The sequence below is a fragment of the Erythrolamprus reginae genome, chromosome Z (assembly GCF_031021105.1).
Source record: "Erythrolamprus reginae isolate rEryReg1 chromosome Z, rEryReg1.hap1, whole genome shotgun sequence".
Lineage (NCBI taxonomy): Eukaryota > Metazoa > Chordata > Lepidosauria > Squamata > Dipsadidae > Erythrolamprus > Erythrolamprus reginae.
The window spans coordinates 43,624,634-43,696,722 of record NC_091963.1 but is presented as its reverse complement, the minus strand read 5'-3'; the positions used below and the strand labels follow the sequence as shown (position 1 = coordinate 43,696,722).

At 37.6% G+C, this 72,089-nt stretch overlaps 1 protein-coding gene across 9 annotated transcripts; it reads left to right on the top strand.

Annotated features, from left to right (window-relative positions):
- Positions 1–28,773: 28,773 nt before the first annotated feature.
- On the top strand, positions 28,774–70,956 carry HYCC1 (hyccin PI4KA lipid kinase complex subunit 1). 9 transcript variants are annotated; one of them, XM_070766864.1, is made up of 13 exons: positions 28,834–28,994; positions 36,025–36,135; positions 45,003–45,076; positions 45,374–45,475; positions 46,436–46,615; positions 47,452–47,532; positions 49,752–49,867; positions 50,078–50,173; positions 51,920–52,036; positions 53,101–53,188; positions 58,795–58,954; positions 68,768–69,061; positions 69,840–70,956. In XM_070766864.1, exons 3-12 carry the CDS (start codon positions 45,029–45,031, stop codon positions 69,031–69,033), a joined length of 1,254 nt encoding a protein of 417 aa, XP_070622965.1. In that variant the 5' UTR covers positions 28,834–28,994; positions 36,025–36,135; positions 45,003–45,028; the 3' UTR covers positions 69,034–69,061; positions 69,840–70,956. The 9 variants fall into 9 exon arrangements, with proteins under 9 accessions (XP_070622964.1, XP_070622968.1, XP_070622965.1 ...); XM_070766863.1 differs by lacking the exon at positions 36,025–36,135 and having other exon boundaries at positions 28,774–28,994; XM_070766867.1 differs by lacking the exon at positions 36,025–36,135 and having other exon boundaries at positions 28,792–28,994; positions 68,768–68,979.
- The last annotated feature ends 1,133 nt before the right edge of the window (positions 70,957–72,089 follow it).

Genomic DNA, 72,089 nt, shown 5'->3' with positions numbered 1-72,089 from the left:
CAACAGTTGCCTTGTTGGTTTAGAAAGCATGGACTGCTTCCTAGTGTCCTAGGACATATAATTGGTTTGTTTTGGGTTGGGCAGTTTTCACCAGATATTAGAATTTCTATGATTTTTCAATATTATAACAGTTCCAATACATCAATAAAGAGACAGGGCCTCAAAGTAACACCAGTAATGTAAAGGCAACTAGATATTAGCTTAAAAACTGCTTAAAAATAAAGTTTAATCCTTAGTTTAAAGTTGTATAATCAACATATCAGCATATAAAAGTGACAATGAAAGATTCATATCCAATTTCCTTAAGTGAAATAATGTTTTATAAACCAGATATAGCAGTGTGATTCTTTCTCCTCTCTTACCAAATTATTTCAGTAATATATCAAGAGATGATGCTTGAGTTATTTTCCACAAAAAACTAAATACAATACATCTCTTGGGAAAAAAAACCCCTGTAAACAGAACAGCAAAATTAGCATTGAAAGCAGAATTGTGCTTATAATAACATTGCCCAAGGAACCTCAGAATTTTTTTTCATGCTGTTGTGAAAGGTCAGTTAGTGTACATTGATTTTTTTAAAATTAAAGTATTTTTAATTTTTTCCTGTACTTTAGAAATACGAGACAAATATAGACTTTAGAATTATCCCCAAAAGAATTGCTCATTGGTGAGGAAAAAATGATTTATTGTTTTTTAAAAATACACACCTGAATTTATTTCACTGTTGTACTACTCTCTGATTGTAGAAATTATTCCCACAGTAACCTAACTTAAACTTTGATTTGGATTCTTTCAATATTTATTATTATTATAATTATTTTCAATAATTATATAAATTATATAAATATTTTCAATAATTATTATTATTATATTTGTATGCCACCCTTTTTCGAAAACCTGGAGCGACTCACAGAATAAATATAGAAAGAAAGCATACAAAACAAATCTAATACATTAAGAAACTACAACTAACAACCCTATATATTACTCAATAAGATAATCCAATTACACCATGCATCACATTTATTGGTCAGGGGGGCAAGATCTAATTGCCCCAGGTCTGGTGACATAGGTGAGTCTTAAGACTCCTGTAGAAGGCAAGGAGGGTGGGGGCAGTACGAATCTCTGGGGGGAGTACAAATCTCTGGGAGGAGCTGATTCCAGAGGGCCGGGCCCCCCACAGAGAAGGCTCTTCCCCTAGGCCCCGCCAAATGACATTGTCTGGTTGATGGGACTGGAGAAGGCCAACTCTGTGGGACCTAACCAGCCACTGGGAGTTAGATCAGTAGACATTGTTTTAATGGATTTCATAAAGAGTTAATTGAATTTTGTTTTCATTTAAATCAATTGGACAAAGTAATTGGGATCTTGGTTAAATTAAAATCAATGAAAATTAAGGTATAGCTTCAATGTTACACAAGATAATAAACTATTCCAATCTCTTAATTGTGTAAGAATGCATATGCTTTTATTGTTAGTTCAATTAATGATTCTTCCAACAAATTAGTTGAATCTGGAGTTTTAACAAGTAGGAATTGTTAAAGTGAGTACAGAATTCTGTTTCTTACTGGTTCTGTGTATGCTACAGCTAATATTCTATTTTGATGAGACACAATAAATATTAATTGTATAATACCGTTATTATATTTCTGCTATACAGTATAACCTGTATTATATAACACAATATCTATATAATATACTATATAATATAACACTTATTAAACTTCTCGTTGTTCTTAACCTCCATTTTCTCTCACTAATGTCTCATGACTGTACCTTTGCTGTTTGTATCCTTACGATTTATATTGACTGTTTCCTATGACTATCATTAAATCTTGTAACTTATAATTCCTGACAAATGTATCTTTTATTTTATAAGTATACTGAGTGTACACACCAAGACAAATTCCTTGTGTGTCCAATCACACTTGGCCAATAAAGAATTCAATTCTGTTCTGTTCTATTCTCATTCTGTTCATATAACTTTGTGATTTTAGTAATTAGTGGCCTATATGCATGCCACCAGTTACTCATTTTATTATTTTCCTGGAATGTTTTCTATATGTCATTGGTCCACAAAGTGAGGTTTGGGATCCCTAGCAATCTGACACTCTTTCAGGACATCTGCAAAGTCAAATAAGTGTCTTAAAATTGCCCACTTTTAATATATAATAAATATTACTTTACTAAAGCTCTTTGAGGTCTTCAATTACTTTTTTAAATTCAAGGGAATCTAAGACCAAATATTTTAGAATTTATTTTCTAATTTAGAAAAGAATTACACACACATGTAACTTTTTAATAGGAAAAATTTATTTGGAGGAGTGAAGAAATAACCAAGACTTTTATAGCTACAAAAACTTTACGCTAAGTTGTATTTTAATATAGCAAGATTTAAAGCTGCAGAAGTAAATCAGATAACACTAAATGCCATAGAGTACATTTACTACTTATGGAGTCATAAAGAGTACTAATAGTTGGCTCCTTATTGCTTTCAAGCTATCACAAATGTTTTCCAAGAAAGACACCAAAGGAATGCTTATTGTAACTAATTCTCTGCACTTTACATAAATACAGTATATGTCATCCTATCCAGGTAGATTAGACAAGAATCAATACCAGATGCATTAAATCTACTTCATTGTAAGGTTGTAATAAACCAATCTCGCAAATCCATAATAAAAATCTCCCATGTCTCTTTTATAGCCTGAGAAAGTAGGAGAACTTCCTTCTCTGCTCATTAAGTAACAGCAGTGATGCCCATTTATCTGACCATTCTCTGCACAGCATTTCTCTCCCCCTCTTTCACTTGCCTCATTTCCACATAGCATTACATCAGCCTAATTTTTTTTTTTGCTTCTGCTCAGTTAAGATTAGAAAATCTTCAGGTGGTTGATACCAAAGTTCATTTCAGTAAATTTGACTTAGCATATACTCTTAGCACTTAGCACAATGTTCCATGTTACAACAGCAGCTGTAACTATTGCAGCTCCTCTGCTAACAAAGAGGTGCTACTCTATGAAAAAGGATTGTATGAGTGGTCGAAAAGTTCATTTCACACTCCATTCTAATAAGCAATATGATTTGTTTCATTTTGGTCTACTGTGTTACATAAACTCAGTCACTATAGTTTGAAACCACTGTCCATAGTTTAGCCTATTGCGTAGATTCAACTGTGTTTTATTCAATAAACTATGGTTAACCTGAGAGAAGCAGACAAGTGGTACAATATTTTTCGGAATATAAGATGCACTTTATTAACACTTAAACAAAGATGAAAACTTGGGTGCATCTTATACATTGAATATAGCACCGCCCCACCCAGCTACCCCCATCCTGTGGGTTCTGCCTGCCAGCAACTTTCCTCCTTGCAGCAAATAGCATGGAGCCTGATTAGCACAAACAACTGATTATCAGCCTCCTGACCATCAGTTGATTCAAGCTGCAGGCAGGAAGAAATAGACTATGGCAGGGGTAGGCAAAGTTGGCTCTTCTATGGCTTGTGGACTTCAACTCCCAGAATTCCTGAGCCAATCAAGCTAGCTCAGGAATTCTGGGAATTGATATCCACATGTCATAGAACAGCCAACTTTGCCTACCCCTGGGCTACGGCAATCCCTGCAGCCTGAAACTATTAGTTGCTTGTGCTAAAACTGAAAGTGAAACTAAAACTGCAAAGAAGCAAATTGCTGGGAGGTAGAGGCAGATTTTTATTTTTTTTGTGCTAATCAGGCTGTGCTGAAACTGCCTGTGTGTTGTTTGCTGCAGGGAGGTAAGACAATAATTATAAATGCCTACAGAATGTTCAAATTATTAGACTTACTTTTTAAGGACTGCTTTATTATTGTTCTAGACCAGTGATGGCAAACCTTTTTTCTCCAGGTGCTGAAAGCGTGCATCCATATGCTATTGCAGGCGTGTGCATGCTCACACCCATAGTTCAATGCTTTCACTCCCCCAACTTCATGCATGCGCATGGGACCCTCCTACACTGCCCCATTATTATTATTACTATTATTATTACTATTATTATTACTATTATTACTATTATTACTATTATTACTATTATTACTATTATTACTATTATTACTATTATTATTAATTAGATGCATGATGTCCCCTGCTCTTCTGTTTTCTGACTTCCTGTGGGTTCAGTAGCTTTCTTGGAGCCTGGGTAGGGCAAAAACGGCCTTCCCTGTCCTGCTGGAGATCCTCCAGAAGCCAAAAATGCCCTCCCAGAGCCTCAGCATATGGTAAAAATCAGCTGGAGCTGAACTAAGGTAAAAATCAGCTGTTGATTATTACCTATAAAGCCCTACATGCCTCAGGACCAGACTGTTTATGGGACCATCTCTTGCCGCATACCTCCAAGAGACCAACAAGATCACACAGAGTTGGTCTCCTCAAGGTCCCGTTGACTAAGCAATGCAGTTTGGTGGGGCAACAGGGGAGGGCCTTCTCTGTTGCCGCCCAGGCTCTATGGAATCAACTCCCCCCCCCCCCATGTCTGTATTGCTCCTGCCCTACTGGCTTTCCTCAAGGCCGCGAAGACCTGGCTTTTCCGGCAGGCCTGGGGGCCATGAATTGACATCTATCATAGCCAAATTGTGTGAATGGTATATGCATGTATGCTGATTGGATAGTTTAACTGTGGGTTTTAATTGGGGTTTTATAGTTTTAGATTTTATATTTGACTTATATTATTGCAAGCCGCCCTGAGTCCTTCGGGACTGGGCGGCATAGAAGTCAAATTAAACAAACAAATAAACTAGAGCAATGGATCGTGTGCCGGCAGATGGTTTGCCATTGCGAGTCTACGGAGAAGGGCAGCATACAAATCTAATAAATAATAATAATAATAATAATAATAATAATAATAATAATAATAATCATCATCATCATCAAGGTTCTAGACAACAAAATGAAGAAGCTTTTTAAAATAAATGCTTGATCTGAAGAGGTCCAGTGCTATTGTATCTTCTTTTAAATAGCAGAGAATAACTCTTACTTCCAGAAAGCCACATCAATTTTAACAGCATCTGTGCAACTACAGTCTGAAATGTAACAGTGTCTTGTTCTAGTATTAAGATAAGGCAGCTGAGTTAGACCCTGACTCAGTCATGCTTGGAGTAGATCTAGTTAAAAAATTGGGAGGAATTAGTGTGACTGTATTTAAGAAAGATTTCTGGTATTAATATACTGCCATAATGAGCATTTCTCCAATTGCTATTTCTATGGGTCAGGCACAGATGCACAGAAATACACAGCAAACAGTGTATATCATCTGTACTGTTTGCTGTAAGGTAAATTGCTAGGAAGCAAAGGCATATTTTTTTCTTTGTTTTTCTCCCCCAGAATTAAGTTGTGTCTTATCCTCGGGTGGGTTTTATACTCCGAAAAAAAATGATACATCTCAATATATTTTAAAAATTGACTGATATGTAGCTTTGGTGTCATCAAAAAGGTATAAAAATAATAGGGTTAAACAAGTATCATCCCTGAAGGAATGTATACTTCTATTGATAAAAGGTGGTTTTTTAAATATATTCTGGAACTGCTTTTACCAGTAGATGTCATTGTATCCATGTAATACAGAGGTAACTGATTAAACAGATACAGGTATAAAATAAGTACCGGTGCCAAAATCACAACCCAAGTATATTTTATATGTACTTTCTTTAAAATGCACTTTATATTACTTAGCAACTTTAAAAAAAAGCTTTTAATAACATATTGGATTCCATTGTGTTTCTATTAAAAAGGACTTCTGAAGCAGCACTTTGTTGGAGATGTACTGTAATAAGGATAATGCTTGTTTAAAACATATGCTTTACTAATGTCTCATACTTACTAAGTTTGGGGAGAAAAGTGGGACCATATAAATGTGATCTTGTGACAAAAACAAATTCTTAGAGAATAATATTCCCTTGCATTACATACATAGTACATGGATTTTAAGAACTGGACAATGCAAATGGATTCTGCTTAGTGTAATGAAAAAAAATTTAAAAGATACTGCAGCATTGGAAAGGTAAGCAAATTCAAAACTGTGTTTTCCTTAATCCACTTTATAAAGTGACATAAGAAAATTAAGTATGTAATCAGTAGATAAGAATGGGTACTCAACAAAATTACTGCCAAATAAGCCATTGCTATCTGACTATTAGACAGAGAAAGAATGAATGGATAGCTTCAATTCCAAATACAGATTGGTATTTGAAAGGACATATATTGTATGTGCTGAATTTTCTCATAAGGTCATGATCTAAGTATTTCTATGTTTTAACATCTATCCTTCTCTCTGGTTTTGTTTAATATTATTTTGAAAAATCTTAGAAAACTTTTTCAATACATTTTGGTTAATCTTAGAAATGCAGTACTGGAAATTTATGCCAATTTATTTTAAAGGTATGAATATACAGTACTTGTCTATATCAGTATCCTAATCTGAATGTATGCACCTTGTAAATTTCTCCAACTTACTTCTAAATTAGTATTCACATGAGTGTAGCTTCAACTACAGATTACAACTGTTCTTCACAATATACATTCAATTAAAATGTTCTAAAAACAAATGCTTAAAAAACGAACCTTTATTCAAATGTTTGTTGTATAGATAATACAGTAATACTAACGGGAACATAACCAACAATGGATAATTAGATTAATTTCTTATTTTTTGCCGAGACAATTAAATGACCTTATTAACTGGCAGCTCTGTATTTCCAAAAGTCTCTTGGCTTGGTTTGGTTTAAAACTGGTTACGTAGGTCTTTACACATTTTCAAACTCTTAAGAAGCAAATATTTTTCAAGCTAAAAATAGCAAAGGAGAAAAAGGTTGGGCAAGGTCCTCTCTCTGAGTAAATGTGCAGTAATAGTGTGGAAGGGAGAAAGCGATAGTTACATCAAAGCAATCATTAGAATTAGAAGAATTGAGGAAACAGCTAAATATTAATATTTTATATTTCACAATATAAAATTGTGTTTATTTGTGCAAACATATATGGAGTCTATCATAAAACAGACAGTTGAAAGGAATATAAATGTAATGTAAAATACCAAAAATAAAAAGCTCCCAATCAATGAAAAACTTTTTTGGAGCCCTTATATAATATCAGTGAAAATATACAGTATACAGTATACCAAAATTTACTAATATACTGTCTCTAATATCAGAAGGAATACTGGTAGTCTGCTTAATAACATGGTTTTTAAAATGTTTTTAAATTATTAGATTTGTCAGGAATTGTTTTATTGCTGTTGTGAGTCTATGGAGAGGGGCGGCATACAAATATAATGAATGAATGAATGAATGAATGAATGAATGAATGAATGAATAAATAAAATAAGTCTTCAGTGCTTCTGAAAGGCCAATGAGACCAGAGCCACTGAAGCTTCGGAGGGGAAAGCTATCTGGAACAGAAAAGCTGCACTTCCTGGGTCATATCAAGTGACATTGCTTCACAAAAGGGACCCAGAACATTCCAATAGCCGCTTGTAGCTATTGATAGATAGCTAAGCAGAGTCAGTCCTGGTTAGTATTTTGAAGAGCGAAAATGACCAGGGCAAAACAACAACAATCCCAGAAGAATACATTGCCAAGAGAGGGAAATCAGAATACAAGCTCAACTGAAAGGAGACTACCTTTAACATAAATGAATGTATATCTGCCCTTCCCAATTGATAATGATGACGATGTTATACATTCAGTTGTGTCCGACTCCTGGTAATTCTATGAGCCAGGTCTCCACATCAGAGATAGGTTCCTCCCAGTTCGAACCAGTTTGCCCACACTGACAGTGAGCTGCTGGTGATGTCATGGTGACATCATGAAACTAGTTTGGTTGGTGCTGACCTGTGGGCGCCACCATCCTTTAAAAAAAATAAAGTTTTATTTTCAAAATTTCTTCTTCTGAGCATGCACAGAAGCTGATTTTCTGGCTTTAATTTTTTTTTCTTTTTTGGCACTGCGCATGCTTACTTGCACAATACTTTCACCCAAGAGGTGCAGCCACATGGCAAAGGAGGAAGCTAACTGGCAGCAAGGTAAGTTAGAACTCACCTCTGATTCCAACCTTTCCATATATGTATGTATGTATGTATGTATGTATGTATGTATGTATGTATGTATGTATGTATGTATATAGATTGTTCTGAGTTCGGGTTTTGCCCCGTGTAATATTTTGAATGTCTATGCGACGTTTCGGTGAAATCACATTCACCATCATCAGGCTGAAGTTGTAAGCTTCGTGCTGCTGTAAATATTTAACTATTTATTTATTTATTTATTTATTTATTTATTTAGTTAGTTAGTTAGTTAGTTAGTTAGTTAGTTAGTTAGTTAGTTAGTTAGTTAGTCCAATACAAATTGAAAGTTAAAGAGAATAAAAACATGTAGTAGTAAATATCAGGGAAGGGATAGAAGAAGAGATATGAGAATAGAATACATCAATGAATAGTAGAGGAAAGGATATATGAATGGGAGAAAAGATATATAAAATATAGGAGAGGCAATTGGACAGGGGACGGAAGGCACACTAGTGCACTTATGCTCGCCCCTTACTGACCTCTAAGGAATCTGGAGAGGTCAACCGTGGAAAGTCTAAGGGAAAAATGTTGGGGGTTGGGGGTTGACACCATGGAGTCTGGTAATGAGTTCCACGCTTCAACAACTCGATTGCTAAAGTCATATTTTTTACAGTCAAGTTTGGAGCGGTTGATATTAAGTTTGAACCTGTTGTGTGCTCTTGTGTTATTGCGGTTGAAGCTGAAGTAGTTGTTAACAGGCAGGATGTTGCAGCATATGATCCTGTGGGCAATACTTAGATCATGTTTAAGGCGTCGTAGTTCTAAGCTTTCTAGACCCAGGATTGTAAGTCTAGTTTCGTAGGGTATTCTGTTTCGAGTGGTGGAGTGAAGGGCTCTTCTGGTGAAGTATCGTTGGACATTTTCTAGGGTGTTGATGTCCGAAATTCGGTGTGGGTTCCAGACAGGTGAGCTGTATTCGAGGATGGGTCTGGCGAAAGTTTTGTAAGCTCTGATGAGTAGTGTGAGATTGCCGGAACAGAAGCTACGTAGGATCAGGTTGACAATTTTAGAAGTTTTTTGGCGATATTGTTGCAGTGGGCTTTGGCACTTAGGTCATTTGATATTAGTATTCCAAGGTCTTTTACTGCATGGGGGTTGTTTGTCAGATTTTGTTTATTTAGTTTGTATACGAGGTTGCCGATGTGGAGAACAAAGCATTTGCTAGATGATATTTGAAGTTACCAAGTGTTAGACCAATCTGAGATGAAGTCAAGGTCCTTTTGGAGAATAGTTGTGTTGTCTGTGGTATTGAAAAGTTTTACATCGTCGGCAAAAAGAACACAGTTGCTTATGATATGATCGCAGAGGTCTTTGATGTAGAGAATGGAAAGAGTAGGTCCTAGTATGCTGCCTTGGGGAACACCACTTTTAACAGGGACGGGGGTGGAAATGGTGCTTCCAATTTTGACAACTTGTTGTCTGTTTGGCAGGAATGCTGTAATCCAGCTGTGGATGGCCGAACTTTTCCTGCCTCCCTTTGCAGGGAAGCTGCTTGGAAGGCAGCTGTGGCAGCCTGTCTCTTTAATGTATTTCAATGCTGTCTGCTGTCCAGCCCTGTGCAAAGGCAGCCAAGCAGAGCCACTGCTGCCAAAGAAAAAGGACTCGACTCTCCTGGTCCTGGTCGTTCAATAAACTAAAGCTGCGTGTCAGAGGGGAGGACCTTAAAGGGGCAGGCTGTGGCAGTTGCCTCCCAAGCAGCTTCATGGCACTGGAGGGACTCGCCCATGCACCATCTCCTTGTAGAAGGACCTGGAGTCATGAGATCTGTGTGTGTATGTTTGAGGCAGATAAGGAGGAGATGCCTTGACTGAACCTTTTTGCAAAGGGCAGCAAAGCTGCTCAGAAGGCAGCGACCGCAGTCTGGCTCTTTAAGTACAGTGAAATTTAGCAGCTGCCTCTTTCCTCTTAAGTTCCATCTGGAAAGCGTCAGGTTAAATGCCATTTCTCTCTGCTGCAGCACTTTCCGGGTGGGATTTACAGGAGCCAAAGTGGCAACTCTTTATGGGACTGCCTTCTGCTTCATACTTCCCAGAGGCCAATCAGAGCCGACAGAGTTGGCCTTTTCTGGGTCCCATCAGCCAAATAGTGTCGACTGGCACGACCAGGGGGGAGAGCCTTCTCTGTGGTGGCCCTGGCTCTCTGGAATCAACTATTTATTTGTTTGTTTAGTCCAATACAAATTGAAAGTTAAAGAGAATAAAAACATGTAGTAGTAAATATCAGGGAAAGGATAGAAAAGATATGAGAATAGAATACATCAATGAAGAGTAGAGGAAAGGATATATGAATGGGAGAAAGATATATAAAATATAGGAGAGACAATTGGACAGGGAAAGATATATAAAATATAGGACAGGGGACGGAAGGCACACTAGTACACTTATGACCGCCTATTACTGACCTCTAAGGAATCAGGAGAGGTCAACCGTGGAGATCTACCACCCCCGGAGATAGAAACATAGAAGTCTGACGGCAGAAAAAGACCTCATGGTCCATCTAGTCTGCCCTTATACTATTTTCTGTATTTTATCTTAGGATGGATATATGTTTATCCCAGGCATGTTTAAATTCAGTTACTGTGGATTTATCTACCACGTCTGCTGGAAGTTTGTTCCAAGGATCTACTACTCTTTCAGTAAAATAATATTTTCTCATGTTGCTTTTGATCTTTCCCCCAACTAACTTCAGATTGTGTCCCCTTGTTCTTGTGTTCACTTTCCTATTAAAAACACTTCCCTCCTGGACCTTATTTAACCCTTTGACATATTTAATTAAATGTTTCGATCATGTCCCTCCTTTTCCTTCTGTCCTCCAGACTATACAGATTGAGTTCATTAAGTCTTTCCTGATATGTTTTATGCTTAAGACCTTCCACCATTCTTGTAGCCCGTCTTTGGACCTGTTCAATTTTGTCAATATCTTTTTGTAGGTGAGGTCTCCAGAACTGAACATAGTACAGTGGTACCTCAAGATACGAACCCCTCGTCTTACGAACAACTCATGATACGAACCCGGGGTTCAGAAAAATTTTGCCTCTTCTTACGAACTTTTTTCGAGTTACGAACCGGCGTTCGGAGACTGCTGGGAAGCCGCGCGGCTGTTTTAAAAGGTGACAGCCGGGCAGCGGAGCTTCCCAGAAGCCTCCCGAACGGCGGTTCGTAACTCGAACAAAGTTCGTAAGAAGAGGCAAAATTTTTCTGAACCCTGGGTTCGGTTCGGGAGGTTGCTGGGAAGCCCCCCAGCCCGGCTGTCACCTTTTAAAACAGCCGCGCCGCTTCCCAGCTGTCTCCTGAAGCCGAACGCGGAAGTTCGGCTTTGGCGTTCGGCTTCAGGAGACAGCTGGGAAGCGGCGCGGCTGTTTTAAAAGGTCGCAGCTGGCCTGGGGGGCTTCCCAGCACCCCCCGAACCCGGGTTTGGGGTTCGGGGGGTGCTGGAAAGCCCCCCAGGCCGGCTGCGACCTTTTAAAACAGCCGCGCCGCTTCCCAGCTGTCTCCTGAAGCCGAACGCGGAAGTTCGGCTTTGGCATTCGGGGGGGTGCTGGAAAGCGGCGCGACTGTTTTAAAAGGTCGCAGTCGGCCTGGGGGGCTTCCCAGCACCCCCCCGAACATGCTGGAAAGCCCCCCAAGCCGGCTGTGACCTTTTAAAACAGCCGTGCCGCTTCCCAGCTGTCTCCGAACGCCGAACGCCAAAGCCGAACTTCCGCGTTCGGCGTTCGGAGACAGCTGGGAAGCTGCGCGGCTGTTTTTAAAGGTCGCAGCCGGCCTGGGGGGCTTCCCAGCACCCCCCGTTCGGGGGGTGCTGGGAAGCCCCCCAGGCCGTCTGTCACCTTTTAAAACAGCCGTGCGGCTTCCCAGCAGTCGCCGAAAGCCGTTTTTTTGCGGGGGGTTTTTGGTTGCACGGATTGACTTTACATTGTTTCCTATGGGAAACAATGTTTCGTCTTACGAACCTTTTGTCATACGAACCTCCTCCTTGCACCAATTAAGTTCATGAGGTATTACTGTATTCCAAATGTGGTCTCAGCAGCGCTCTATATAAGGGGATCACAATCTGCCTCTTCCTGCTTGTTATACCTCTAGCTATGCAGCCAAGCATCCTACTTGCTTTCCTTACCGCCTGACTTCACTTTTCACCCATTTTGAGACTGTCAGAAATCACTACCCCTAAATCCTTTTCTTCTGAGGTTTTTGCTAACACAGATCTGCCCCCACCCTCCTGGAAAGCTTTAAAAACATGGCTTTGCTGGCAGGCCTGCAGCCGTTGAGCTATAGCACTCTGCTCCAGCCCAGAAGTGATGATTGGTTTTTGTATTGGGATCTTAATTGTTGTATACTTATACTGTTTTATTACTGTATGCTGCCCAGAGTCTATCAGGAATTGGATGGCTTATAAATTTAATAAAACGTAAACTTAAACTCACAGTTGCTAAATTTCGCTGTGCTTCACAAGACACTTTTCCAGCAAGAGCAGCATCGGATTGAAGCAGCTGCCAACCTGGAGAGCATCTCTGCAAGCGACTGATGCTCAGCAAGGGACGGAAGAAGCGGCTGCAGGATCTCAGCTGCAACGCTTTCCAGATGGGACTTCTTCTTTTTTTTTTCCAAAATTTTTTTTCTTCCTCACTCCATACATAAATCAATATACCTTCAAATATTGCAATATTACAATGAAAATACAAAGCTATACATTTTAATCAATTATTCATAATATTTTAATATACAGTATAGCACTTTATTCCAGGTATATTTTACTAAAATAGTACTGCTTCTTAAAAAAAAAGAAACAAAAATCTAATTTTGTCTTCTGGGTCTCCAATAATTAATATTAAAAAAAAAATTCTCCAAAATTGACCATTATTAGCTTAATTTAACAAGATAGTTATTCTTTCTCTTGCTTTTTAATTTTAAGCCATATTGCTTTCTCACCTTTCTTAATCTTTTTATTCATCATTCATTTTTCTTGTCCCCTATTTCATCATAATCAAATGCCCCATAAAGATCAATACTCATCTGTATAATTTTTTAAAGCTATCGTAATGCTTCTCATATTAGTCTTTATTATTTTATCTACGTTATTTAATTCATTTAATTCTTCAAGTCTCAGCATAACGTGTTTTTCAAATACACTATATCCAAACCAATCCCATATATAAAATAATAAGCTATTATAATATACTTTTTGTTTGTTTGTTTGTTTGGTCTATTTTAACTCTCTCTAATTATTAGTTTTCCACATTTTCCACTTTTTGAAACAGCCGGGGGGCTTCTCAGCGTCCTCCCGAACCTGAACGCCAAACCCGAACTTTTGCCAAACTTCCGGATTCGGCATTCGGGAGGCCGCCGAGAAGCCCCACTGCCCGGTTGTCGCCGAGAAGCCCCCCGGCTGTTTCAAAAGGTGACAAGCCGGGCGGCGGGGCTTCTCGGCGGCCACCTGAACCCGAACTTTTGCTGAACTTCCAGGTTCGGTGTTCGGGCGGCGGGTTCGTAAGACGGAAAAAGTTTGGAAGAAGAGGCAAAAAATTTCCAAACCCCGGGTTCATATCTCGGATTGTTCGTATGGCGAGGGGTTCGTATCACGAGGTACCACTGTACTTCTTTCACTTTTCTGTTGGTGGTATCACTCACTTGCCTCTGTTTTCTTCACCTTCTCCAGCACATGACTTTAGTTTTTCCTTCCTAGATGACTCCAATCTTATAATTAAATCCTGTCGATGTGACTGCTGCAGCTAGGCGACACTCAAATGTTGTCTTCTGATCGCTGCCATCTGAGGGGGCTGAGCTGATTCTGAGGGGGTTTGTCACACACCCCCAGGCCACTGGCAAGTGTCCCTCTTTTTCCCACCCTTACAGGGTGTTTCTGATCTGGCCCTAACAAACCAGGTCTCCAACGGTGCAGAGATTGGAGTTCCCCTATGGAGCGAGAGGAAACTCCATGGCGCTGCAGCGTTGGTCATGTTTTCTTTCCAAGAAATTACAACTCAAGGTTGCTAAATTTTGCACAAGACACTTTTCCAATAAGAGCAGCAGTGGAGAAGCAGCTGCCAACCTGCAGAGCATCTCTGCAAGCGACTGAGGCTTAGCATGGGATGGAAGAAGTGACTGCAAGATCTCAGCTGCAACACTTTCTGGATGGGATTTCTTACAGATAAGAAGAACCATCTGGTCCATTCCTAAACTGCTTCGGCCCTCCTGCAACCACATCACCCTCCCTGCAGCCCTTTGGCCTGGCATGGCCGGCCAGAGGCCAAATAAATTGAGGGGCTGTCTTTAAGGCCAGGGGGTGAGCATGCAGGTGGAGGCCTAGGGCAAGGCCAGAGTGGGGGAATACTATGTCCCTTGACCAAGCCGAAGGAAATAGTGAGTGGGTAGAGGCTCCGTGGTAAGAATGATGTGTTTCCCGACTGACCAAGATGAACAGAAAAGAAAGCTAGGAAAACTCTGGGGATGGGAAGGAGCAGCTAGCTAGGCAACAGTGCTGCATGGGATGCAACCATGATGGCAAACAAGCCAGGGAAGCTTGAGACCATGGACAGGGATGGTGGTGGGGGCAGGTAGCTAGGATGTGGTTTGCAGGCTTACTTACCCAGGCAGGCAGATCAGGGCCATTCAGCTGGGCTGCAGCACTGCGTGAGAAGGCAGACAAGTCACAGAGATTGTGTGGTCAATGCAAGTAAGGAGCCACATAGTATGCTATGCTGGGAAGGCAAATTGAGTGACTGGCCGGGCCAGGGCAAGCGGGTGGCGGGGTGTGACGAACAGGATGGAAGGGTGAGCAGCTGAGTGAGCAGTTGGGGGCAGGGACAGCCAGAAATGGTATTTGCCGGTTCTCCAAATTACTCAAAATTTCCGCTACCAGTTTGGCTAAACTGGTCCATACCAGCTAAACACCACCTCTGAAACCACTTCTGAAAAAATAACATTGTCAAGAAAACTGCAGAGCCTTGTCTAGAGAAATTTGCCTTCCAAGAATTGAACATAATTGAACAGAAAAAAAAATAAAAATGAAGAATTCTATTTTTACTAATCATTACCATGGGTTTTAATTTTTAAAAGGGCTAGGCTCAGTTTTTGGAGTTTGTATTTTCATTAGCAACCTAAGAAATTAAATCATCCCTGATTATTCAGCGTTCATGCTGTTGATTCCAACTGTTGCCCAACTTATCTTCAAATATATCTCAATGCTATGACAGAACTAGTTAGACAACTTTTTCTTTCGTGGAATTGATATATTCCGGCCCATTGGAAGAATGTCAAATTATAGAGAATGTAAAAGTCTTGATTGACTTTCCACTTTGGGTGAACCTCTGGTTGTAGGGTATGAATGTACTGCATGCCATATGGAATGGTGGACATGCCTGTTCCTCAGATAAGCAGCCTTTTCAAAGGTGTCCAAGGAATTATTTTTAGTTAATCTGTAAGTGTCTTTTGTAAATGACTATATAATTTATTTCCCAACCTGCATTTTTAAAATTTAATACTTTAAGTTCTCATCCCAAATCTTATTAGTCCCTAATGAAAAAAAAAAAGGCTTGCATAATCGAGATGATTTACAGGGAGTAGGCCAGAGATACCTGCGAATCATTTTTTATTGTTGCCAAGAAAACTGCAAGGGTGTGACCATGTAATCACCAAAGCAAAGTCAACTTGAGAGAGGCTTTACTAGGAGAGGTTTTTAAGTTGAAGTCTAATATTATGCAATGCTCTTCCAAAACAGGTCTGCAAGGCTTGTTTAGAATAGAATAGAATTCTTTATTGGCCAAGTGTGATTAGACACACAGGAATTTGGTGCATATACTCTCAGTGTACATAAAAGATACATTTGTCAAGAGGTACAACACTTAATGATTGTCATAGGGTACAAATAAGCAATCAGGAAACAATCAATATTATTATAAACCGTAAGGATACAAACATCAAGTTACAGTCATGCAGTCATAAGTGAAAGGAGATGGAAGATAGTAATGATGAGAGAACTACCGGTAATCATAATAGTAATGCAGCCCTAATGAATAGTTTGACAGTGGTGAGGGAATTATTTGTTTAGCAGAATTATGGCATTCAGGAAAAAACTGTTCTTTTGTCTAGTTGTCTTGGTGTGCACTGCTCTATAGCGTAGTTTTGATGATAGGAGTTGAAACAATTTATATCCAGGATGCAAGAGGTCAGTAAATATTTTCATGGCCCTCTTTTTGACTTTGTGCAGTAAACAGGTCCTTAATGGAAGACAGGTTGGCAGTAATTGTTTTTTCTGCAATTCTGATTATCCTCTGAAGTCTGTGTGTATCTTGTTCGGTTGCAGAACCAAACCAGACAGTTATGGAGGTGCAGATGGCAGACTCATTGATTCCTCTGTAGAACTGTATCAGCAGCTCCTTAGGCAGTTTGTATTTCCTGAGTTGGCGCAGAAAGAACATTCTTTGTTCCGCTTTTTTGATGACGTTTTTGATGTTAGGTGACCATTTTACGTTTTTGATGTTAGTTGGCCGTTTGAAGGTCTCTACTGTTGATACTGTGTTATCTAGTATTGTAAGAGGTGGTAGAATGGGAGGGTTTCTCCTAAAGTCTACCCCCATATGTACAATTTTCAGTATGTTCAGTTTCAGATTGTTCCAGTCGCACCACAAGGCTAGTTGTTCAAACTCCTGTCTATATGTGGTTTCATTGTTGTCTTGAATGTTATAAATCACTGTTGTATCATCTTCAAACATCAGTAGTTTGACAGATGGATCATTTGAGATGCAGTAATTGGTATAGAAAAGTGGTGAGAGTACACAGATTTGAGAAGCCCTTGTGCTAATTGTACAGGTATCTGATACGATTTAGTCTAGCTTCACCTGCTGCTTTCTGTCTGTTAGGAAGCTTGTGATCCACTTACAAGTGTGTTCAGGTACTGCTAGCTGATTTAATTTAATTAGAAGAATGTCCAGAATGATGGTATTGAATGTTGAGCTAAAGTCTACAATGAGGACTTCATCAGTGGATCCATGAGGGTTTTCAAGTGAGACATCACTAGCCTTTCAAAGGTTTTCATACTACAGATGTTAGAGCAACTGGTCTGTAATCATTCAGTTCCTGGATGATAGTGGAGTATCTGAAGCAAGGAGGAACATGGAATATCTCTAGTGATTTGGTGAAGATTTGGATAAAGATGAGGGCCAACAGACTTATTGGGAGCATGTGTGAATACGCAGGTTTATTTTCTGTTTTGTGTGCTTTGACCAAGTTTTCATAATGATTACAAGAAACTTCTCAGATGCTGTAGGTAAAAATCTTTTAAAAGTCAAAATACAGAGTATTTCTACTGGAGTTCCTATCCCAGTGATGGTGAAAATTTTTTTCCGTGCTGAAAGCGCGTGCACACACACTATCGCACCTTCACAAGCGCCCACATCCATAATTCAATGCCTGGAGAGGGCAAAAATTGCATCCCCTTCACCACTGGAGGCCAGAAACAGCCCATTTCCCAACCTGATGGGCCTAGTAGGCCCATCTTTCACCCTCCCCAGGCTCCAAAGGCTTCCCTGGAGCCTGGGGAGGGCAAAAATGCCCTCTCCCATCCCCCCAGAGGCCCTCCGGAAGGAGAAAATGCTCTCCCAGAGTCTCCATCTGAACTGAAAATCAGCTGGCTGGTGTGCACATGCTAGGGCAACAGTTTGTATGCCAGCAGATATGGCTCCGCGTGCCACCCATGTCATAGGTTCGCCATCACTGCCCTATCCACTTATTCACTCATTCATTCATTCATTCATTCATTCATTCATTCATTCATTCATTCATTCATTCATTCGATTTTTATGCCGCCCTTCTCCTTAGACTCAGGGCGGCTTACAACATGTTAGCAATAGCACTTTTTAACAGAGCTAGGCTATTGCCCCCACAATCCGGGTCCTCATTTTACCCACCTCGGAAGGATGGAAGGCTGAGTCAACCTTGAGCCGGTGATGAGATTTGAACCGCTGACCTTCAGATCTACAGTCAGCTTCAGTGGCCTGCAGTACAGCACTCTACCTGCTGCGCCACCCCGGCTCCACTTATTGACATTGGGTTGAATTCTGAAGAAGTTAAGCTCCATTTTTATCTCCAGTAGCTCATTAAATGCATTTCGTCTTCAGCTATTAAGGAAAATAACCATCATTTCTTATTTGTTGTAACATAATCTATTGTTACTCTTTAGACATACCTCATTCTAATGTGAACAAAATATTGAGGAGAGCAAACACATTGAAAGGGCAAGTGGGTATTTCCTTCCAGTGCAAATGCTTCATCGCACAGAACATACATAAACAAAACCTCTCCGAAAAAAGCATTCAGAGAATGAGAAGATGAAGATGGGATTTCCTGCAGTATGATAGTTTACAAATAATTGTCCAATTTTATTTAGCAATATGTTTTATGCAGTTGATAAATATATCGTTGGTATGCTTCTACCGATGTGGTGGAGATCGGTATCAACTAGATCAGTTTTTCAAACTTTAAAATGTGTGAGCTCTCAGATTTCCCCCGCTGACATGGTGAGCCAGACTATAATTTCATTATTGTACTATAATTTCATTATTGTACTACCAGCCCACTCCAATTCAGAAAATCTCTACAAATAGTTCTCAACTTATACCATTAATTTAGTGATAATTTAAAATTATAGTGGCACTTAAAAAGTAACATAGCATTTTTCATTGCTGACCAGCGTTCCCCGTAAGCTGCGCGTGTCAGCACGTGCGCGCCCAAAAATACCCCCCTGTGCACCCTTTTCCACGGGTGCGCGCTCCCCATCCCCCTGCCAGCCCGCGGGGGGGGGGGCAGGGAGGCGCTGGCAGTAGAAGGAAAGGGAGATGCGGCCACCCCTGCCTCCCCACCGTGCCTCCGGCTCCCTCGTGCCCCTGAGAAATGAGAAAATGATTGAGGCAGAGAATGACAGGAAAGAGAGAGAAACAGAGAGAGAAGTGACTCTTGATTTAAAGCATATGGTAAAAGCACTTAAATAAATAAATGTTTTTATTAATAGTTATGTTTTTGGATTTGCTGGTTGTTTTAGTTTTAATAGTAATAGAGTTTTGTTTTGTTTTATTATTGATTTATTTTAATAAAAATAATGGATTTATTATTTATTTATTATCTATCTATCTATCTATCTATCTATCTATCTATCTATCTATCTATCTATCTATCTATCTATCTATCTATTTATACTTCTATGCCGCCCAGTCCCAAGTGGACTGCCGCTCAGACACTATACTTTTCCGCCCACCCCGAAAAAAAATTAGAGGGAACATGGTTGCTGACCCCTGTGGTCATGTGATTAAAATTCAGATACTTGGCAACTGGCATGCATTTAATGGTTGCAATGTCCTAGAGTCATGCGATCGCCTTTTGAGACTTCTGAGAAGCAAAATCAATAGAAAAGCTAAATTCCCTTAACAACTGAGTTACTAATTTAAACAACTGCGCTTGATTCACTTCATAACTGATAAGAAATATTGTAAAATAGGGGCAAAACTGACTTAACAATCGTCCTGCTTAGTAATACAAATCTAATAAACAAACAAACAAACAAACAAACAAATAAATAATTTGCACTCCATTTTCATTGTATTGGATTTCTGACATCTAGTTTGGAGGCTGACTATAGATCTAAATTTGAAGGAAGAGAAAACTAAGAACAATTCTGGTCACAGTTTCAAGAGGATGTGGTCTTAGCAAATATGGTCACAGTTGCAAGAAGATGTGGTCTCAGAACAAAGGAACAACAGCAACTATTAAAGCTCAAAATATCCAAAACATCAGCAGGTATTATGGTCTACAAGATCCCCCGACCTAGAAAATCAGCCCAAGTGATCTAGAAAACCTCATTAGCATCCTAAAATATACTCTCCATATGAAGTAATTCTATCCCTTAAGGCAGGGAATTGAGACAGTAAGGAAATCATCTTAGTCATTGTGGCAGGCATGCATTGGTTTGTTTGTTTGTTTGATTTTTTTATGCTGCCCTTCTCCTTAGACTCAGGGCGGCTTACAACATGTTAGCAATAGCACTTTTTTAACAGAACCAACATATTGCCCCCACATAATTAAGTGCACTTATACATAATGGAAAAATCGATGGCAGCACTTTGCTTTTTTCCTGTGATAAAATACAAAAAAAAATATGTATGACGTGATCGGGGTTCCTCTTATTAATTGGGAGGCATGCCTTTACTGTTGTTCATTTATAAAGGTATTTTAGCCCAAGAGTTTCACATATGTGGTGAATTTAATAGGGCGTTGTCTCAGGGCAACAACCATGGTCTAATCACCTGTGTTTACAGATATGACAAGGTAGATATTGCCTTGGGAGAAATTTCATATTTGTCATTTGAATATCCATTCAATGAGTATTGTTTAGTTCTCGTCACTTGTTCATTTCAATTACGTAGTAAACATCTAGCATTTATTTAGAGGATCACAGTATCAGTTCTCTGTTCCAGAAAAGTCAACAGACATTGTGGAAATATAAATAGCAGCCTGGCAAAAAATGGTCCCAACAGATAACAGTAATGGCATACCCAGTCAGTGTCACTGGGAGTTGACACTGATTTGATAAATAAATAAATAAATGAATGAATGAATGAAGGAATACATAAATAAATAGCAGATGACCTGAAAGTGGCCAGAGAATACTGTATTTTCACTTTCACATCAGAATATAAGACCAATTTATTGCAGAACGCAATCATGCAAAGGAGAAAAAATTATTGTGGTTGTTTGGATGTACATAGTTATACTTATCAGAATGTATAAATGATACTTCCTAGTTAACTACGGTATATTAAATATAACTCTCCACTCCTTAGTCTTGACTGTTTCTAAAATTACTCTCTTTATCTTTATTTAGAGAGGCTCTGAAATTGGAATTTTAAATCATGTAGGGACCCATCTTTCATAGTTGGAACAGCTTAAATAAGTGATTTATAATTATGTAATGATTCATGCCAAAAGAAGGAACAACAGTTAAGATGAAGATTATGAGAGTGGCAGTTGAAATGTTCAGAAGAGATCACTGTAAATTATAATTATAACTATAAATTAATTTATATACTGATTTGTATTTTTTTAAAAATATTGCCATATTAAAGCATTAGTTACAAAAATATTCTTTGAGGAATATTCTATTAAGGTGATATTGTAATATTTACTGTAAAAGTAATATGTGTAACAATAACAATGTACATTCATGAAAATATTACGTTTTAGAAATATAAATGAAAATAAAAAGTCAGATCTCAATTTGTTTTTATGCAAACTATAGTATTTTTGATTATAAAATTAAGTGAGTTCATAGTGGGAAATAAAGATGTTTTTTCTTAGTAAACTTAAAATCCTTTTTAAAGAAGAAATTATATACTGCCAATTGTTAGTACAGTGGAACCCCGACATAAGAGCTGCTCTACTTAAGAGCAACTCGAGATAAGAGCTGGGAGGGGAGAGATATTTTTGTTCTACTTACAAGCCCAAATTCGAGATACAAGCGCCAAGGAGCTGTCTCCTGAAGCCGAACGCTAACTTCCGCGTTCGGCTTCAGGAGACAGCTGCGAAGCGGCGCGCGTGTTTTAAAAGGTTGCAGCCGGCCTGGGGGGCTCGGGGGGGTGCTTGCAGCTTTCTTTCTTGCTCTTTTTCTTTCTCTCTTTTACCTTCCCTTCCTCTATTTCTTCTTTTCTTTCTCCTTCCCACCTTCTTCCCTCCCTCCCTCCCTTCACTCATTCCTCTCTTACTCTCCCCTTTCATAAGTTTCCTTGCTTCCTTCCTCTGTTCCTGTCCCTTCCCCCTTTCTTTCTTTCTTTCTTTCTTTCTTTCTTGCTCTTTTTCTTTCTCTCTTTTACCTTCCCTTCCTCTATTTCTTCTTTTCTTTCTCCTTCCCACCTTCTTCCCTCCCTCCCTCCCTTCACTCATTCCTCTCTTACTCTCCCCTTTCATAAGTTTCCTTCCTTCCTTCCTCTGTTCCTGTCCCTTCCCTCTTTCCTTCCTTCCTTCCCACCCTCCGTCCATTCATTCACCCATTCCTCTCTTGATCGCTTAAAGCCGGTCCCTGGTGCAAAAAGGGTTGGGGACCTCTGTCCTACAGGATTGGGTGGCAGAGAAGTTGAACATATGTAAATTTAAAAGTTTAAGAAAGTTTACAAGTTAAGTGAAAGAAACTTCATTATTCATTTATATGTACATGTACATTTCTTCATTAAAAACATGTCTTTCTGCATAATTTAGACTAACTTTGTGAGTTTTTTGAGGGCTGGAACCAATTAAAATTATTTACATTAATTCCTATGGGGAAAAGTCGTTCGAGATAAGAGCTGCTCGACTTAAGAGCCCAGGTCCGGAACGAATTAAACTCGTATCTCGAGGTACCACTGTACAGTACAGTACTTGTGATGCAGAAGAGAATTTTTTTAATATAAATTAAGTTCTGTATCCAAAAATTCTAGAAGGAAATTGACCTGTTGACCTTGATAAAACTTGTCAAAATTAAGATGATCAACAATTTAATAAAATTGTGATTGCAGAACAATATTTTGTCCGCGGATTTTGATTTATTTGAAGTTATTTACTTTAAATTTTGATGTAATTACTAAGCAGATACTATGGTTATAATTCTCAAAATGAAACAATGGCTTTTATAAGAAATATGCCAGTTAGCAATTCCTTTCAGATTTCTATCAGTTTATATGTATTTTTATGTACTAAATACAGGTGAAGCTTTACACTGAAGATATCCTCTGTAATTTATTTTAATTGATGCTTTGGTATAACCTTGCATTCTGATATGATCATTTTTCAAGGTCTTATTGTGAAGCCAGATAATCTTTCTTCTGTTTGTTTCCTGTCTTGTTTCCAAAGCTGGAGGGAGAATTTCATCTCTCTACTTAACTTCTCACTAAGCTGTGAATTCAGATTTAACAGGTTGATGGAGATGTCGCTTGTTAAACTGAAAATGGATTTCATAAAAATATTAATTCATAATAATTTTTTCACCATGTATACTTATACATCCCAACTAAAATGTATTGTTTCTACGTGTCATATATGTGGATATATATTTGTTTGTTTGTTTGTTTATTTATTTATGTGCCATGTTTATGTAGTGTACATTGGAGATGGTGACTCTCTGACAGCAGCATGCAATGCAATTTCATTTTAATATATGACAATTAGTATAGCAATAAATTTATTCTATTTTAAGTCAAAGTCCGGGGTGCTAAATTCAATTTCATTGGGGGGCTGCATCAGGCTTGAGTTTGACCTTGGTGGGGGTGAGAATGGGCATGGCCAGATCAATGTCACTTGTGTCAGGAACATCTATGGTGGCCTATGCACTCTGCCTGCAAAAATGGGCTCCCAAGCTTTGTTTCTGGCTGCAACAGCCTCCTGTAGCCCTCTGCAGTAAAGACAGAGCTTGGAGGGTCCCTTCCAGCTCCATTTTCAAGATCTGTTTTAGTTGGCTGTGGCACTTTGGGCTGGTACTTTGCTGTTTCCGGGTGACCCTGCAGGCCAGATCTAAACAGCTTGCTGGCCGGTCTTCAATTAGATACTCCTGGTCTAAGTCATTTTGGTGATACGATAGTCTATTCAACTAGCTGACTTCACATGTCGTGAAGTCCAAGAATAGGACATAACTGAATGAAAGGGAAAAAATATTCACTAAATAAAAATTATGTTTACTTATACAATATATAAGCTATAAGGCATGATCAATAAGCTATAATGTCTGCATTTAGGTGTATGCTAAGCCAAATCAAAGAAACCTCATGGTGTGGCTTGATGTAAAAACTTAGCCCCAGACTCATGTTTCTATACATTAAATATGTACAGTATTTATATTGAACATTCCAACACAAATAGTAGAGCAACAGCAATTTAGCAAGCTAGACAAGGCTTAGTAAAAAGGCGGAATAATTTTCTATAAATTTAGGATACTTATAAACATAATATGTTGTGTAAGTCTAACAAAAACAAATATGTGAACCAAGCCAGTTCATACTGTGACTTAGCATTACACATAAATACAGACACTTATGGTTTATTTACCAAATAGTGGGTTAGTAAAATATTTGAGCCTGGTCAATTTCCTTAGTGAAGGGAATATCAGTTAAAAATTAGGGGAGAACCACACTGATGATCCAGCAATATATAAGACAAAGGTAGTTAGTATAAAAGATGCATCTGAATTATAAGTATTATTGCATTGAATCACAATGCTGAAGTATAAACAATAAAGAAATCTATTTGGAAAAATCAAATAGTGTCATTCTTGGTTCCCCCCCACCCTAAAAAAAATAAAATTATGATCACTGCACTATACCTGCTGTCATATGATTTGCAATTTGTGATCTTGCAATGAGCTCACAGTTATGACAACTACAGTGTCCTACTGTTATATGATTATGATTTGCGAACTTCCCAGCTGGTTTCTAACAAGCAAATTTAATCAGATTTGCTTAACAACTAGATGAGTCACCTAACATCCATGATTCACTTAATAACAAAAAAAATCAGATCTGGAACAATTGCATCACTTAGTGACCGAAATTGTGCTTATAATTTGAGGATGGCTTGAATAACAAGCCTACATATAACGCACAATGTTAAAATAAAAATCCTTGTATATTCTTATTGTATATAAAGTATAAAATACCAAATAATTAATTTTATATTAAATATAAAATATACAACAGCAAACAAAAAAAATCAGCTACCATTCCAGAGGAAGAGTACAGTCCAAATTGTATAGGACAGTATAAATATTTGGAAATGCATTTCAGATAGTTTGACAAAACTTTCTAGGTCGAACAATTCTAATCCTGTACTTTATTTCAATGATATTGCCAGCTTCATTGTACAAACACAATGATTTGTTTCTGTTATATGCAAATCTTCTCTAAGATTATCTATCCCCATTAAGGCCGTTTATATATTCCAATGGTGGACTCATTGCCACTGTAATGAACTCTTTCCATGTTGCTGCTAGTTTCCTCTTTTTTATCCATCTTTCCCAGTTTCACAACATTATGGTCTTCCCCTAATGAGTCCAAAATATAGGGGGAATTCTAGATTAATTTGTTCTATGATTCATTTTATTCTTGCCTATCCAAAGTATTGTCAAGAGTCTTCTCCAGCAATACATTTTATATAAGTTATGCACCCCCCCCCAAACACATATACTGTATGTATATGTATGGGATATACAGTATGTATATACCTCAATGTACTAATTACCTAATTAGATGATAAATACCCAATTCTCCTGCTTTCTTTTCTCCCCACAACAATTATGTGAGGGAGTGGTTGGTTTAAGGGAGAAAAATTGGCTGAAAGCCACCTAGCCAGAGTTCATGCCTAAGAGGGATGTGTAGAACTCACAATCGCTAACTTAAAAAAAAAACCTTACTTTTGCTTTTAATCTTTCATTTTATCTTGACTAAAGATGGTAGGACAAGCTGCATGGGTAATAGTGGTTGCTTTGAAACATTTTGTGGAGAGTGGGAGAAAAGAAGTGAAATAGATGAAGTCAAGAATTATTTCACCTGAGAGCCTGAAAATTACCAATTACAATGCAAGTATAACCTACTAGTAAATAAATAATAATAGTAATTTTTTTTTTGCATGAAGTGACATTGGGATAGGATTTGAAAACAAAGACTGAGGTCTGTTCTTTGATTTCAAAAGATTGCCAAAATAGTTTTACAACATAGTCCTCTCCTGAGGCTGCTGCTATCCCTCCAGCTTTCCCTAGAATGGACAAGAATCTTAGAACAAGAGTGCCTTGGACCTTTTATCTAAGCAATTTAACAATTTCGAGAGTAATCCCTATTTTTGACCACTTGCCAACTATAAACAACAATGTGGATTCTTTAAAAAGTCTCTTGAGGCTTTTACACAACAAACAGCACTTATAGAAGCACAAACTAATGTTTAGCAAGAGCAACCTGCACTTTAAACACCAGCTCAAACACCATAGAGGAAAGGACTCCCCATTACAATGCAATGAAAAGAGAAGGGGATTAACTATAACTGGATTCTTCCAGCAAACCAGATTGTCCTACATATTTACTGTAGAAGAGATCATAAAAGTTTCTTTGTCTAATAAAGAACTATTACTTTGTCTTTAAGCCAAGTTTTCTATTGTCAACTCCACCCGATACACTTACAGGCAGCCAAACGGCTAACCAGTGAAAGAGGATGTAAAGAGTTTTGCTGACATTCAAATACGCTCAATCCCTGGCATGCTGCTCAAAACCCGACCTTATCTGGCTACATTTCAAACATTCAAATATTTCCATTATGTGTGGGTGATAAAATACATTCACTTTTCACTCCTCCACACAAGCCAAAGGTCTCTCTGTAAGCACTAAGAATAATAAGCTGCAAACTGTAAACAATTTTGAAAATTTAGCCTTGACCAAGAGCAATTCAAATAAACTCTTAGAGATAATTAATAACAAAGATTACAGAAAAAGCTGCAGAAGTACAGATGATTCATTCTTTTGGGGCATTGCCAAATCTTTATTCAGATAAAATATTGAGAAATTAAGGAAGCAACAGCAATTAGTGTTAACAACGTATAGCAGTAGAACATCTGATTTATTTAATGGCAATTTCTCCTAATATGCTCCTCTAATTGTATTTTGACCCGAGCATTCTCAACAGTAAATTAAACAGAAGAAAGATGATATCCAACTCTAATAGATAAATTACTGAAGACTATTTTCAATATTTTGAATGGACCTACCACCACCAATAGATCAGCAACATCTTTGTTCTGGCCAAATATTGGGGCTTATCCTCAAGTACACACAGCCTAAGATGGATGATCCAAGTTTGTGGAATGAACTGTCAGGCGAAAACCTAAATGGATGCCAAGGACAGACTATTAAACAAAAGGAAGTCAACTTAGTGATACGTTGCATAACCCTGGAAAATTGTTGAAACCTGTAGTGACATCAAGAAGAATCCAAGTGGCTGATCAGTGTGTGTACTTGAATATTTCAGGTTCTTCTCATCTTTCAGGGATGTCAAACTGGCAGCCTGCAGGTTGGATGCGCCATGTGCAGACCATGCCCATCCCATCTCCATGAATTGGGAATGTCACAAAACATCATGTAATATTGATGTGACATTGCAAGTTTGACACCTGTGCCTTACATCTATAAATGAATGACTCAATAAGAAGCCATACCTGTTTCCACTCTTTCTAGTTTACAGGTTTGCTAAAAATACAAGTATTCAAATATTAACTTGGAATCTAGGAAGCAAGAACTAGTTCTTTGTCTTATAGGATTTCTGTCCAATTTTATTCTGAATGTAATACAAAAAACCAACAACAGCTGGCTGGGGAATTCTGGGAGTTGAAGTCCAAATATCTTCAAGTTGCCAAGGTTGGGAAACACTGTTCTAGTCCAACTCCCTGCTCAAAAGAAAACCCAATAACATCTAATTAGTCTTCCAATATATGGACAGAACAAATCTTGATGGTCATAAAAATTCAGTTTGCGGCTGGAGGCATTTACAAAAGGTCATATAAATAACAGTAATATTACTGAAGAATTCCATTCCATACAATCTTCAGGGTCATTTAGGGATCATAAAAGAAATGCTGCTGGTACACAGTTATTAAAGCAGGTATGCAAAGTATAATCTGCAAATTGTAAGGAGCCATAAAGGCTCCCATTTTCTGTTTAGGACAAAGTGTTCTACGATTCTAATTTATACTAAAGATATTCCACAGTTTAACTCAAAACAGATTGCTGAAAAAAAACCCCAAAAGCAAAACAAATGTGTTGAAGGGAACTGCAACCTGAAACTTTAAACGCATGTAAAACCGACTTGCTTGACCTAATATTGTTAAAATGTGCTGGATTAGAGTTTACACATCTCCTGAGTAGTATTTTTAATAGCCATACTGAATGGAATTAGTCCATTGGGCAATGATTTTCTAATAGCAATTTAAATCCACCTGAAGAATTATAAGTTATCAGTTCCTGCCTCAAAAACAGTATCATTGGAGGATTAAAATTAATTTCTAATAGCTCTAATTATTGTTTTAGTTAATAAAGGTATATACTGTACAGTTAAGAATATGGAGCACTTATACCTTGGAATATTTCCCATTGAACATAAAGTAGCATTTGTTTCGAAGTGCACACTGCACCGTTTCAAACATTTCGATATACTGTACAATTGATATTTTTGTTTCCAAGAAGCCAAAGCGACTTTGGAATTAAACCTATAGTAATTAACGGAATGTAGTACAGTAATAGGGAGCCAGCCTATTAATCGTAAAACTTGAGGCCACGGAGAGGTGACGATGAGTTTCGCCCCAGCATGCCCTGATTCGCAGCGGCAGGACGAGCGGAATGGAACTTTCACCTCTTTTAACCAATTGTAGTCTTCTATTGTCAATCAGACGCTGACAGAACAAATAAAATCCCTCCCCTCGAGCACTATCTCCAACGACGCGTCACAATTCATCTCTTTTTCATAAACGCCGGGATCTACCCACTTTGGGAAACCACAGAGAAAAAAAAGAGAGAGAGAGAGAGAAAGAAAAAAGGGCGGGCCTCCCTGGAGTTCCCACCTTTCTAACGAATTTCTATTGGTGTCGTAACTGGTTTCGGTATTGCTATTGGCTCTCTTTGATGGCCACTCAAATAGAGGCTCTGCTGGGCGGGGCAGGCATCTGTCGTGCCCCGAGTCTCTCCGTCCATCAGCTCTTCTGTCTTCCTCACACTTTTGTTGGGAGCGCTGAAGCGAGTCGCGCCGAGGTCGGCTACTACGCCAAGGGGAGAAACAAGCGGGCCTGGAGGGGCGTCGTCTTGACCCGGAGTGCGACAGAGGAACAGGCGTGAGCTCTGAAGGAACTTTTTTTCCCCTGTGAAAAAAGGGTAAAAAACAAAAAAAAGGGGAATCTCTTTCTTTGTGTGAGCGCTCGGGTGTGTGTGTGTGTGTGTGTGTGTGTAGGGATTTGGGATGGTTAGCTGGAACAGGCTCTGGAATAGCGGTTCTGTCAGCGGCGGGAGGGGGCGAAATAGCGGGTTTCTGTTCTCCTCACGGCGAGGTCGCAGCTTTGAACCCTCTCGTCCCCAACCGGGGAACTAGCTCTTTTCGCCGCGGCCCCTCTCCTCCCCCCGCCTTTGTGTTTCCTTCCCCCCAGTCTGAGGAGAGGCGGGAGGCAGCGAGGAGCCAAGAAGCGGGGTTCGGGGCGTGCCGGTTTCTGTCCTTCGGTCCCGATCTGGAAGGCGGTCAGTGAGGTGGCGAAGCGAGTGACTACTGGTGTGGCTCGAGCCTCACGCGTCGAAGTGGGACGCGGTTGTGGGCTGTGAGGGAAAAGCGAGTTGCTACCGGCAGAGGGGGCGAGAAAAGGTCCTGTTGCGAGGCGAGGCTCTCGGCTCGTCCAAGTCTAAAGGGTCAGGTTGGGATACTTGAAGCTTTTTAGATCCTCCCGCTCAGGCCTCCGAATCTGAGACCGTCCCATTCCGCTTGAGTCGCTGCTGAGGGAACTCCAGGAACTTAAGTTAGGCCAAGTTGTGAGTCAAACGGACGGTGTCGGGGGTGGGGTGGGGGTGTCAGGTCGCCGCCCAAGCTTATGGTCACTGCTTCTTTTACCTTTGCCCGGCCTGTTTCTCTTAGTCAATTGCAGCAAGAATTAAAAGGAGGACAGAGGGAAGGAGAGGATTCTCTGGCCCTTCATTGTGAAGCATTTTGAAACTTCCACCACAACTGAAACAATAGCCCTCCCATTGCTATTTTTAAGAGTGGGTTGACAAAATGATCAAAGGAACACGAAGTCAAATGGAGCTTTCTTAGGTTTCATATTATATAGGTGGACATAATGCACTGCATAATTTGCAGTCCATCTTTGGGCACTTAACTCTAGTTACTGTTTTCATTTCAGACTTTGCTATATCCTTTGCTTATATATAAACAATTAAGGAGCAGTCTTAACATTTGTATAATTTTTATCTGGGACTGCAATGAACGCTCACAGAAATCACAGACTACATGTATGATCCATCGGCCTGCAAATATTCAAAGATTTTTGTGCAAATGGATTAGACATATAGATAGTCCTCAACTTATGACCACAATATTTCTGCTGTGAGACATTTGTTTAGTGAGTTTTGTCCCATTTTATGACTTTTGTTGTCATAGATTTTAAGTGAATAATTGCAGTTGATAATTTAAACTATAGTTGTTAAGTGTCTTCCCCATTGATTTTGCTTGTGAAGGGTTACCAAAGGTGATCACATGACCTGGGAATACAGTTAACTGTCATAAGTATGAACCAGTTGCCAAGATCTGAATTTTGATCACTTAATCATAAGAATGCTACAAAAATTGTAAGTGTGAAAAATGGTTAAAAGTCACTTCCTTTGATGCTACTATACCTTTGAACAGCCACTAAATGAATTGTTGTAAAATGAGGACTACCTGTATTGAATCTTATTAACTGACATGATTTTTGCATGGGATCCTTAAAGAGGAGTGATAGCGAACCTATGGCACGTGGAGCCATATCTGCTGGCATGAGAACCATTGCCCTAACTCAGCACCAATGTGCATGTATTTGCTGGCCAACTGATTTTTGGCTCACACAGAGGCTCTGGGAGGGCGTTTTTAGCTTCAGAGAGTCTCCAGGGGGATGGGGAAAGGTGTTTTTACCCTCTGCTGGCTCCAGGGAAGCCTTTGAAGCCTGGGGAGGGTGAAACACGAGCCTACTAGGCCCACAAGAAGTGGGAAAACAGGCCATTTTCAGCCTCCACAGGGTCTCCAGGAGGCGGGGAAAGCTGTTTTTGCCCTCCCAGATCATTGAATTATGGGTGTGGGCACTCGCACATGCACGATAACGTATGTCCCTGCTTTTTTTGGCACCTGAGAGAAAAAAGGTTCACCATCACTATTATAGGGCAATAAGGCTAATTATACACCACACTACTGATGTGTTGCACTGTCATTTTCAGACCAGTCAACCATTCTAGGATAATTCCCTTGAGTTCTTCCTTTCCAATATTAAGCAGATCTGCATGTGTCTACTCCTCTCCTGAGCAAAAGTTAAAGAAGTGCTGCCTCTTGCTGAAAGATATAAACAGTCTGTAGCTGTGATGGCTACTGTGGCACACGGAGCAGTATCTGAGGACACGTGAGGTGATGCTCTATGTCAGCTCCAACGTGCATATACGCGCTTGCCAGTTAATATTTGGAATTCTGGAGAGCGGGGAGAAGCTGCTTTGTCCTCTCCAGACTTCAGGAAATCCTCCAGAACCTGTGGATCGTAGGACGCAGTGGGCTTACCTGAAGTTTGGAAACAAAATTCTGGTTCAGCCAATTTGTGCCCTCCCCATGCTTCTGAAAAATCTGGGAAAGGCGAAAAATGGGCCTACCGGAAGTTCATTACCGAACTTCCAATAGGCCTGTTCGACCTATTTTTCACCATCCAAGATCTCCGGTAGCTTTCCTGAAGCCTGGGAATGGTGAAAAATGGTCCAACGGGCCTACTGGAAGTCTGGAAGCTTCAGTGAGGTCTGTGTACACACGGGAAGGGGAAAAGCACAGAGAGGAAGGCATGGCATTATGGTCGTGGGCACACACAAGCAAAAAATGGTTTGCCATCACTGGCCTATAGAATTTTAAACACTCAATGGTAATAGACTATGTTAGCTTTGGAGATACAATTTTATGTTTAATACAACCTCCATCTTTTTAAAGATACTGTAGTTATTTTAAAAGAAAACTATTCTGTCACAATGCAAAACAAGAATAGGAGCATTTCTAACTCATTGTGCTGACAGATGATTGTATTGAAAGCAGTTAAAGGGAATTTGGGAAGAATGAACACAACAGCAAGATGATATGGGGAAAAAATGATCTCTGTATTATGTAACTACATGTTGCTTATAACCTTGAGTTATGCCCTTGCTTGTTTGCTGCAGCCTTTTCTCTGGTCCTTTTTCCTATTGCTCTGATATTGGTTCCTGTGTGAGGTTCTGAGGCATAGTTACTCCTGATTTCACATGTTAGAAGGAAGCCACATAAAATTAAATCGTATATCACATTCATCTGCACAAAACTATTATAATTTTGGCTTTTTTGATACTGCTAAAATTGGTAGGTCTGTGGTTGTAATGATTTATTTCTTCCAGATAGATATATTCTATGATTTAATGTTGGTTTCATTTGAGATTTAAGGAAAATCATATGACTCCATAAATTCTATAAATCCAAATATTTGAGCAAGCAATACCAAAAAATTGTCCAATTTGTAATATAAACATAAGAAGAGCCATGCTGAATCAGGCCAAAGCCATCGAGTTCAGCATTCTGTGTCACACAGTGGCCCACCAATTGTCCATGGGGATCTTGAACAGAAAGAGAAGGCAAGACCCTCCCTCCCCTGACCCCCAACAAATGGTACTCAATGGAATCCTGCCTGCCTCAACCAACATAGAGGCGGCACATGGACATCCGTTTCAATAACCACCTATACCCTTGGCATCCATGAATCTGTCTAATCCTCCCTTGAAGCTATCAAGGCTGATAGCAGTCATGACCTCTTCTGGAAGTGAATTCCATAAATCAACGACCCTCTGGGTGAAGAAATATTTCCCTTGATTTGTCCTCATTTTCTTACCTATGAGCTTTAGGGAGTGCCCCCTAATTTTTTCTCTATCTACCTTTTCTATCCCATGCATGATTTTATACACTTAGATCAAGTCACCCCTTAAACGCCGTCTTTCAAGGCTGAAGAGACCAAGACGTTGCAACCTGGTTTCATAAGGGAGATGCTCCATTCCCTTGATCATTCTTGTTGCCCTTTTTTGCACCTTTTCCAGTTCTATTATATCTTTCTTGAGGTGCAGTGACCAGAACTGTACACCAGAACTGTACACAGTACTCCAAGTGTGGTCTCACCATCGATTTGTACAGAGGCAATACAACACTTATTTTTTATTCCCTTCCTAATTATGCCAAGCATTGAATTTTTTTATTGCTGCTGCGCACTGGGTTGACATCTTCATTGAGCTGTCCACCAAAACCCCAAGATCCCTTTCTTGGGTTGTCTCAGAAAGTTTGGTCCCCATCAGTTGGTAGGTATAATTGGGGTTCTTTGCCCCAATGTGCATAACTTTTCACTTGTTTAGATTAAAATGCACTTGCCACTTTGTTGCCCACTCACTCAATTTCGAGAGATCCCTCTAGAGCTCCCGACAATCACTTTCACTTTTCACTACCGGGAACAATTTAGTGTCGTCAGCAAACTTTGCTACCTCACTATTCTATATCCAGATCATTAATGAATAAATTAAAAAGTAAAGGTCCCAAAACTGAACCTTGGGGTACACCACTTCTCACTTCTTTCCATCCAGAGAATTGTCCATTTATTGTCATCCTTTGCTTCCTACAATTTACCCAGTTACCAATCCAGGACAAGACCTGTCCCCTAATTCTGAAGAGCTTTTTTAGGAGCCTTTGGTGAGGGACTTTGTCAAAAGCCTTTTGAAAGTCAAGATATACAATATCAACTGGGTCCCCTTTATATGTTTATTTACACCCTCAAAGAATTCTAACAAGTTAGTAAGACATGATTTGCCTTTGTAGAAACCATGTTGATTTTCTTTCAGCAATGCTTGTTTTTCTATGTGCCCAGTAATTTTTTTTAATAATAGTTTCTATCACTTTACCTGGAACTGAGGTTAAACTGACTGGTCTATAGTTTCCTGGATCACCTCTGGATCCTTTCTTGAAGATCGAGGTTACATTTGCCTCCCTCTAATCCTCAGGTATAGTGCCTGATCTTAGAGAAAGATTATATATTTTAGCTAGAAGTTCAGTAATTTCACACTTGAGTTCCTTGAGAACTCTAGGGTGGATGCCATCTGGACCCAGCAATTTGTTGACATTTAGTTTAGAGAGGCATGCAAGAACATCTTGTTGTTAGCCGCCCTGAGTCTACAGAGAGGGGCGGCATACAAATCCAATAAATAATAATAATAAATAATAAGATCTTCCTTGTTTATCTCTATCTGGTTTAATTCTTCTAATTCCCTCCCTGGGAAAACTAATTCAATGGCAGACAAATGCTCTCTATCCTCCTCAGTGAAAACAGAGGCAAAGAAGTCATTTAGCCTCTCAGCAATCTCTTTGTCTCCCCTTCTGACCATTGTCATCGAGTGGCCCAACTGTTTTTCTGGTTGGTTCCTGCTTCTGATGTACTTAAAAAAGGTTTTGTTATTATTTTTAATATTCTTTGCTATATGCTCTTCGAAATCTCTCTTCGCTTTTCTGACTATTGCCTTGCATTTGGTCTGCCAGAGTTTGTGATCCTTCCTGTTCTCCTCGGTAGGAAGAGCCTTCCATTTCTTAAATGAGTTTTTCTTCTTTCGTGTTATCTCATTGAATGCAGATAGGCAGTGATTTTATATACAGAGATACCTCTACTTCCGAACTTAATTCGTTCCATGACCAGGTTTTTAAGTAGAAAAGTTTGTAAGAAGCAATTTTTCCCATAGGAATCAATGTAAAAGCAAATTATGTGTGTGATTGGGGAAACCACAGGTAGGGTGGAGGCTTTGTTTCCTCCCAGGAGATTCCTAGAGAGGCCCCACAGAGGCTTCTCCCTGCCTTTTCCGGCTGTGTTTCTTCCCAGGAGATTCCTTAGAGAGGCCCCACAGAGGCTTCTCCCTGCCTTTTCCGATTACAGTTTCAGAGGCTTGGGTTTGTAAGTGGAAAATGGTTCTTGAGAAGAGACAAAAAAATCTTGAACACCTGGTTCTTATCTAGAAAAGTTCATAAGTAGAGGTGTTCTTAGGTAGAAGTACCACTGTATAACCTATGTAACATTTGTGTAGACTCTTGCTTTAAGTTCCAATCTGGAGCAATCATTGGGATCAAATGTTTAGTCTTCCAGGTTTTCCAAATTATGCTGGAGCCCATCCTCAGGGAAGTTCTCTCTAATGGAACATTAGATTCCAGTAGTTTGAAAGCTTGGAGGACTAAATTTCTTGTCCTAGTGACTGACCCAGATTGAATCCCGCAACATTATCCTGGGATATGTAGAATTGCACTCTTGCTTTAGATCACAATTTTATACCATAATGGTGATTTGTAGAAATAGGTGTTGGTGAATTAATTATTTTCTCATACATATGGATTATATGTAAGAGTTATGTAAAAATTGGATTTTAGCCAGATCTTGGGAGTGGTTCTAGGCCTGGGGTAGGCAAAGTTGGCTCTCTATGACTTGTGGACTTCAATTCCCAGAATTCCTGAGCCAATCATGCTAGCTCAGGATTTCTGGGAGTTGAAGTCCACAAGTCATAAAAGAGCAACTTTGCCTACCCCTTTTCTAGACAGAAAAAAAGTAATTACAGTCCAAAGAATTACCAGAGACATGCATGAATCTTAATTCAAACTGATAAACAGTGGTTCTCAACCTTTCTAATGCTGTGACCCCTTAATACAGTTCCTCATGTTATGGTGACCCCAACCATATGTCTAGGGCCAATTCTCCTAACAGAGCTTTAAGCAGATTGGCAGGAAAGTCAGAGGGACATCCCCATTGTAAACGTTTGATTGGTGTGATATAAAAATATGTTCCAAGGCGACAGAATAGAAGCTTTAGTTCCTAACACCATGGGAAATTTGTCTTTTCCCATAGTCTTAGGCGACCCCTGTGAAACGGTTGTTCGACCCCCAAAGGAGTCCCGACCCCTAGGTTGAGAACTATTAGAATATAGCAGATGCCTCTGTGGAATAGAATCTACTTCATAAAATGCACGAAGAAGGAAAAATGGGGATTTGGATAGCTGGTTGGTTTATAATGTCCTATCTTTTATTGAATCAATACATTCAGAACATGATGTTGGATGATTCCTATAAATATATTTTTATAGGCAAAGAAAATTAATTTTCTTCTAGGGAATCTGTGTTCGCAAATTAATTTATATGCAACTAGATCTTCTGCCAGAAGAAAAGTGATGGGAAATGCCAACAGAAGCTTTATCTTTCAAATTCTTCATTATTAATAAAGTGAGTAATTGTAAACATACGTTATGAAAATAGTTTCTTCTATTTAGTTGCTGAAAGATACAAATTAGTTACTCTATTCTCATTCTTGTCATTAGTAAGTATTTTGGCATGACTGTCCTTGCTCCTTTTATTTGATCATAATGCAATTATGAGTTTTGATATATTTGATCTATTTTTTCCATGAATCATTACCACAGATTTAAAAAATCTGTATCAAGGTACAGTATTTCTAAAATTATTTTTCGATTATTAAATGCAAAATGAAAATTGTCTTTGCTGCTTTTCTGTTTATTTCTTTATATGTATAGCAAAGGTTATCATTTAAAATTTTTAGATTTGATAGGTAGGCTATATTATGTTCCACACATGTAGTTTTATGATTTAAAATAGTTAGCAAATTTCTTAAAGGAATTTATAATATGCATTATAGATAAATATATATTCTGAATTATAGTCTTTACTTTTTAACTCTCTTGTGCTACAAGGTTTTTGTTCCTAAATCAAAAAAGTGTAGAGTAAAATTAATATGAATCAACCAGATAGAACCTGATATTTTATGACTCATCAAAAATTGGAGTGACAAATAACATGGTTAGTTTAAGAGATGCTTATCTTGGCATCAGAGTATAAGTCCATTTGACATGTATACATAAGGAAATAGCATTTATAATTTAGACTTCACTATAATGCTGATTTTCTGCCTAGTGATTATGTGCCATGATGATTTCTTTTGTAAAAGGATTCTGACAACATTTTAAAATCAGTAACAAAGTTATTATATTGTAATAATTTCAACTGTATAACTATTCCAGCTATTTTGGAGATATTCTGCAAAAATTCCAGAATATGCAGTTTCTCTTTGTTTTTTAAAAATGTTGAAATGTATTCAATATGCAAAATAGAAATTTACTAATACTGTACAGGCAGTTGGAATTCTATTACACTGACCCAACCAAGTGATTTTGCTATTGATTTATTTCTAGCCCCAGTACATTGTGATTAATTATGTTTATATACCAACTTCTTTCCCAAAGCTACTGGTGATATACACATTCTTTCTTTCACCTCCTTCCTCTTCATCCCCAGTTTTGAGCTGGCTATTCCAAATAAATTCTATGAACTTTGTGACTGAATCTGGATTTGAATGCCTTCCTTCTAAATACTAATCTTGTACTTCCGTGGTTAAGGTTCATGCTGTTTTTTCTATGCTAGTGTCAGAATCATAGGGCTTAAAGGGACCTTGAATCAGGAATCCTTTTACTATCATGGACAAATGATTTCCCAATTTCTTCTTAAAAACCTCCAGGAATGGAGCATCCACAATTTTCGGAGGCAAGCTGTTACATTGACTGTTCTTACTATTATGAAATTTCTCCTTAGTTCCAGGTTGGATCTCTCTTTGATGAGCTTCCACTTATTGCTTCTTGTCCTAACCTCAGGTGCTTTAGAAAATAAATCAACCTCTTCTTCTCTGTGAAATCATTTCAGTTATTGGAAGAAGACTATCATGTCTTCCTAAGCATTCTTTTCTTTAGGCTAAACATAAGTTTCCTAGCTATTCCCCATATGAAAACCTTTTAATTTTTAGGAGGCGAATTAATTCTGTGATACTTTTTGTCAGCAGCTATGCCAGCATAAAATTACCATCAGAAAATTCATAGCACAGAAATAACTAAGCAAACATGAAGCAACTGAGCAACAGCTACAGATGTACCCACAGCATTCTTAGAAAGCTTGCTGCCACCCACCAATCACATAACTGTGTGACATAGCTGTGATATAGCTTAATATGAGATAATAATACAAATTTCACAATACTACTAATCTATACAGTGTATCCCATTTTGGTTTTCTATTAGCCTCAAGTTTAGGATATAGAACAATAGAATTGAATTTTGGGAAGAATTTCCTAATTATAAGAGCAGTTTGACAAAGTTCTGCTAATGTTATCTTATCATGATAGGCTAATGAACATTAGTATGCCAAGTCTATGTACTCTCATCATGGTCATCTAGGGTGTGAACTTATCATAGCTGTTAAATTCAAGCAAGTGGACACCTATATCAGGCAACAGTGATATAGAAGGATGTGGAGATGGATATCATTGTAGAGACAGTGGTAAACCATACTTGAATTTACCAAAAAAACCACATGGAAGGACAAGATGAAGTGATTGATAATACAGTGAATGACACTCAACAAGACACTCCAAGAGCTGAGGATCTTTTGGCGTATTAACTGGTATTTTCCAAAAGGAAGAACTCAGAAGACCTCTAATGATAAAAATCTCAATGAATCACACTTCAAACATGATTTCACAATTTTCACATGGAACCAGGAACAGAACAAAAGTAAAGATAGCACAGTCTACAATTATTTTTCCAATGAAAAATTCATAGTAACTCATAATAAGAAGTGCAACCAATCAAGAATTGGTAACAACTAAAGTAGTATCTAGATCTAATAAAATAAATAAACACATAATTTGATCAGTAACTATGGAAGAAAGTTTAAACACAGTCTCAGGTCTACTTGAGGTTACTTAACTTTCCAAAGTTTCAACTCTTTCTTCTAAGACTAAGTAGTGGCAGAGTGACAACATTTTAGAATGGCCATTCCAAACAGCCTTGGTGCCCAGGCTGCTCTTGGAATACAGATGCCCTTCATTAATTTGTACAGAACATAAGGAGAAAAGAAACAACCAGGCACAGAAATCACAGATTTTAATCTGTTGCTTTCAAAAATATTTTTCAAACCTTTAGGAATTGATAGTAGCCTAGCCACCTTTGTTGTGAGAAATTGTGAAAGATTAGTTTTGTCTGATTTATGTACTGTACTACCAATACACAAAAATACTTGTTTGCAACAGAAAAGCAATTGTTTTGATCATTTTTGTTGACCAAATAGCATATAATTGCTGCCATTCCTTACTTTTCCTTCATACTAAGTTTGTAGATCAAAATTTGAATTAGAAAGCTTAGCTTTTCTCAGAGCAGTTTTCTGAGAACTGATCAATTTAGCAAATCTTTTGATAATGTTAATACCTGTCTGTTACTTTCTTGATTATGCTGGTCTCATTACCATGATTGAACCATTGAACATAACAGGGGACAACACTAGCAAGGACATTCAGAGAATTAGATTTGTTTTTAACATATGGCATTATCTGGAGGAATCTAAAAACTATAGGTTCAAGTCTGGAAAAAAACCCCTGGACTAATTGAATTCTGTAACCATGTAGTTATCAGGAGTTTTGTACTCCAAACAATGGCTTTTCTGTAAATCCTTGTAAAACTGTTTTCAATATTTTTTTGAATTGGTTTGATGATATCCAGAATAAAACAGGGCAGCAAGAAAATAATTCCTCTGTCTTATGAAAGGGAATATACATCACACCAAAAACCAGGATATCATTACTCTACATTAAAAAAGAGCAGTGGCAGAAGACAAGTTGTAGATATAAGCAAAAGACACTGCATTTTTTTCTGATATATATTCTAAAATGCATAAAGTGACATGAAATTGATCATACAATTTTTTTTTACTAAATAAGTTGTTTAAGAAAGTTTCATTAAAAATAATTTGTGCTCTTCTGAAATAAATAAATTAGAATTTGTGAGATTAGTTTATGATTTTATGAAATAATTTGTTTGACCAGGTACAGAATTGTATGTAGTACCATGTTTCCCTGAAAATATGACCTATCCTGAAAATAAGACCAAGGTTGATTTTTTGGGGTGGGCCTAAATATATGACCATCTCAAAAAAAGGCCTAGTGAAGTGAGTGGGCTTGGCCAGCATAGGAGGTAGCCCTTTTCTTCCCTGGTCATCTCAAGACTGCTGGGCCCCTTAACTGCGGCCCATTGGTCAGCTAATCGAGTGAGAGCTGGGAATTCTGTCTCGCTGAGTGCCTAGAGATATTTCTAGTGCACTCTTGCTAGCCCCTGTCCTGCCCACAGTGCTGGTTCCCTCACAGTGTCTCCTCTCTGGACCTTGCCTACATCGGGAGCCAGGGATCCTGCAGGAACCCCAGCCACGTAAATACTGTCCAAATCCTTGCAACTCCAGCAAGCTGTTTTTGTTTCCAGGCCCTTAATCATCTTCACTATTCTTCTTTGCACTTTTTCCAAGGTCTCAACATCTTTTTTGTAATGTGATCAAAACTGGATGCATCATTGCAGGTGGGGTCTGACTATACTTCATGTGATTTTGATTGTATGTCTCTTTATACAATCAATTATATTTGCTTTTTTTGGCTATTGCCACACATTGATGGCTCATGTTTAAATGATTATCCACTAGGACTCACCCTTATAGTTACTGTTTTTGAGCCAGGTTTCACTTATCTGTACATGTACCTTTGGTTTTCCCTGCTTAGGTGTAAAACCTTGTTTTTCTCCATATTAAATTTCATGTTATTGAATAGGGCCCATTGTGCAGATCTTTCAAGATCTTTTGGGTCCTGAGCTTGTCCTCTGGGATGTTGGCTATTCCTGTCAGCTTAGTGCCACGTACAAATTTGTTGAGTTGCCCTTCTATTATTTTATCTAAGTCATCTATGAAGATGTTGAAGAGTACTGGGCTTACTTCTCTTCATGTAGCTGTAATACCATTAAGAATTACTTGTTGAGTAAAGCTTGTCAGCCAATTACAAATCCACCTAGTGGTGATGCCATGTATGAGTTTTGTTGAGTTGCCCTTCTATTTTTCTAGTTTACCCAGAAGTAGGTTGTGGCTTACTTTGTCGAATGCCTTGCTGCAGCCTAAGTGTACTATATCATTGTTCTAATTTAGTCACTTAGATTGGTTTTCCAATCTAACAAACACATCCTGGTTACTGATTATAACTTTATTTGTTTCTAGATGTTTTTCTAACATGTTCCCAAGTATTGATGTTAGTCTTTTTTTCTCCTTTTTTGAAGATCACACCAGCTCTTTTCCAATCCTCTGACAGTTTTCCAGTGCTCCAAGGTTTTTTAAGATATGATGCAATGGTTCTGAGATAATCTGTGTCAGCTCCTTTAGAACTCTGGGATATAATCCATCAGGTCCCAATGATTTATATTCATCAATATCTCTTATGCTTCAAAATGTAATCCTTAAACTTTAAGCTTTGCTTTTACTTCTTATTTAGGTAATTCTTAAAACAAACGGTATCTTTTGATAATAGATATATATTTTCTTGCCCATTTCTCTGGATAGAGAAAAATGCACTATAGTTTTCAGAATTACTTTGTACTTTTTAACTTGTGCCTTTGTCTCAAGAAAGAGACACTAGTGAATACTCAATAACATTCTAAAGAAATATTCAGGAAGTTTAAATTGTTTCAATTTCCATCAAATAGTTACTTAATAGAAAAGGCATTCTAAAGACTACACTATTAAATGTTCTTAAATGACTCACTTGTTCTCTGTAGTTATAAATACACTCCAGGGGAAAAAAACCTCTTCGTTTCTGTACAGTCTTGTCAGCTCATGATAATGTACCCTGGATTTGTGGAAATAACATGTTATTTTTCCTCGTGATTAACTGGCGTCCTATTGATAGAAATAGAGAAAAGAGACCTACAAACCTATTAAGCTGTATGCCTTCATCTCTCAAAATACAGCAGATGCAGTTTAGCATTAATAAAACTTGACCTTCATTTATGAACTTATTTTTTTTTTTACAAATTCCTGAAACCTAACTGCAGAAATCTCCCACAATTATATAATTCTGATGACATTTAATGAAATTTTGATATTTAAATATTATTTAGAAATGAATTTTTCAGTAACTAATTTTATGTATGGACTATTGCACAAGACCTCATGTTTTCTTTTTAAAGCATTCTCTGCAAACATGGATTACAGTGATTATGATGATCTGATTACTTCAAATGCAATATTTGAGTGTAGAGACAAACTAATACGTTTTGGTCAAACAAGATCTATTCTCACTGACCAAGAACTTCTAGATATAAGAGAGTGGATCCTTTTAAGAGACAAAAGAATATTAGCCTGAGAAGGTTTCAATTTACACCCGAGGAGGTTTCAATTTACACCAAGGATGGCACGCATTCCTGATGGCATACAAGGACAAAAAATACTTGGTATTCAGACACCATTACATTAGGAATAACTTATTTAATTCTTGGACTAAAATTAAAAAATCTCATTATGTACAGATGCCTAAGTTTTTTGTTCAGGTAAAGCAATAACTTATGACGACCTATTGGATAAAAAAACCAACTAAGCTCAGTCTAAAGAATGATTTTATCAGTGGTATGAATTGTCTTTTTTAATTCGATATTTTTATTAATTTTTTAAAGATATAAACACATACACACAACATAAAACAGGTGCTTTGTAATTAGTGCCCATCACCAGACAAGCATTCACACCCCACCACCAAATCGGGAGTGTTTCTTGTTTACCATTTTAACTCAAGAGCAAGGTATCTGTTTACATATTATAGAGTGATTCCAATTTATTCCTTGTAGCTTCGTCTCGGATTCTACTCACCATATATTGTCTTACCCTGTCCCATCAGTTGTCGCAAATCAGTTTCATTAACCGAATTCATCCTTTTATGCATAATCTCAAATTGAATATGGTCCACCATGTACCGGTACCAATTTTGCATTGTCCATTTTGTCGCATTCTTCCAACCCAAGACTATTACCACCTGAGCGCTTTATATCACTGCTTATTTCTCTAAATTCTCCCATCACATTGCTTTTAACTAATACTGCCATTTCCTTAGTAATTATCCATCGTATATTTAACATCCTATTAATATCTTCTTGCACTTTCCCCCATAAATTCTGCACTACCAGGCATTCCCAAAACATATGCATGAACACTCCTTTATCTTGGTATTGTGGTATGAATTGTCTTAACAACAGACAACTGTGGAAAATTATAACAGGTAGTCCTTGACTTAGCCCATTCACTTCCACTATTATGTGAAACTGTGATGGTCCTAAATAAAATGATTCACAATCTGTACTCGAGGTTATGGCCACTGCAGTGCCCTCATAGTTACCTGAACAAAATTTGGATGCTTAGCAATCTGCCTGACCTTACAACCGGCCACAATTGATAATATTTATCACATCCTGGCCTTCTGGGTCCCCTGGGTTATTGAAACTAGTTTGTGTCCCACACCCTTGATTCTCTCCTGCCCTATCACATCTTGCTCCACTTCTTCCAAAGATTTATTTATTTATTCAATTTTTATGCTGCCCTTCTCCTTAGACTCAGGGCGGGTTACAACATGTTAGCAATAGCACTTTTTAACAGAGCCCCAGCAATCCGGGTCCTCATTTTACCCACCTCGGAAGGATGGAAGGCTGAGTCAACCTTGAGCTGGTGATGAGATTTGAACCGCTGACTTACAGATCTACAGTCAGCTTCAGTGGCCGGCAGTAAAGCACTCTACCTGCTGCGCCACCCCAGCTCAAAGATTTCATTTTCCAAGGAGAAGTAGCTGATACACTATACAATCTTCCTTATCAGAACCCGTATGGTGAAATCCCGAGTGAAGCTGCCATTTTAGAACTGTTTAGAATTCTCATTCTGAGAATTGTGGCCACTCCCAAAAATGTGTCCACTTTGGAATGCCATTAAGAGGCTTCTTTATGGAAAGGCCATGTAGCAAATTGACTGCTTCTCCTTGAGAAAGATAATCTTTTGGAAAAGATTAACAGAGCAAGACTTATTGGAGAATAAGAAAGCCCAAAAGTGTGGGACCCAGCAAGTAGTGCCTCAGAAGGCCATGGAGGTCCTGAGAGCCTTAGCTATGGAGGTGCTGCAGTACAGGTCTTTCCTGCAGCTGGGAAAGCAGGACTATGGTCATTAAGGTGATCATTTAGTTGTTTTGCTTAATGACCACCACGACTTATGATATGGATGATTATGATATCTCGTTCTTGAGTATACTGCTTTCCTCATGTGTGTCTTCTGAAAATGAATGGGTTTACTCTGCTATTTTCAATTTATTCTTTCCTCTTCACATTTATCCAGTATGATAATACCTTGCTAGATTAACAAATTTTATTAGGTATGAGGCTTCATAAATTGTAAACATATACTTTTAATAAAAATTGTTAATCTGGCAAGGGGCTGCCAAATTTCTCCTGAAATTTGATTATCGTAGATTAAATCAACATTCCTTGTTTTATTTAATTTAGTACTTTTTAAATGTGGACAAAATAATGCTGGTTGTAGATGCATTTGAATGCAGCCTATGTTCATTTCATACTGACTTGCACATAGAAAAAAAAATAGTTACAGCATTGTTAGCAGAAGTTCTTATTTTCCTTTTTAAAGTAATGAATACTTGAAATGTAATTATGTAATACACTGCTTAACATTTAGATTATTAATGTAGTGTTAATAAAATTCACATTTGTAATTACTAATTAATATTGGTAATATTTTGCTATTTTAATAGGATACTGTGTCTGTGAATATATACTGTATTGTTATTTTTCTGTGCATATAACTGTTAGAATATTGGCTCAGACTTAGGAAACACTGGTCATTAGTTGTGTGTCCTACATGGCTATATGATAATATAACATCTAAAATAAGAAAGAAGATGCTTTTATTGTAATACTAGATAGCTACAGTTCAATTCCATTGGGTACAAAATCTAAAACTTGGATGGTGCCTTTAGAGCCCCTCTCTTATTTGCTATTGAAAGGGAAAATTATCGTTCAGTTTCTGTTGTGGTTCTGCTTTCTTTTCTACATCCATTCAGAGAGCAAATGCAATTCTGTATCAAAAATAATAATAATGAAAATTGTGAAATCTTGGATGGTCCCAGTTCATAGGAAAACATATTACAAAATTGACATTATTTCTTATGCCTATAATTTAAGGTTGAAGATTAAGAATACATTGAAATATGTTGGATGCGGATACAGTCGTAGAAGAATGGTTATCAGAATTCAAGGTAATCCATGATTCTTAAATTGTAAGAAAATTTGAAAATAAGAAGTGAATTATAAACTATTTTTTAAGAGATTACAATATAAAAATTTAAAATTAATACTAATTTACTGCCCGGGAGTGATAATAGAAGAGGGCCATTGCCATCTTACCAATGCTTGTAAGATTTTTGAATGTATCTGCTTGATCAGTATTTAATATAGAGGTATATTTAATTTAATAGATTTTTTTTTTATTGGAATTGTATATACGGCATATCAGATGAGCTCTTAAACTGTATATCTTAAATGGTTTTTGTTAGACAGTACCAGAAACATCTATAGCAAGTTATGCTAAAAATTTGAAAGACAAGATCTGCTTGGTTTCATCTCTATATAAAGTTATTCAAGATCTACAAAATGAGGTATGATATTAATTCATTTATTGGAATTGGGGGGAACATTGAATAAACTGTACAGTGACATGATGACAAGAAGTAAAAATAGAATATAAATTCTGTTTCTATTCTCATTTATATTTATATCCTTAAAATATTCTCTTTAGAACTTAAATGTTTTGTTGGTATTGTTCAGACATGAAAATTAGAAACTTAATTTCTAAATGATATTCTTTGTTCTTTAGTTGTTGTGAAGTTGAATACAACTATAATACGCATTATTTTTAAAAAAGTAAAATATTAAGGAAGTTCCATCTCTTCTGTGTTTCTACTGAAAGGCACACATTAAAAATGGTTCCCATCATCTATGCAAAGTTTACATATGTTAAATAAGAACAATAAATGAGGCTTACTATTACAGTGTTCCCTCGATTTTCGCGGGGATGCGTTCCGAGACCGCCCGTGAAAGTCGAATTTCCGCAAAGTAGAGATGCGGAAGTAAATACACCATTTTTGGCTATGGACAGTATTACAAGCCATCCCTTAACACTTTAAACCCCTAAATTACCATTTCCCATTCCCTTAACAACAATTTACCCACCATTATTACTGGTATTCACCATTGAGTAAGACACTTCGTAATCCTGATATTTATAAACATAATTATTTATTAACAATAATTATTTTTTTTGTTATTTATTTGCAAAAATTATTAGTTTGGCGATGATGTATGACGTCATCGGGAAGGAAAAACTGTGGTATAGAAAAAAAACCGTGAAGTATTTTTTAATTAATATTTTTTGAAAAACCGTTGTATAGGCTATTCGCGAAGTTCGAACCCGCGAAAATTGAGGGAACACTGTATATTGGTTCTCAGAAGTAATATAATAGTTAACAAATTGTATCTTTTAAAATAGTTAGAAAAGGCATCTATACAGTGGCATATTTAAACATTGCCAAATGTTTAATGCTTGTTTTTCCTTTCAGTTGCTGGAACCAGTCTGTCACCAGTTATTTGAATTTTATCGCAGTGGTGAGGAACTTCTTCTGCAGTTCACACTTCAGTTTCTTCCAGAATTGATATGGTGCTACCTTGCTGTTTCTGCTAGTAAAGACCTACAAAGCAGTGGCTGTATAGAAGCACTTTTACTAGGAGTTTACAATTTGGTTTGTATCTAGACCTAGAATTCATTCATTCAACAATTTATATGTTACTAAATCTGTCAAAAAGGCTCTAGTTGTCATAACATTTCGTTGCTTGATATATTAAGTTCCTTTAACCACAGCAACATTTGTTCATGCTGACATTGGTATAAGTGATGTCTTTTTATGAGAAATATTAAACATCTGGAAGAGAAATATATCCTGAATGGTGTTCTCTATGGTGGTAATTTTTTTCAATTTTAGTACAGTCAGATGAAGGAACTAGCTTGGATGGTATGAAAAATTTGATTATTAACCGTTCTTTGTATTATATGAGATTTTTTAACAATGGATAGGTGGTTCACATGTGAAGTTGTTGAATATGCTTATGAGATGTAAACTTAATCCAGAGTCCATGAGAATGTTTGTATAAGAAAATATGCTAAATTTTGGAATGAATGAATGAATCTGGACATAGGTTTTTGCCTTTTAAAATTTTTTTTGCAGACTTCCTTTCCCAATCATCAATATTTTGGTCATGTAAAAAAAGAGATCAAAGGAAAATTGGATATTTATGGGCACACTACTATAATAGGATGCATATACATTTCAAAGTAATAAAATACTGGTGCATTGGGTGCATAGTAGTTAAATGCCCTGGAAGTAAAGAATTAAGATTTCACAATTACACTGTGAGCAAGATTTTATTTAAATGTGATTAAATAAATAAGTCATGTTTAGATTTTGCTACACATAAATTACATATGTAATTATAGACATAATATATAATGTTCTGCTTTATGTTTGTTGATGTGCATTTTATGCAACACATATGAATAACTTGATTATTTTCTTCACAGGAAATAGTTGACAAACAGGGGAACAGTAGGATCCTAAGCTTTACAATTCCATCTTTATCTAAACCTTCAATATATCATGAAGTAAGTTTCAAAGGTTTTCTTGTTTTAAGTAATGTTTATATCTTGTTCTAATCTCTGAATGTAATCTAACCTTTTGACATAAATTAATAGCGGGTATTATTTGGCTACATTTACATTTTCAGGAAAGAATCAAAACTAGGTTGGCCATGTCCTATAGGTCATTTTAAAATTTGGGGACTTACACTATAAATTTCCATTTCTAGTTGGGTAGGGAGGCAAATTCTTTCTTAGGCTACATTCTGAAGCTTCTGCTGCTGAACAATTCAGTTGTTCATCAGTGAGTCATCATGTGCCTGCACCTGATTTTATGACCTCTTTTGCTATGGTTCTTAAGTGAATTTAGCTTTAATATGGTTCCTAAGTGAATCACTCATTGACTTCCTTGTTTGAAGCCTTGAGGGAAAGTAAGAAATGGCAATCATGTGATTTCAGGATGTTACAACCATTGTAAATATGTGCCAGTTGCCAAGCATCTGAACGATGATCATGTGACCATGGGCATATTCTAAGTTGTAGCTTTTTTTGTTATTTTCCTCTTTAAAAGATTTCAGTTTGCTCTTCAATTGAATTCTACTGTTTGCATGTTACAGTGCATTCAGAAAGTATCCAGACCTCCTTCACTTTTGTCAATTTTGTTATTCTGCAGCCTGATTCTACAGTTGTTGAAATTCATTTTTTCTCATTAATCTCCAAAATGTAGTCCATAATGACAAAGTGAAAATAGAATTTTAGAAATGTCTGTAAATTTATTTTTTAAAAACCCTAAAATATCAGATTGGCATTAAACCCTTTAGGGTTTTCAGGCTTTTCATTCAGTACTCCGTTGAAGCACCTTTGAAAGAAATTATAGCCATGAATATTTTTGTGTATGACACAACAAGCTTTGCACACCTGGATTGTGGGATTTTCTGCCATTCTTCCTTGCAAATTCTCTCAAACTCATTGAGGTTGGATGGTGTCCATTGGTGGACAGCCATTTTGAGGTCCCTCCAGAGAAGTTCAATAGTTTCAAGTCAGGGCTCTGGCTGGGGCCATTCTAGGACATTTGCAGAGTTGTCCCTAAGCTATTCCTGTGTTGTCTTGGCTGTGTGCTTTGTTATGGTTGGTTGTCATGTGGAAAATGTACCTTTGGTCCAGTCTGAGATACTGAGCTCTGTGGAACAGGTTTCATTGAAGATATCTCTGTACTTTATTCAGCTTTCCCTCAACCCTGACCAATCTCCCAGGCCTTGCTGCTGAAAAACACCCCCATAGCCATCACCTCTAAATTTCTTGATCTAAAGAAATGAACTGAACTATTAAGTTCTGAAATTTCTGAATACTTATGCCAATGTGATTTCAGTCTTTTTGTTTTCAATAAATTTACAGACATTTCTAAAATTCTGTTTTTATTCTGTCATTGTGGAGTACTTATAGTTTAATGAGAAAAAATGAATTTGAACAACTGTAGAATTTCAGGCTGCAGCATAACAAAATTGACAAAAATAAAGGGGATCTGAATACTTTCTGAATGCATTGTATAATAAAGATGGAAAAAATCCTGAATGATTTATCTTGATCTGATTTTTTTACATCTCAAAAAACCAGGCATTTTTACAGTGATATATAGACTTCTTATATCAACTGTATTTACTGAAATTAAATATATATTGATAATTTATTATTTACCAAGATTTTAAAAAATATATTCACATTATTTCCTAGAAAAATATTTGTACTATATGGGCATATACAATTAGGGAATATTTAATAGGCAAGGCAGATTTGAATAAAATGTTTTTGAGAAAAACTTTGCAGATATTTGAAAGCTTTTTGTTATTATATTTTCATCACTGATAAGTTCACACTATGAAATATGATCAATTAAAGTTAAGATTTGCAGTAGGTTTTTTTTGAAAATTTGTAAACATAGATATAAATTTTATTTTCATGGGAAAGTAAGCAAAGATATAATAAAAAATACTTGAAAAATAGCCACCAAAATGAATAATTGAATGGGTTATCCAAAATGGCAATGCACACCAATTTATTTACAACAAAATGCTAAAAAGTTTCAGTTAATGCAATTTCAATGGGCTATATACTGTGGCATTGGTTGGTTGATTAATCTATTATTTATTTATTTGTTTGTTTATTTATTTATTTATTTTTATAAATATCATAGTGTGGCAACATAACACTCCTTTCTCTTCCTATTTTCCCCACAACTGTTTGTTTAGCCTTCCAGTATTGGTTCAATGGCTCTTACTGAGGGTGCTTTATCTCAACACGGCTTATCCAGGGTTGTATATAGTGGACCTCATATGCAAAGAGAAATGTTGACAGCACAAAACAGGTAAAATGCATGATGTTGCTTTCAACTATAGAGATTAAAGAAGAAATTTCCAAATTATTCTTTTCTCATAAGCTAATATTTAACAACTATAGGTTTTTTTTTAAAAAAATATGTTTTATATGTATTGTTGGTATGACCAATGAAGAGGAAATGTTTTTTTTTGCATGACTAATGATGCACTTCTAATTAAACATAATTTTTGTTTTATAGATTTGAAGTATTGACATTCCTTTTGCTTCGGTACAATGCTGCTTTAAGCTACATGCCTGCGGTTTCTCTTCAGTCTTTATGTCAAATCTGTTCAAGGTAATTTCTTCTGAAGAGATTGATAATAATAAACTATGGCTGTAATTACACAATAATACATTTTACTAAAAAATAAAAGCTTATAAAGGAGAAGAAAAAAAAAGATAATTTTGAATTTAACTGAAGCTTACCAAATGTGTTAAATAGAACATGTCAGAATTCAGATTTTCTCTGAGGTATAAACTCTTTATTTCTATATTGTGATTCAATTTTATTTACCTACCATACTGTTCTATTGTATTAATAAAATGTATTAATTACATTTTATTGCTTCATAAAAATTATTAATACTGTACTCACTGATCCAGGAGTTGTAGTAATTTCTGTAACTCATTGGAAGAGTTATGCTTTGGCTTCAATACTGTTGTTTTTGGCAAGTGAAATAGGCACTGTTTCTCATCCTTCTTCCTTCCCTCTCATGTTGGTTTGGATTAAAAGGTCCATCATCATCATCATCATCATTATTATTATTATTTAGATTTGTATGCCGCCCTCTCCGAAGACTCCATACATGGAGTATATACATGGAGAAACTTATAAATGTGTCACTTTTTTTCACAAAACAGCTCATTGAATAAGTAAGGTACAACACAGAATGAGTAAACTTTGCTGGACTATATAACAATTATGCAAAATATAAGAAATGGAAGAATTTTTATATATTTTGAAGGCTCATGGATGTTAATTATATACAGACCTAAGAGCAAAAAAGCGTGAGATTTATTTATTGAACTTCCTAAGTACACATGATCTTATTAATTAACACAACACAACAAAAGTACAATTGATTATTTGGTTCATAAATCAAATTTCCAATGTCAGGGTTTACAGGCTGCATTGCATATTATTCTTAGTAGTTCATACCTAGGATTTATATGCAAGAACTTCCTCTAAAAAAGAAGAAAAAACCAAGTGATATCTCCACATTTGAAAGAATGAAACCACTTGAGGTGCATGATTAATCCCTCCCCTCTCCCTTTCCCTATCTATCTATCTATATCTGTCTGTCTGTCTGTCTGTCTGTCTGTCTTTCTGTCTATCTGTCTATCTGTCTATCAGTCTATCTGTCTATCTATCTATATCTATCTATCTATCTATCTATCTATCTATCTATCTATCTATCTATCTATCTATCTATCTTATTGTTCGTCTTGCCAGAAGCAACCCTACATGACTTATAGATATTGAACAAAATGCAGAACAAAACATTAAAATAGATAAATATTAAGATAAATATCTTACATTTAAAAATTAAATTAAAACTAAGGGTGGAGAGAGAGTTCACAAAGTGTACACAGGGAGGAAGTGGGCATTTTTCATTTGCGCCACACCCTCATGGGGGTCCCAAGCTAGTTGATATGCTTCAAGGCCTTTTGGGAAACCTAAAGGATCCCAGTTAATTTGACCTTTATTGTACTGTTTTTCCTTGCACCATTATATTGTTTTAGTGTGTGGAAGAATAGATAGCTTACTCTTCTGCAATCTTTTTTCTCCAAACTCCCTGTTATTGCCATAAATTGGCAATAGTTATTTTCTCAGTACTTTTGTAACTTTGAAAGGTTGCAGCAAGGACAGCCTTTTATTACAAAAAAAGTTTACTTAATGGTTTGGATCAAGTATTACTTGATTGTTTGGGAACAGTTCTTTTTCACTTTGAAATCCATGATATTTTAAAGTTGTATTGGACAATATAATATAGTAATTTTAAAATAGTTATATTAATTTTAATATTTGTATTTCTTTTAGAATCTGTGTTTGTGGATACCCTCGCCAACAAGTAAGAAAATACAGAGGCATGAACAGCAGAATACCAGTTTCCTCTGAATTCATGGTGCAGATGTTAACAGGGATTTATTATGCTTTGTAAGTTTAGTAAACGTATGTCTTGTATATATACGTAATAGTGAATTTTAGAGCATATTATATACAAAATGGAATGCTTATTTACTTGACAGCAGAGGCAGAATTCAGAACTGTCCCAGTTGACATTGTAAAATTAAGAATTTTTCAACTTTCTTGCTATTGTTTTTATAAACTGTCAAAAGTGACTTGTTAATTGACAATTGGCAGTTGATTTTGACCCTACAGAATGAAAAAACAAATGCTATCCCTTCTGTTAAGTAAAACCAAAACAGACATGTAGTTTCACCGGGGAGTGGGGGAGATGCAAAATCTATAGTAATATTGATTAGGAAGAATCAGATGCTAAAAAAAAATTCTTTAGAATATGAAAGACTACCCTTCCTCTCCCTAAAATGCCAGTTTCACATGGGGCAATGAGGCAATGGAGCTGACAGAGCTAATCGCTAAACATTTATCAGCAAGCCACAATATATTCATGACAATGATTGAATATAGTCTGGTGATTCTGAAATTATTACAGATAATTCTTATTGAACAACCATTGACCATTTGAAGCTATGGTGATGCTGAAAGAATGGTTCTTTTGTCTGGTTCCTGAAGTAATGGCCCCCATGTTATGTGACCAAAATTTTGAGTGACTGGTTGTTTGCTCATACTTAGGACCACAGCTATGCTCAACTCTACCCACTTGCCCCAATTCTTAACCATCATAACTTGACTGCCTGTATTGAAATCAACATATAAAGAATCAATTGCCAATCTGATTTCCCAAAATACTATAGCAGTTGCAACATATATATTTCTTAACTAACATTACAGAAGGGAAGAAAATAAGATGGCCTAGACATAGTTAAAGGGTTAGAAATAAAATATATTATATAATCATTGAAATATTTCCCAATGTCACTAATTTTTCTTGAATGTATAATTTTTGTATTTATAATACTATAAGCCATTTACTAAATATCTGTTCAAGACTAATATGCATGGCTATGATAATGAAAGAATAATTATACTATATTATAGCATGCGGTCAGTTTCATTTTTTTGGCTTAACATTCTAGTTATAATGGAGAATGGGATCTGGCTCGTAAAGCAATGGATGATGTTTTATACAGAGCACAATTGGAGTTATATCCAGAACCACTATTGGTAGGTGTTTTGTGTCAAATTTATTATTCTTCAGGTTTTTAAATTTATTTTAAATATTTTTGTATATTTAACTTATAGAATTAAATTAGCTTACAGAAATATAAAATGTTTCAGTCATCGTTTGACCATCATCATCACCAAATCTTTATTCACAGACCAGCTAAAAGGCTTAAAATAATTTAAAACAAAGCAAATTCTCTGAAAATCATACTCATAAACTGTACAGCAGTTATAGCATTCTATAACAAGAAACAAAAACTAACAAAGACACATTATTGAAGGTTGAATATTTTTTGTAGTGGAAAAATACAAGAACTAAATTGTGGAGATTGTGGAGTTTTGTAACTACCACACTATCTGTGTTTTGACTTGCATTATCACTATTAGAAAATCTAACGCATCACAATGTGTAAAGTACTTTTCAGTGGACAGGCTCTTTGTGTGGGAGCTTCCACTAATTTAGTAATCCTGATTGTGTGCGCTAGAGCAAGGCTCCCCAATTTCCGGCGATGAACTGAAATCAATCCATGGCCTGTTAGAAGCCAAGCTACACACTTGGAGGTGAGCAGTGGACAAGTAAGCAAAACTTCATCTGAATTTGCAGCTGCTCTCATCCCCACCTCACCTCCATCTAAGATCATCAGGCATTAGAAAATGTGTGTGTGTATGCTATTGCGCATGCACAAGTGCCCACACCTATAATTCAAGGCCTTGGGAGGGTAAAAATCCTCCCTGGAGGCCCTCTGGAGTCCTGAAAGAGCCCATTTCCCAAACTCTGGTGGGCACAGTACGCCCATTTTTTGTCCTCCCCAGGCTCCAGAGGCAAAATGCCCTCCCCTGTAGACTCTCTAGAGCCGAAAATGGCCTCCCAGAGCCTCTAGGCAAGCTGAAAACCAGCTGGCCGGCATGCATATGCACACTGGAGCTGAGCTAGAGTAACAGCTCGCATATTATTTCTCATATAATTTCTTCAAATAATGAAATGAAAATTTGTTAGATTGCAAAACTAGTAAACACTTTCAGTTTTTTAAAGAGGAAGGATTAAATATCCTATTCATAAAAACCTCTTCTCTGATATTCAATCATGTCCTAGTACAGAGGTGGCGACATTCACATAGATCAGTGATGGCGAATCTATGGCGCGAATGCCACAGGTGGCACATGGAGCCATATCTGCTGGCACACAAGCTATTACCCTAGCTCAGCTCCAGTGTGCATGTATGTGCCGGCCAGCTGATTTTCGGCTCACCCAGAATGTCTGGGAGGGCGTTTTTGGCTTTTGGAGAGTCTCCGGGGGGATGGGGAAGGGCCTGGGGAGAGCGAAAAATGGGCCTAAGAGGGCCACCAGAGTTTGGGAAATGGTCTGTTTCAGGCCTCCAGCGGGGTGCAGGGGAGGCCATTTTCACTATCCTCAGGCATTGAATTATGGGTGTGGGCATTCGTGCATATGTGACTGCACTTGTACACATGCTTTCGGCACCCAAGGAAAAAAAGGTTCGCCGTCACTGACAGGAAAAAACATACAGAACATTTTTTGAAGATTCCCTCCTGACTGCCCCACCATCTTAGTTTCTAAGATACAAAAGTTAATATTTATTTTATTTAGATTTTAAAATTCTATCTTTAGTATTTTTACAAAAACCTTAATACGACAGTATTCTTTCCTTCTATTTTTCCATAACACCCTTGTCAGGTGGGTTGGCTGAAAGAGAGTCAATGGTCCAAAGTCACCCATGTATTTTTTTTAAAATCCGGACTAGAATTCATAGTCTTAGTGAGGTGTACCTTAACAATTAGTGTAGTGTGCCTTAACAATTAGATCAATTGGATTTTAGAAATGCTATTAACTCTACAGCTAATTCTCAATTCAGAGCCACAACTGAGCCCAACATTTCTGTTACTAAAGAAGACAGTATTTAAATATTTTTCCTCCATTTTCTAACCTTTTTGCCGCAGTTGTTAAGCAAATCATTGTAGTTATTAAGTGAATCATGCAGTCTTAAAGTGAACCTGACATCACTCATTGACTTTGCTTTCTAGAAATTGGTTGGGAAAGTCAAAAATAGTGTTTACATAATTCCAGGACGGTGCAACTATCATAAATATTTGCCAGTTGCCAAGTTGTAAGTGTGAGAAGTAGTCATAAGTCACTTTTTTCAGTGCTGTTATGACTTTGAATGGTTATAGTTGTAAAGTTGAGGACTACTGGTATTTCCAGAAACAAATTTGGGGAAAATAGGTATACTGATATTGATAAATGGTTTTCTCATTTATCAACACATTCTCATTTATCAACACATTCCACACATCATGTGTAAGAGTTAGAGGTAGTCTGAATGGGACAGATTACTATGCTTATGCAAATGTTTGTAAGACAAGGTTATATTTTAGTGTTTTACTTTTCAATCTCATTTTTCAGCCTTAATTCAAGTCCTGCTACTTAAAGTAGCTGATTAAAATACTCCAGTATTATTGCATGCAATTAGTTTTGTAGACATCATTTAATCTTTCCAATTCTATAAAAATTCCAAGGCTATGTTTTTATCTGCTGTTTTTCTCTTTTAATTTTTTTAACTTTCAAGTTTATTTTAACTCTGCAATTGTCTGGACAAATCCATGCAGTTTTCTTGACAACATTTTCAGAAACAGTTTGCTATTGTCTTCTTCCTAAGGCCGAGAGAGCATAACTGGTTTAAAAGCCATCTGATGGCTTTACTATATCTAAGGCAGGCCTGGATTCATGCTTTAGAGTGCAATGAAAGAGCATGAACACAGCAGGTATCTGCAACTTAACTAATTTTCCCCAGTGTCTTAAAGACAGTTGTAGGTAGATGTTGTCTTCATATCATTGTTGCGTATCGCCCAGACCACATTTTTGCCTTCTAAATAGATGCTTTGCACAGTCCTGCTATATATATCTGCAACATTATATTAATTGGAAGTCATAAATATTCCATGCTACAGAACATAGCAATTTTTTTAGCAGGATCATTGAGCACTAAGAGGAAGTTTCACTAGTGAGATAGCAACAATCTGTTTCTACTAGATTGTTCATCAAGTAACTGGCAGAAAAATGCTTGTGTATGCAGACACATATTTTCATCCTATAGTCCAAAGAACTGCTTCATTATTTTTCTTAGTTTGATTTCAGCTACTGAAAGAGTGCACAGAAGAAATAAATTGTGAAGAGAAAAAAAATCTACGCACTATTTAGTGGGTGGCTTAAAAAGAACAAGATGAGGAAATGCAACCAATCATTAATGGGATTTGGCAATAGCTTTTTAAGGCAAATGTTTTCTGCTTGAAGTCTTTAATCATCTGAACTGAAGCGGAAATTGTGAACAGATGGAAGTCAAATTATTACCCCTTTTGATTTTTGTCATATCTGATCCAATTCGTGATGTATGGTATTTATTTTATTTTATTTTATTTATTATTTTATTTTATTATTTTATTATTTTATTATTTTATTATTTTATTATTTTATTTGATTTGATTTGTATGCTGCCCCTCTCCAAATTGAGCAATTTTATCCAATAGAAACTGAGCAAACTCTTTAGCTCTATCCGGCAGGGGCTCCTTTGTTCTCCCTACATTAAAGAGGGAACAAGTTACCCTAACTATGTGGCTGGGCACAAAGCATTGGATGCAATAAGTGCAGAAAAATGTGAGCATTTTGTAATTAAATAAGTCCTAATAAAGGCTCTTAAAAGTGTTTGGTCAGACTCAGAGTTACTGGTCATCCAATGTCACTCTAGATGACTCTTCTGGTGCTTCATCTCCTAGAGCTCCTTGACCTTTCCTAGTTCCATCCCCATGGAGAGATCACAAAGGTGCAATCCAATACCCCAGATGCTACCCTATTCCATATAGCAGGGATTCGGCCAGAGTGTGGACAAGGGAGTCCAGTATCACCCCAAGCTCCTTCTGGAACTCTTCGGGGTCTATTAGAAGTCTGGGACCAGACCACTTAATTGGATCTGCCTCCCTGCAGTGCAGGAGTAGTATCCTAAAGTCTAACCTCAGTAGGCAATGATCTGACCATGCCAAGGGAAAATAATCTATGCCCTTTAATTCCAGACCATCTCTCCACTGCCCCAAGAGGAACACCAGGTTAAGTGTGTGTCATCCCCCACCCCTTATGAGTCAGATCCTGAACTACTTGGGTCAGGTCCATGGTTGTCATAGAAGCCATGAACTCCTGAGCTGCATCTGAGGGATTGCTAAGTAATGGCAAATTGAAGTCCCCCAGCACCATAAGCTTGGGAACTCCACTGCCAACTCAGCTACTGCCTGTAGCAGAACAGGCTGTTGTAACACAGCTGGGAGGCAGGTATATTAACAACAAGCCCAATTGAACCCCTGAGTCCAGCCTCAAGATGAGAGAATCACACCCAAATATCTCTGGGACAGACAAAAACTTTTCCAAAAAGTCCACTGCCCTGAAGCCAGGGCCCTGACATCCCAAGTAATCAGGTATACAAGAGGGGCTGGAACAAGTGATCACTTTGATACAGTAAGTCCTAGTTCCCCAAGAGCAGCCTGTCCCCATATCTACATCTCCCAGTTACAACTCTAATACTCCAAATCTCAAACACACCACAGATCTCCTGCCCCACATCTACATTCCTTCTTCCTCCCACTCATACCAAGCAGATGGTTAAATCTGGGTCGCCATCTGCTTCGGTTTACACACTCAGCAGAAGGGGCTCCATTCTTCACCTCCGACTCACTTAGTCTCCCCGAAACTCAGTCACTCCCAATCCATCCCAACACTCTTACAACCCCCCCCCCCCCAAGATAGAGCAAATCTGTAAAAATAAGATGATAAAGCAGGATAATTAAGACAAGATGGTAAAATTCATATTATAACTGCAACCATAGGTGGCTTGAAAGGGTAGTCTATAAGCAATTGAATTATGAGAAAGAAGACACCAGCTTGATATGGACTGTTGTTAGGACCCATAATTGTGGCTTGCCAGTGAAACATGTCCTTTCCAACAGGGCTTGCAGAATACTAAACCAGTTTCCTCCAATGGAGGAAGAACAAGCAGGCTTAGACGGGGGAAACAAACAGACTCTGCAACAGGCAAACAGTTCTTTTTGTGTTTCTTCTTTAATTCTTCCTCAAGCCTCCTTTTGGGTTTTCTGGAATCTGTCAAAATCCTGAAGCTGACCCTGGGGAGGGTGCACAGAGATGCCGTTGATAACGTAGGGGACAAAGCTTCTCTGCTCCCCACTGGTTCCTGGCTTAGGTTTAGATGGTGTTGGTGGAGAGTTTCCTCCCAGTTCTAAAATCAGTTATAAAGCCAAGTTCTTGTGACTCTGGTGTTGTCTTCCCAGCAATAGAGGGAGGAGGGCTCTTTCTTTGCAGCTTGTAAAAAAACCAAGACACCGGTTTAGATGGTAGTGGCAGAGAGCTTTCTGCCAGGCAGGCTCAAACGGGGGGGGGGGGGGGGGGGGGTGGGGTGGGAACAATCAGGCTCTGCAACAGGCAAACATTTGTGTTTGTTGGTAAATATTGGTAAATATTGTTTCAATTCAAAATCTGATGTTAATGTGACAATCTCATCCATATTTTATTTAATTATAGCTATTTTCTTTAGGTGGCTAATGCAATAAAAGCTTCATTGCCTCAAGGTGCCATAAAATCTAACAAAGAAGGTACTAAATGTATTCAGGTTGAAATTACTCCTACAGCATCGAGGATATCAAGAAATGCTGTGACCAGCATGTCTATTCGGGGTCATAGGTGGAAAAGGCATGGTAAGAATTTTGAAAATATTAGCTATTCATAACAAAAAATTAATATTCTGAAACTGACATACCATGATTAATTAAAAATTTCATATCCTTATTTATATTAATAAGAGATCCCATACATAGAAGACCAAATAATTTTTATGTTATTCTATTTCTTTAATATAGAGGGGTTTTGTCTTCCTTTTTTGTTTTTATTAGCATAAGAAACCAGGCAATGCTTGTTTTACAATTCATCATACATTGATGTCAATTGATGTTATACATTATATTAAAATTCTAGTTTAACATATTCATTGCATTTTTTGTTTCAAGTATATCATTGTTTCAAAGATTATCATGTTGTTATTCTTGATCTAACATAAATTCCCTTAATATTTTATTATAGCAGTGCTATAAAAAGTATGCTGTGATTAATGAAAGTTTTATATTGATTATTGCACAGTGCTTTTGTTTTTCATGTACTATGTTTTATACATTACAGGTTGGGGTAGATTGTAATTTTTTTACTACCTGTTCTGTGGCTGTGGCTTATTTTGTGGGTCATGTGACTAAGTGGGCATGGACAACTTGATGTCACTCACACACATTCAGTCACATGACTTCCCTACCACCAAGCCATGCACACCAAAACAGTGAAAATTTTGGGGATTTTTTGTCTCTTTTTTTCATACTTTAAACCTATATCCAGGTTGAGATGCTGTGAGTGGCAGTGGTTGTCTCGACTTTCCCTCTGTTGCCCTTCTTGGATGAAAAGAAGGGGCCCATCAGAGGCCCCTTCTTGCCTCTGATGGGCCTTCTCCTTGGTTGCAGCTGGAGCACCTCACTCCTGCTGCCACGCTGAGTCAGGCTGGCTGGGTTCCATCTGTGAAATGAGTGTACAGAAGAAAGGCTTCTTTCTGGACGTCATGGTTGCCTTCACCGAGGACATGCCAAGGTCCCCAGTCAAGAGGGTGACCCTGTTTCTCCGGCCTGCTGCCCATGGTTTTTCAGCCAGGAAGGGCAAAAGAGGAAAAGCACAAAGCAGTTTTCTTGTCGGTTGACTGGAGAACTTTTCGGTGTTGTTGTTGCCAAGCTCTTGGAGAGCCACGCTCATGCTATTCCACTAGGCACTCAGGCTTCTCCTGGAGAGCACCTCTCTGATGGGCAGCGGGCCCATGTGGTGCCTCCCCTGCCTTAGTAGATGCTGCAGGAGGTGCTAACCCGGTGGGGGAGGGATGCAGTGGGCAAAAGGGGAGCTCCAGGCAGCAGTTGGCATGGGGGTAGGGCGGCCCTCTGGGCCCTGGGAAAGTACAGGCTTTTTGGATATGACTTACGAAAAGCGTTGTGCTGCAAAAAATGCTCTCTTCCAGGCAAAGTAGCAAGTGGAAGAAACAGCAACCGCTGACCTAGAGAGCACATGATGGAGCTCTCCACGTGTTCTCCAGCAATCTATTTTTTCTGCTCCGCTCTGTTGCTGTGAGAGAGAGTCTTTTGCAGTACTGCACCTTGGACAGTCCAGAAAGCGGGCTTTCTGAATGGTATTCACACAGAGAAACAGCCAAATGAAAGTCAATACTTTCAGCGTCCATTAGGAACCAATACTTGGAGCAGTTTTGGAGCCTGTTAAGGAGGAGGATTGCTCCTCAGCCCCAACCATGCATTTTCAAGCCTGGGTTTCTTGGAGTGAAAAGCTATGGCAATACCCAGGATTGAAATTACATGGCTGGGCTGTTCGTCCTCATCATCAAATTTCAAAACTGCTCCAAATATTGGTTCCTTGTAGGGGCTGGCATGCCTTCCCATCTGCCACTAGCCGTGGGAGGAAGGTAAATTCATGAGCCTGGTGGGGACAGTGATGGCCCCGCAGCAACCTCCAGAGATGGGAGAGCTAGTGCGACCATTATTTACGTGTAGACAGGAGGAGGCAGGTCAGTTTGGCACTACATGGGAACTGGGAAGGCTGCTTAGGTGGTGAGGAGTGAGTAGGTGGGACAGTGCCAATTTTTTTAAAAAATATCCCCACAAAAAGCCAAAACCAAGATGGCATGCGCAGTGGCAGAAACCTGGCTTCTATACATGCACAGAAGAAAAAAAATCCAGAATTTAAAAAAATAAAATAAAAAAATAAAAAAAAAGATGGCGACGTCCCTCGACCAGCACTGGTCGATCTGGTTCCATGATGTGATCGTAACATCACCAGTGGCTTGCTACCGGTTTGGGCAAACCAGTCCGAACTGGGAGGAATCATTTCTGTTATAGATATAGCAAACATTGTTGGAAATGCTAAGATATTTCTCTCTTTTGATATACATTCGGCACTAAAGAATGGAGTCATAGAGCAATAATGATTTTGTGATTTTAAGGTTGGATACAGAATAGTTAGTAATAGTAAATAAAATTATTAGTTTATATGACCCACACGGAAGATATAATTTTCTAAATAAACTACAGAAAGTTCTTTTCCTATATTTTAAATTAGTGATAGGGTTAGTTTCTGTTTCTCTTCACTACAATGTTAAGAGCTTATAATGAAAATACTGATCTATTGCTTAAACTCAATAATTAACCTGTGGTTTTGTTTTTGTCAAGCTAATGTAGTTTCCAATATTTTTTATAAGGATAAATATATTGGTAGTCCAGAAAAGATACATAACTTGCACTTTTCAGACACTACTTTTACTACTGTTACCTTTCTGCAGGAGTCATGCTTGATGATACAGGTGTTGAAGTTCAAGAGGCAATGGTTAGGACAAGTGTTTGCTGCAGCAGATAACAAACAATAAGGCAAGAGGCTTGATAGTATTAGTAAAGCAACTAATTGCAATAAAGATGAACAGTTATTCTAATAAGAAGAATTTGCAAGGTATGCAAGCATTGCTGCAAATCATTAAGTATCCAGTATATTGGATGCACTTCCTTTCATAATGTAACAAAATGAAGAGGAATTATCATTTTGGTTCCTATTGGAGAATTTGGGGGCTATTTTATAGATCAATTTCTTCTGAAATTACTTTGATTTATTACAAATACATTTAGGAGTTCTACATACTTCTAATTACTTCTGCTGGAAAGGAACCTGCATTTAACACTTAGAACCTGGCTGGTTAGGAGAACAAGTTTAGAATTTTAGTTTAGTTAAATGAATATTGACTTGTACAATGTTCTGCTGGCAGAACAATAGAGGGAACAATAGAAAAATGTGTGCCAGGATATTTGTTTGATTATTATTGTATGACTAAATTTTGAATACTGTTAATTATTTGTCATATGTGAACCATAATTTAAAAGGAAAGGTGAGGATATCTTTTCAAAATGTTGATTGATAGTTCAGAGGAAAGTACAATTTTGCTTCAAGATAAACTATTCAAGAGATAAAGACTTTCATTTTTAGATTTGCTTTCCATATTTAGTATAATAATTTATTTGTTTGAAAAGGGGTGACATCTTCTTGGTTCTTCAATATTGCTGTCTCAATTTTTGAAGTTGATTAGAACTTGGGTTCTTTGGATTACATATCACTTAAAATCTGGACTAAAAAGACTCTATTTTTCCTTCTGGGTTATAGTAGAATAATAGAATCTCTAAGAGGCTTAATTTTTTTGTATCTATAGTATGGTAGCTGAATATTACATTATATTATAAGATTAATTCATATGTTGGTAAAGACAAAATTGAACAGAATTCTTCAATTATCTAAAATGGATGCTTTGCCCTTAAACTGTGGTACAGTGACACAAAGTAAAGTTTGCAAGATGTAGTAATCAGATAAACTGTACTTAGATCATAAAAAGTATAGACTAATGATAGTTTTGTGTTAACAAACAATGGTAATATTGATTGGAATAATTAATCATGAATGCCTGTTTAAAATGGTAGGTAATTTAGTCTATTAATGTTAAAGCAAAGATACAAAAAATATATGGAATTTCTTTCTTATTATTTAATTCCAATGGAACCAGAGAATGAATGAATGAATGTGTATATATGTATCACAGAGAGAAAAACAAGTTAAATATAAATACCATCTGTAAGTTAGATACTATAATTAAAAAAAACATGTTAATAATATTTTCCTCCTGCTATTTGGCATTCATACGGGTTTTCTAAAATTTTATTTCCATGTACAGCTTCAACAATCTTGTAAACTGTGGCTTATGCAGAATGCCTGGATTAGTACATATATTGTATGTGACTTCACCATTGTTTTAAAGCAATTTTCACTTTGTGTGACATAATTCAGTTATAGAAGAAGAAAAACATTTCTCTATACATTTCATAACATTTTTGCAAAAAACGGAATTGAGAATTTGCAACAGAAAACCACAACCCGTTACAGATAGACTTTAGAGATAAATAATGCTTTAATAGAGAGTGCAGGGAGGAAAGAGGGCATCAAAAAGAGAAAAGCACCTTGCCTCAGGAAGATTGGAAAGATATTTTTACTTTGTTCCTTAAAATATTAGGCATTTGGAATACCATGGAAGTAGTGAACATTCCATGTATTCGTGTTTGACCTATTAAAAACAGTGTTGCTTACTTTATGTTCTATCATTATTACATGTACTATCTTGTGGAGCATAAAGTCCATAGTAACAGCATTGTTATTTCTCAAAAGAGCCTTGAAGACTTTTCAAATTCAGATTTTGGACTAGGATAATGTATACTTGCTATATTTATTTAAATAAATGAATAATAAATAACAGGCAGACAAGCAGCCTGATGTTAACAAAAAGTATGGAGATTTGATGCATTAGTCTATAAATTTTATTAAAAATAACACCATTGCTTCTATTTGTGGGCATGGGAATTCTAATCAAAACCACTTAGAAACCTAGTGGAATACAGTATGTTCAAAGCACTTTTTATTTTTAAGTGGGTAATTCAAAGGCAACCAATTACCAAAAGGGGATGCTTATAGACACCTGTTCTTATTTAATCAGTTAATTCCAGATTTGTAAATGTGTTCTGAAAATATCTTTTATTCATTTAATTGCATTCTGTAAAATGTTAAAACATTATTTTTCCATTTGATAGTCACATGGCTTACTTTGTAAAAATGCTTATGATGACTCAATACTTTTTACTTCCCTTTTCCTTTAAAAAATGATTTTGGCTGTGTTTATATAGTGTCTATGCATACTTTTTTAGTTTGGCAGAGCATTTCATTTTTAAGATTTATGTTCTTGCTACAACTTTCATTTTATTAGAGCTTGCTTTGTTCCAAACTTTAGCCAAACTCATTGCCCCATTTATTCCTTGGCTATTTCAGTGAAACCATCCTATATACTCAGCTATCTGTTATACTCTTGGATTGCTTTTCCTTTCTCCCCCTCTTCTGATATCCTTTTATTGTCTATAATGACTTAGAAATCAATAAATGAAAAAGACATTGAAATGTTCATACATTTGTTAAGGAGGCACATTTCATTGTGATCCTTTATACAAAGAAACAAAATCGTTCTAAAGTAATCTGAATTGAGTTGGAAGTGCGATGCTTTATGCTCTGAAACAATGTATAGAAGGCATGAATGCACTACTGTATACCTACTGTATTAAATTTTTATTTCATGCAAAACCTTTGAAAAGCAGGAATAAATGTTGTTTTATAAAGAAATCTCTTTAGTAGCTCCCTAATCATGCTAGATGTTTCAGTTTTGTATTCTCCCATAGTTCATTGGACTTGGGTGGGCACTAAATTCAAAGGAAGGAAAGGAGTAAGGAAGGTGTGAACTTGAATCACATTCTTTTTATAGTCATCCGTTTTGCCAAAACAAAACAATCTATAGGTTTCATTCTATATCTCTTTAAAGAAAAGTGCCATTATAAAATTGGATAGATTTCATATCCTCAATGGTGTGTCTAGCTGTATATTTTTCTGTGAAAAAGCTATAGCTATTTGTGGATTTTCCAGGAAGTTAACAAAAAGTATGGAGATTTGATGAATTCATCTATTTCCTATTTCAAGTTAGACCAAATCCAAATATGGTCAGTGTCCATCACTTATTCCAAATATTTCAATTCTGATCAGAAGTATGCAATAGTAAAATCAATGTAACTAGTTTGCTGAAAGTATCAGTCATCAAATACTGCAGAATAAGTGATATGTGAGTTGTAGATCCGACTCACGAGGGAGGGCACGCACCTGACATGGTATTCCTTTCCGAGCAATTGAGCAATGGCTGAGACTAAGGGGCTTAGAAGCGTTGCCTTTGTCATGGTCAGACCATTTTCTGCTACGGCTTGACTTCCTGGCTCCAATCCTTCCCCGCAGGGAGGCAGAACCAATGAAGATGTTCCGCCCCAGACGCCTGATGGACCCAGAGGGCTTTCAGACGGCGCTTGGGGTTATTCCAGAGGCACTCGTCCACAGTTCGGCGGAGTCCCTCGCTGAGGCCTGGAACAGGGCTGCGGCAGGGGCTCTTGACCGGATTGCGCCTTTGCGACCTCTCCGCGGCGTTAGACCCCGTAGAGCCCCACGGTTGAACGAGGAGCTCCGGGTGTTGAAACGCCAAAAGAGACGTCTAGAGAAGCGATGGAGGAAGAGTAGGTCCGAATCTGATCGAACACTTGTAAGAGCTTTTATTAAGACTTACAAAGTGGCGCTCAAGGCGGCAAGATGCGCGTACCATGCCACCTTGATTGCATCAGCGGAATCCCGCCCGGCTGCTCTGTTTAGGGTGACCCGCTCCCTTATTAATCAGGGGGGAGTTGGGGAGCCCTTGCAAAGTAGTGCCGAGGAGTTTAACACGTTTTTCGCTGATAAAGTCGCTCAGATCCGGGCCGACCTCGACTCCAATTGTAAAACAGAGTCGACTGACAACGAGTCAGTCGAGGTGACTGGGGCACGTACTTGTCCACCTGTCTGGGAAGAGTTTGATCTGGTGACACCTGATGAAGTGGACAAGGCCATTGGAGCTGTGAGTTCTGCCACCTGCTTACTGGATCCGTGTCCCTCCTGGTTGGTCTCAGCCAGCAGGGAGGTGACACGGAGCTGGGCCCAGGAGATTACCAACGCTTCCTTGGGGAGGGGAGTTTTTCCATCACTCTATAAAGAAGCGCTTGTGCGCCCCCTCCTCAAGAAGCCCTCCCTGGACCCAGCCGTACTTAACAACTATCGTCCAGTCTCCAACCTTCCCTTTATGGGGAAGGTTGTCGAGAAGGTGGTGGCACTCCAGCTCCAGCGGTCCTTGGAAGAAGCTGATTATCTAGGTCCCCAGCAGTCGGGTTTCAGGCCCGGTTACAGCACGGAAACCGCTTTGGTCGCGTTGATGGATGATCTCTGGCGGGCCCGGGACAGGGGTTTATCCTCTGTCCTGGTGCTCCTCGATCTCTCAGCGGCTTTCGATACCATCGACCATGGTATCCTTCTGCGCCGGTTGGAGGGGCTGGGGGTGGGAGGCACTGTTCTTCAGTGGTTCTCCTCCTACCTCTCTGGCCGGTCGCAGTCGGTGTTAGTGGGGGGTCAGAGGTTGGCTCCGAGGTCTCTCCCTTGTGGGGTGCCTCAGGGGTCGGTCCTCTCCCCCTTGTTATTTAACATCTACATGAAACTGCTGGGTGAGATCATCCAAGGACATGGGGTGAGGTATCATCAATATGCCGATGATACCCAGCTTTACATCTCCACCCCATGCCCAGTCAACGAAGCGGTGGAAGTGATGTGCCGGTGCCTGGAGGCTGTTGGGGCCTGGATGGGTGTCAACCGACTCAAACTCAACCCGGATAAGACGGAGTGGCTGTGGGTTTTGCCTCCCAAGGACAATTCCATCTGTCCGTCCATTACCCTGGGGGGGGGGGAATTATTGACCCCCTCAGAGAGGGTCCGCAACTTGGGCGTCCTCCTCGATCCACAGCTCACATTAGAAAACCATCTCTCAGCTGTGGCGAGGGGGGCGTTTGCCCAGGTTCGCCTGGTGCACCAGTTGCGGCCCTATCTGGACCGGGACTCATTGCTCACAGTCACTCATGCCCTCATCACCTCGAGGTTCGACTACTGTAATGCTCTCTACATGGGGCTACCTTTGAAAAGTGTTCGGAAACTTCAGATCGTGCAGAATGCAGCTGCGAGAGCAGTCATGGGCTTACCTAGGTACGCCCATGTTTCACCATCACTCCGCAGTCTGCATTGGCTGCCGATCAATTTCCGGTCACAATTCAAAGTGTTGGTTATGACCTTTAAAGCCCTTCATGGCATCGGACCAGAATATCTCCGAGACCGCCTCCTGCCGCACGAATCCCAGCGACCAATTAGGTCCCACAGAGTGGGCCTTCTCCGGGTCCCGTCAACTAAACAATGCCGGTTGGCGGGTCCCAGGGGAAGAGTCTTCTCTGTGGCGGCGCCGGCTCTCTGGAACCAACTCCCCCCGGAGATTAGAACTGCTCCTACTCTTCCTGCCTTCCGAAAATTCCTTAAGACTCACCTTTGCCGTCAGGCATGGGGAAACTAAACATCTCCCCTGGGCATGTTAATTTATACATGGTATGCTTGTGTGTGTGTTTGCTACTACATGGGGTTTTTCTTAAATCGTTAAATATTTTAATTAATTGGATTGTTGTGACTGTTTTTACTTGTTGTGAGCCGCCCCGAGTCTTCGGAGAGGGGCGGCATACAAGTCCAACTAATAAATAAATAAATAAATAAATAGATAGATCATATATCCAAAATGCAGAATCTTCATGATTTAGGAAAATTGTGATAAAGGAATCTTGCTATGTATACTTCTTTTTCAATAGTACAGTCTTTCCATAAGCAAATTCAATAACTTAAAAATTCATAAAGAAAATTATTTTTAACATGTAATATGTGTCCAAATTACACATTTACAACATTTTATACTTTTTTATTGATATTATTTGCACTAGAAATAGTGCTATCATTAGTTAAGGTACTGTGCAGGTTTTATACTACTAGGGTATTAGAAATACTGTAACTTTAAAATTAATTGAACAAAACATAGTATTTTGAAAACTTTTGTAACATATTGATTTGATTAATTAATCTGCATTTTATTTTGTTTAATTTTATACATTTATTTGCTATAGAAAAAAAGTGTGATGTGTGATATAAAATTTTCAGCATCCATGCTTTAGTCTTAATAAAGCCTCATTTGTCTTCCTTATTTCTTAGCATATATACAAGCAATTCACAAAGAAAGTCTAGAAAATGGGAAGATTGACTGCATTGTCTCCTCTCTTCTCTATGCTACTAGTGATAACAAGATAAATGATATGGACATTGGTCCTTGTGAGGAAGCACCACATTGTATAGTAGAATGCAGATGGCAAGAAAGAGTGGTTTTCATATGCTGGAATTCAGAAACATAGAAATCCCTGAATTTTCAAAAATAATATTTTTCTTTTATAATTTAAATATGCACGTTAGAAAATTGTCCTAGTGCAATAGTGTAAAAATATTTTGAATATGACAAAACCACTAGTATGGTTCTGAGACACTAATATATATTTAACCAAGTAAAATGTTCTTTATACTATTAATGGATATACAGTATTTAAAAAGTAACTGTGAAGTAAATATTAGTGTGTTTATATATTGAACTTCTTTAGTATGTAACAGGCATTTTTTTTCAGTTGAGCTCGGCTCCAAATAGTTCATTTTTAATTTTATGATACTGCAACCTATATTCCATCCCATTTTCAGAAACATTATATGGCTTAATATCTTAGTAAGAACTCCCTTTATTAATGACAGGTCAGGAAAGTAAGCCTTCAGACTATTTATGTTTTCCGTCCAATTCATGTCTTTTTATTTGTCTCCATGGTTTTTGTTTCAGCCATCTTTTTTCTTTCTTTCTTTTTTGTCTTATTCATCTTTAATTCTAGAGCAACCAGATAATACTAATGACACTACTGAATCGGGCAACTTTGTTATACCCGAGATTAGTGTCACAAATGTGGCTGGAGAGAGAACCAGAAATGGGGAAAAAAACAGAATGCCAGGAGAGAGTGATCAACATACTCAGGGTATACAGGAAATTCCTACAGAGCCTAGAGTTGACAGCAAAAGCTTGCCAGAGATCAGGAGGCAAAAATCTGTAAGAAAAATTATGGAGGATGGAATAAGCTCACCTGGCAGAATGCAATTTTAGCAGAGCATTTTTTAGCTACATTCAAAAGGTATCAATTGAAAGGGTCATGGCTGCATGTTTTGAAGATTTTAATAATCATCAATAGAAATTTGCATGTACTTTTAGTCAAACACAACTGCATGCTTTACAATAGAGCTGATCTCTGTGCTCCATATATTGATAGCATGCTGACAACAAATAGATTTATCTTAGCTTGGGAAACCACACTGGGAGATTTCAAATTTCATTAATGTTCAACTTGGAGTTCTGTCATTCCAGCATTTTTATTTTACACATTTGAAATAACTCACATGTACATAAACAATATCAATTTATTTTAATGTTTTCCAATTTGTCGCATTATATACACCAGTGTGTTAAGTTTCCAGAATTATCACCAAATTTAACTCTCTAATACATAATGTGGTCATTCAGCCCTTTAAATATGAAATACAACTGGATTTGCTAAAAATGTGAGCACCTGCAATTGGTTCCCGATTGGCTGATCTGCTGTTCTGATTATCTATTTCCATGATTATTTTGCTGTCTGTGGTATATAAATACCTTGCTCATACATGGGTTTATTCCTCTTTCTAGCTGTTATAGATCTAACCACTTCTGAATCTTGCATGAATAACAGGCGCTTAAAAAAAATCACCACACAATGAGATTGTAAGCATGCTTTCTGTTTCTTTATATTTTATTGTAATATATCACATTAATATAATAGATGAACTTCTTGTCTGCTCTTAAATCTTTTGCTTTATGCTTGACTAGAAAGATCTATCAAGAACCAATGAAATATATAGTGTTCTGTCTCCATGCAGGTAATGAATTAGGAATTCCAGAAGAAGAATTAATAGAAGTCTCTGAAGTTGATGAAGGATTTTACTCTAGAGCTACTTCTACTACAAGTCATTCTATTTCATCAAAAAGTAGCAGCAACGTTAGTAATAAAACAATAATGGGCAAAAGTCATCGAAGGCCTGGAGGAAACAAAGTTGGAGGAAAAGAAAAAGAAACTGAATCCTACAAAGAATATTTATCTCACAAACAAAGTCAGAGGGCGCTGAGTGAAAATCTAGAGCTTCTCTCTTTAAAAAGGCTAACCCTAACTAGCAGCCAATCCTTGCCAAAATCAGGGAGTCATAGTTTGGCTAGAACTAGCACTACTCTTTTTAGTAAATCCTTTGAGCAGGTCTGTGGTGGTGTGATCCCAAGTAATCATAATGGCACAGAATCAAATAGGCTTTCGGTGTGCAGTTTGCAAGAAGGGAATCTGATATTTGAAACTGAAAGAATAGACCTTACAGTTCCAAACAAACAATCCAATCAGCAGCGACTGCCTACTATCAGCATTACTGTCTCAACGGACCAATAACTTCCTAACTAATGTGTAGAAGTGGGGCCATTCAGTAATGGTACCACATATTAGTATCCCTCAAGCTCTTTTTTTAGTCAACTAAACTGCTTCAAGTTAATTTGTTTTACAATAGTAAAACCTAATTTCCTTCAATGATTAAATGTTAGAATAATATGGGTCATCCAAGTAAATACTTTATAATATTGATGTTTTAACATATGGGAACATTTAGGAATTAATTTGCTCAGCAGGTAAGTTATATTGGAGAATGATTGTGTGATAGGCCTATCAGATGAAATCTTTAGTATCACTGTGCTATTTCTGGGTGTTGAACTTTATTTCAGTTATTATCAGAATTGGTTTTCCAGTTCCATACTTAAAAGCAAGAATCTTCTTTCTTAGACACTCTGATACAGGTCCATTTAAGTAGCAGCTGATATTTGAAAAACAATATTCAGATCTCCGTACACAATCTGTTATGAAAAAAATAATGTCATTATTATACCAATATTGAACAATGTACACTATGTTCAAGCCACTATTTTCAAATCATAACTATGAAAATAAATACAGTATTACAGTATATGCAAATCTTTTCTGCCCTTAGTAACAACAATGAATATTTTACAATATACAGGATGTACTATACATATATTATTATTTTCTAACACTATTAGAATAATTTTTAAATTTTTCCCATCATCCCAAATCTAGACAGTTAATATTTTGTGCTGATCTATCTTGATATGATTGAGCCAGCTGCCAAAAGTATATTGGCTGTCACATTTAAACTATGACTAAAATGGGTGCAATTCATTGTTTGTATTACTTTATCTGTACAGACAGTAGTGATATTGTAAAACTCTTTTGGGCTTAGAATATGAGTGTCAAATTCATAATATAATGTTGCTGTCATGTCATGCATCATGATCCCCCCCTTCACCAAACCAGAGGTGGGCGTGGCCAATGTATGTCACATCTGGCCTGTGGGTTTGACATCCCTGGCTTAGAGTTTGACATCCCTGGCTTAGAATATATACAGTAGTAGGTTTTGGCATAGTACACAAAGAGATCAGTTGGAAGAGGAGAAAGTTATTTATCATCATTTGGAACAGGCTACAATTCTACTTTCATAGTGCCAGTGAATTCAAAATAATTAGGATGACACTTATTTTTTGGCGTTAGAGTCAAACCAACCCAAGAAACAAGAGTACAATATTTTCTTCTGAAATTGAACAGAGATATTAAATCTAAAATATTTTAGTATTTTTAAGTGGAAGAGTAATGTGGATTAGAAATATTTTTGATTTCACTCCTTACTTTCATTAAACTGGTTTAAATTTTACATTTAAATCACATTTAAATTGTAAGCTTTACACTATATGGGAAATAGGTCATGACGATTAACAGATGATACCATATTTTGGAAAGAAAAGATTTAGTTCTATCATCTTAAAATACAACCCGGCATTTTTATTTTTGCATAGCCATATTGATAATTTCCCCAAATTTGCATCCTCCTTTCCCTCTGGTTTCAGCTAATTAGTTAGTTTATAACAATTTCTGGAGGATTAAAGAATGTATATGAATATTGGCATCACATTGCAGTGCTTCCTACGTGTTCATGAATCTTTGAATCCTTGTGCAAGAGTAACTTTGCTTATTTTTACTCCTCCCACTCACTGCTTTTTGCAGTGTAGCTTTTCAACCAGAA

What these genes read in the sequence shown, in the direction of transcription:
- HYCC1 (XM_070766861.1), top strand. Translation starts at nt 45,029, where the DNA reads ATGTTGGATGCGGATACAGTCGTAGAAGAATGGTTATCAGAATTCAAG. An exon ending in ATGTTGACAGCACAAAACAG is followed by an intron (nt 49,868 to 50,077) that starts GTAAAATGCATG and finishes TTTGTTTTATAG; the next exon opens with ATTTGAAGTATTGACATTCC. An exon ending in TCATAGGTGGAAAAGGCATG is followed by an intron (nt 58,955 to 69,839) that starts GTAAGAATTTTG and finishes GTCTCCATGCAG; the next exon opens with GTAATGAATTAGGAATTCCA.